We start from the raw sequence: 72,089 nt of genomic DNA on the forward strand, positions 1-72,089 counted from the left end.
TTATTACAGTAGGAAGGTAGGACCTTATGTTATTTGATGTACATGAAAATTGTAAATCTTAAATTCAAAACACTCTAACATTTAGATCGTTTCTGGAAGACATGCAGGATGGTAGTGCAATTAGCATATGATCCAGACGATTTAACCTTTTCACATGATTGCTGTGGACATTGTACAGGTAAGACTCACAGCTGCTGTTGATATTCCTTTCTTTTACTGGTATAGAGTCAACAATTATATTTAAAACTAGTTTAGAGCCAAGTCTTTCTTCTGTGAATAAAAAAATTCAAATTTGTTAAATAGAAAATATTTGCTCTCTTGTTTGCTGATATAGTTAAGTGAAAAGATGAGTAAAAATATTGAGAACTTCTTGGAGATTATCAGGTATTGCGACCTGCTTGAGAGTTGTTTGATGAACTAATATTTCACAATAGAACTATTTTACAGTTACTAATGACTGGATGAAGATGATAAGAACTTTATGTTACATGTAGCAATCAGCAACATGGTATTTGTTTCTGAAAAAATATATTATGTGCCCTCTGAAATGAACAGGCAGATGGTAGCAGGCTATGCAAGAGTTGGATAATTTATTACATAAAAACAAGTAAAATATGGTTTGTGAAGTAGGGGTAAGCATTTGTTTGATTAGCAGTTTGCAATTTTTTTTTTTTTCCACTAGGTTTGGCTACTCATTAGTTCTTGGATTTTTCACTGTCCTCATTCAGAAGGTCAGCCTCAGGTGCTGATTAAGAACATTTGAATGGTTCTGAATCTGAATACCTATTCTGCCTTTTACTGCTAAGTCTCAGTAACTACCTCTTTTAAATATTATAGTAAAACGAAAGTTACTGTCCTGTAGGATTGCTTTGAGATTTAAATGAGATGTGTTGAAAGTATCAGGCTCTCAATAAATATTTACTGTTACTATTTTAAATAGAAATGACAACTTTGTCTTAGTATTTAATAATATTTTGCATAAGTCCAAAGAGAAAACAGATTTAAATTTGGCTTATAATATTGGGGAAATATAACAATTTAGAATATTTTAAAAATCGTCATTCTTATTAAATCTCTATTAAGTGAAACCCCTGGATAGCTCTTGATGGGCTGGATCATGTATTCACTTTGGGCAGTCTATTGTCATTTATGTCACTATGGCATGGAATGTACACTAAATTGGAACTTTATTTATTTATCTATTTTCGAGTCTTACTCTGTCACCCAGGTTGGAGTGCAACAGTGCGATCTTGGCTCACTGCAACCTTCACCTCCTGGGTTCAGGTAATTCTCTTGCCTTAGTCTCCCGAGTAGCTGGGATTACAGTCTCGCTCCACCATGCCTGGCTAGTTTTTGTATTTTCAGTAGAGACAGGGTTTCACCATTTTGTCCAGGCTCATCTCACTAAATTGTAACTTTAAAGTATGTTTGAATATGATGATGATTTCACAAAAAATAGCTCAGTTTTACAAATAAAAGTCTCTGTCTCTGTTGGCATACTTTGGTGAACTTAGCTCCTCTAATTAAATGATATTTTCTCCCTCACTGTTTGTTTCTCCCTCACTATTTCTGTAGTGTTCAGCAGTAGCAACTTTAACTAGGACACTTAAGTAGAATATTTAACTATCCTTTTGATACTCCTTGAATTTAAATAGCTAATATGCCTCATATGGAGACCCACATTTTTATGATGGGAACTAATTAGTTTCACTTTCACTAATAGTTTTATATTAAATATTGATAAGGGCAGTAGAAAAAAATGAAGGAATTAAAATGAAAGAAGTAAAAATCCTATCCATCTTTTTATAGATATGATGATATGTATAGTAACTTGGCTACATGAGAGAGTCCTTATATAAAAGGAATTTAGCCTTTATTCTAAACAGCAATTCTAAGCCACTGAAAGATTTTGACATGAGTGACATAATGTGAGGACTTTGCTGTTATAACCAGTGACCTCCTACATGGTTATCATGGATGGAGAAAGTCACAAAAATGGCACTTGATTTTCCAAACATTTATGTTAGAACCAACATACTCTATGTTGAAAAAATTATCTTGCTCTTTCTGTCACTAAAAGTGAATGAATTGACTTCATTTCTAGTTTTTCACACCCTCAGAATATCTTAATAAAGAATGTAAGTATTAAGAAATAAGGCTATTTGCAAAGAATTAATAGAGTTCTGAAAAAATCTATATAAATAATTTTATTTCATTAATGAAAATGAAATGAGTAGATTTATTGAGAATATTTAATGTATTTGTATATTCTTTGCTAAGGCTAAATAAAACAAAAATATCAAGGTATTACAATGTTCAGCATTATAAACTTTTTTTATTATGCAATGTATGACTATGTAGGGCAGCTGTTTAGCCGTATTTTGAGATCTACCTAGTCTCCCGCCATCACGTAAAATTATTTGTAATATATGATACTATAAACACAAACACAAATATTTGGTCCAAGGCTGGGCATCTGATAAAGAAAAATATTTTTTAATAAAGAAAATCATTTGTGTTAGGTGGGTGTGTTGGCACATGCCTGTAATCCCAGTTACTTGGGAGGCTGAGGCAGGAGAATTGCTTGAACCTGGGAGGTAGAGGTTGCGGTGAGCCGAGATTGTGCCATTGCACTCCTGCCTGGGCAACAAGAGCAAAACTCCCTCTCAAAGAGAGAGAGAGAGAGAGAGAAAGAGAGAGAGAGAGAGAAAAGGCATTTGTAATTGATTTGTGCCTATTTGTTAGTTTTTGTTACAGTTTGTAGCAATTGATTAAAGTGTTTTACAGATTAACACCATTTTGATTCCCTCTAAATTCTAGTTAATATGTTTTTCAGTTTTCATACTGTAAAGTTCACATTGTGCTATGTAATACTATGGGTTTTGATAATATATAAAATCTTGCATCAGCTTCAAAAATGTTGATAAAAATAGCTCAATCACTCTAAAAATTTTCCTTTCTAGTTGACACAGCCCTCTACTCACTATCATGGAAAATACTGTCTGTTTTTTATCCCTGTAAGTTTTCCGTCTTTTTCATCATGCCTATGAATGGCATCATATAATGTGTAACTTTCAAAGTCTGGCCCATGGCATCATACAATGTGTAACTTTTGAGGTCTGGCTCCTTTCACTTAGCAAAATATAGTTAAGATCATTCCATATTGTTACATGAGTTAACAATTTATTACAGTTTATTATTGCATAATATTCTATATGGACTTACTACAGTTTATTTAATAAAGGAATATTATGCAGTAATATCCAAACTACTGGATTTACTACATTTTATTTGTTCTATAGTTAAAGGACATACAGATTGTTCCTGGTTTTCGACACTTACATGTAAAGCTGCCATAAATGTTTACACAAAATTTTGAGTGAACATACATCTTTGCTTTTCTTTCAAAAAGTGTAAGTATGAGATTGTTGGGTCAGAGAGTAAATGCATATTTAACTTTATAAGAAAATTCTAAAACGGTTTCCAAAGAGTTTCTACCATTTTTTTTCCCACCAGCAATGTACAGCAGTCCTGGTACTCAGGACTGCACACTTGGTGTTGTCAGGTTAGGTATACAACAGTATTTCATGGTTGTTTTGATTTGCAATTCTCTAATGACTTCTGATGCTACATCTTCACCAGCACCTGTTACTTTTAGTCTTTTTAATAATAGTTATTCTAACTGGGGTAAGATAATATCTCATTGAGACTTTGATTAGTGATGTTGAGCAGTTTTACATATAACTCTTGGGCATTTGTATGTATTTTATAAACGTCTAATCCTGTAATTTGCCTACTTTTTAATGGTATTTTTTGTTTGTTTATTGTTGTTTGAGTCCTATGCATATTCTGAATATTACTTCCTTGTTGGATGAATATTTTGCAATTATTTTTTCCATTCACTAGGTTGTCTCTTATTATTATTATTATTATTATTATTTTCTGATACAGGTTCTTGCTGTGTCTCCTAGGCTGGAGTGCAGTGGCCTGATCACACCTCACTGCAGCCTTGACGTCCAGGGTTCAAGTCATCCACCCATCTCAGCCTCCCAAGTAGCTGGGACTACAGGCACACACCACCATGCCCAGCTATTTTTTTAAAATTTTCTATAGAGACAGGGTTTCGCCATGTTGCCCAAGCTGGTCTAGAACTGGGCTTAGGCCGTTTGTTCATCTCAGCCTCCCAGTGTTAGGATTGCAGGTGTGAGCCACTGTGCCCAGCCCAGGTTATCTCTTTAATCTATTGACTACTTTCTTTATGATGTAGAACATTTTTAGTTTAATACAGTCTCATCATCTATTTTTGTTTTGGTTTTCTGTGCTTTTGAAGTCTTAGCCATCTCTTTGCCACAACCAGTGTCTTGAAGTTTTTTCCCTGTGTTTTCTTCCAAGAGTTTTATAGCTTTGGATCTTACATTCAAATCTTTAAACCATCTTGAGTTGATTTTTGTGGATGGTGAGGAAAAGGGGTCCAGTTTCATTCTTCTGCATATGAATATCCAATTTTCACAGCACTACTTATTGAAGAGACTGTCCTTTCTTCAAGGTATGTTCTTGGCAACTTTGTAAAAGATTAGTTGGCTATAAATACATGAATTTATTTCTGGTTTCTCTATTACAAGGCTACTGTAGCTTTGTAATATAGTTTGAAATCAGATATAATGCTTCCAGCTTTGTTCTTTTTGCTCATTGCTTTGGGTATCCATAGTATTTTGGGGGGTTTAATGTGAACTTTAAGATTGCTATTTCTAATTCTGTTGAAAAATGACACTGACATTTTAGTAGGAATTGTATTGACACTGTAGATTGGTCTGAGCAGTATGGTCATTTTAATGATATTATTTCTTCCTGTTGATGAGCACGAGATATGTTTCCATTTGTTTGTGTGTCCTTCAAATTTTTTCATCAGTTCTTGGTAGTCATTCTTGTAGGGATGTGTCACCTTCCTAGTTAAATATTTTCCTAGATTTTTTTTTTAGCTATTGTAAGTAGGATTACCTTGTGATTTCCTCCTCAGCAATTTCGTTATTTGTGCATAGAAATGTTACTTTTTTGTGTGTTTTTGTATCCTGCAACTTTACTTAATTTATTGATCAGATCTAATAATTTTTTTGGTAGAGTTTTAATGTTTTTCTAGATATTTGGTCATATCATTAGTAGAGAGGGACAATTTGACATCCTCCTTGTCTTGTTCCAGTTCTTAGGTAAAAGGCTCTCAGCTTTTTCTCATTCAGTATGATGTTAGCTGTGAGTTTCTTCCATACGACCTTTATTATGTTGTGGTATATTCCTTCCATGCCCAGTTTCTTGACAGTTTTCTATCATGAAGGGATGTTGAATTTTATCAAAACCTTTTTCTGCTTCAATTGAGGTGATCACATGAATTTTGTCCTTCATTCTCTTGATGTGACGTATCCTGTTTATTGATTTGCATATGTTGAACCATCCTTGTATCCCTAAGATAAATCCCACTTGATCACGGTGTATCATTTTTGTGAGGTGCTGTTGAATTTGGTTTGCTAGTATTTTGATGAAGATTTTTGTTTCTGTATTCATGAGGGTTATGGGTCTATAGTTTTCTTTTTCTGGGTCTATAGTTTTCTTTTTCTATTGCATCCTTTTCTGGTTGTGGTAGCAGGATAATGTGACCCTCATGGAACAAATTAGAGAGAATTCCCTCAAATTTGGAATACTTTAAGGAGAATTGGTGTTAATTCCTCTTTGAAAGTTTGGTATAATTTAGTATAATCAGTGAAGCCGTCTGATCCCAGGCTTTTTTGGGGGCGAGACTTTATTACCACTACTATCTCATTATTTGTTATTGGCTGCTCAGGTTTTCTATTTCTTTGTGTTTCAATCATGGTAGGTTGTATGTTTTCAGAAATTTCCTCTAGATTTTCAAGTTTGTCAGCACGGAGTTGCTCATAACAGTATCAGATGATCTTTTGTATTTCTGTGGTATCAGTGGAATGTTGTGTGCCCTGACTTTCCTGTTCAGTGAGCAGGGTGGGGATACAAGGCAGAGTGCGACCACTTGGCTCGCCCACAAATATTCCAGTGATGTGTGCAGGCACCAACTCTGACGGGGTGTCTGGGGGAACCCCTGGTGAAATGCACGGAGGTCTCCACAGGGGGAGAGGGGCTGTACTGGCTCCACAGCTTAAACAAGCAGGAACATGATCTGTTTCCCTATCCCACCCCTCTCCTGGGCCCTGTGACTCTCAGTGCAGCCACACACTGTCATCTATCTCCAGGACACCATGTGACTGAGAGTCACAGAAAATGCTCAATGGCCTCGGGGCAGAACCGCTCACTCAGCCCGGTACAGACAGGTTTGTGGCTCTTCTGTTCTCCAGTGTGAGGACACCGCTGCTTCCCATAGAGAGGGGCAGAGGCTTCACCTTTTGGCATGTGTGGGTGTGTGTCAGCTGTGGTGGTGGTGGCTGGTTAAGTGGGCCCGACCTCAGAACCCAGGGGAGTCTGAGGACTCAGACTGAGGGTGTGGTCAGGTGCCAGCAGTGGTGGACTGTGCTAGGAAATCTCTGTGTCCCCAGAACCCTAAATGGCCGAAACTAGATGGTGTATAACAGGCCTGGAGTGACTGGGCCGGGAATGGGCCAGCAAACTTGTTCTTATGTCTCTAGAAGTCAGGTGCCCTCTGTGATAGGGAGAAGCAGGCTGCTGATTTCCGGGTCACCAGCAGAAATTTCAGTCAGGGGCAGGCAGAATGCACAGGCAGTGGAAGAGTGCTAGGATGGTGGGAGCTCCAGGGCAGATCACAGGCCTGTGGGGGCTGGGCTCTCAGAAGGGTTCCAGGGTGCATCTAAAATGATAAGGTAGGAGCAGGACAGCTGTGCTGAAGGTATTTCACATGGAAGACAGGTCCTCCTGAGTGGGAGCAGTGAAGGGAGGGAGCTGTGTGGCACATGGCCCACTTGAGCCTCTCTCTCACAGGTGCAGTGGCAGTATCCTGCCTTGGGACCTGCAAGCGTGCGTGCCTGGCCTCCCACTTTCTTCGTGGCCTGGAAGTGGTGAGGGCAGCAGTGGTGGCAGTGGCAGCCCAAGGGCATATCACCAGCCTTTGGGGCCTGTGCTCTCAGAAGAACATCGTTCAGCTGTCAGAATGCTCAAGCAGGGGCAGGCGTGCTGTTGGAGAAAGCAGGCCTCCTTCAGCTGGAGCAGTGGAGGCTGGCAGCTGTGGGGCACATAGCTCGCTTGCACTTTGCTCCTGTAGAAGGGGGATGGATTTCACTGTTGGGCCATGTTTCCTGCTTTCAACGTGGCTCGGTGGCAGCGACTGCTGCGGAGGCCAAAGGGCGGATTACCAGCCTCAGGCTGGGCATGCCCTCAGAACACCTGGCTGCAGTCAGCATGCTCAAGTGGGCACAGGGTGGCTGCGCTGCAGACCTGTCTCAAAGGCAGGTTGAGTTTAGCGGAGAGCAGCAGAGGCAGGCAGTTGTGTGGTGCCGTCTTCTCGCCTGTTGGGTTGTTTTTTATGATATCTCTGGCAAATTTCTCATTCATATCCTAAATCATTTTCTGGTTGATTCGTGTTGTTTTTCAGTATTCCCTTATATCTTATCGAACTTCTTTAAAATCAATATTTTGAGTTCTTTTCTGGGTTTTTGTAGCTTTTTACAAATGGGGATCTTTTGCTGAAGAATGATCGTGCTCCTCTGGAGGCGTCACATGTTTTTGCTGTTTTCATGTATCTTTACATTGGTATCTGTGCATGCGGTGTAACAGTCACTTCTTTCAATTCTTCAGATTTGTGTTCCCCAGCCCCCTGACAGAATGCTTAGGTGGGGGGCGGCTGCAGCTGTGCTGGATCCAAGCCACTGGGGAGGGCAGGGCTGCCTTCAGTGGTGGCAGCCTAAGCTGGCAGGTGGGGAACACCCACTCTGTGCTTCAGCCAAGGTGATGGCTGCTTCACTCGCACCTCAATCCTAGTGAGACTGGGCCCCCCGGTCAGTGTGCAGGCTTTTGTAAGTTGGGATTTCAAAATGGTACCTTGCTGTGGCTGCTTAGGACTCAGGGAAAGTGTAGGACCCAGGACAAACCCCTCAAGTACTTCATATATTTAAAGAGAATTTCTTTTTTCTCTATTCCATTACTATCATCTTCTCTCAATTTTATGTTGTTTTTAAAAATTTACAGTGATTTACTTAGGCTTGGTCATTGTATATAGTTTATTCTTATTCTGTTTTTATTTTTACATTTAGCTTTCATTTTTTACTTCATATTTTTGCCTTTTTTTTTCCTGAAAAATAAAACCCTTGTTTTCTTCCATTTTGATCTACTGTATATATTTTTTCGGATATTTACAACTCTTGTAACTTTTTCTAAAAAATAGCATGCCTGTGTTGGTGGGATTGTAAACTAGTTCAACCATTATGGAAAACAGTATGGCGATTCCTCAAGGATCTAGAACTAGATGTACCATATGACCCAGCCATCCCATTACTGGGTATATACCCAAAGGATTATAAATCATGCTGCTATAAAGACACATGCACACGTATGTTTATTGTGGCACTATTCACAATAGCAAAGACTTGGAATCAACCCAAATGTCCATCAGTGACAGAATGGATTAAGAAAATGTGGCACATATACACCATGGAATACTATACAGCCATAAAAAAGGATGAGTTTGTGTCCTTTGTAGGGACATGGATGCAGCTGGAAGCCATCATTCTTAGCAAACTATCACAAGAACCGAAAAGCAAACACCGCATGTTCTCACTCATAGGTGGGAACTGAACAATGAGATCACCTGGACTCGGGAAGGGGAACATCACACACCGGGGCCTATCATGGGGAGGGGGGAGGGGGGAGGGATTGCATTGGGAGTTATACCTGATGTAAATGACGAGTTGATGGGTGCTGACGAGTTGATGGGTGCAGCACAGCAACATGGCACAAGTATACGTATGTAACAAACCTGCACGTTATGCACATGTACCCTAGAACTTAAAGTATAATAATAATAAAAAATATTAAAAAAATTAAAAAAACCAAAAACATTACATAATAAAACTCTATCATATTAAAAAAAAATAGCATGCCTGTAATTTCATTGCAACTATTGCAAATGTTTTACACAATTTCATTTTGTTTTTTTGAATAGTGTCTTCTATGATATATTGTACTTATTATCTCTTTGTTTACATTTCTTTCTTTAACATTTCCCCCCACATTTCTTCTTGATTTTTATCTTCGAGTAACGATCAGTAGTGTCTGAAGAGAAGTAGTGTGAGAGGCAAGGGTAATGTTAGAAGGGTTGTGAATTGGAGCAAACATTAGCTTTCACTTTGTATTATTGTTTGAAAACAACCTCTCACTAAATCTGATTTTTCTTTGTTTTGAGCTGTGTCTTTACTAGGTGTGAGGTATTGAAAAAGAGAATGTAGATTGCAGCAAAACCCTTTAAGTCATAACCTTTTAAGGTGTACAACATGGTGTTTTAATACAGATCAAACCTTTCTGTGCTTGAATCTTTGGCTCATTTTTCTTTACCTCCTCTTTGCTTTCACATTTGGCAATTTTCCAAACTAGGGACAAGTTTGTGTATAATGTAAATAGCTTATTTACATGGTTTCTGTTAAATCTCCTCTTCAGAAGTCCCTGTTGTCAAACTAAACTTTGATAAGGCATTCCCTGTAGTCTACTCCACATTCTCGCTTAACCACCTTCCTCTGAAGTACCAATCTCTGATTTTAGATATCATTATATTCTAATGATTATAGGGTTTATCTTTCAACAACAACATCACATGTTGGGAAAGACATAGCTTGTTTGAAGTCTGACACAGCATCTATACATATTCCCTCCCCTTGACCCAGAAGTCACAGATTTTGGCCCAATTAGCTATATAGTATTTGAATTTGTGGCATTACCCATCTTTCTGGATGGTCGTGTGGTAGATAATTTGTTCATGTTTCAAAGAATGTGAGAACCACAATTGTTCTGCTTACCCTTATATTCAGAAAGATCAAACATTATTGGTGTTTCTTACATTTTGGGGCTTAAAAATTTTGTTGAATGAATGAGTAATTGAAAGAAAAAATGAAATAAAAATGAAACAGTCTTGGAAACCATTATATACATGGTAATCTGCAGTACAGTCCTAACATTTTAAAGAAGATAGACCTGTATCCAGTAAATGTATAATAGATTGCTATTGATTTAGCTTTATATTTGATATTTATAGTTTTTTCTTCTAAGCAACATTATGTCAAAAGACCCAAATTTAAGTGAACGTGAAGTCTTAATTTCCTATATAGACACTATAGATATTTCCTAAAATAAATAAATGATATAGTGGACAGTGGAAATTTTCAATAAGGAAAAATTATTTAACTGAATGAGATTAGCACAAATATCTAATTGCTTCCTTTCTTCACTTTTTTTATCTTCAAATATACTGCTTGACACATTAAACACTTCTTTCCTAAAGTGTAAGTAAGTATACAGCTTACTTTAAGATTTGCCATATAAATTTTTCTCTACTTCTTCATTTTACTTTGGGCATTCATAATTTTATTGTAAAAACTTGTGAATACAAACAAAGTGTAACTTCTTAAAACTATTTATAAACCATGTGAAAAATAGACATAATATAGTCTTAGCATATAAAAAATAACAGATATATGTGTCTATTCGTTTAAGGAAAAGTAGTTTTTGAGGATATTTTGGCAATATAAGCACTGAATAAATTTTAAAATTCGAAGCTATAAAAACTTCCTTAGAAAGAGGGTTACACTGATGAATGCTCTTTATTAGAATGGCTTCCTTGGATTGTATACATGTCCCCAAACCAGGAAAGTAAAACACTCGTCTCCATCATGCCAGGAGATCATGTTTAAGTCCTATCAGGGAGAGAAGGGAACTTAAATGCATTGTATTTCTTGGTAAATTATAATAAAAATCATTATCAAACTTTAAGAGAGACAAGTTACTAACCAATTCTTCAAAGAAATCAAATCTCTTGAGCGGTTACTGATTTTATGTATGAACACTTTCTATAAACATCAACCTCATTGATGATGTACTTTTCAGGGAGTACCTGAAGTAAAATAAAAAATCCTGACTCATTTAAAACTAACAAGAATTCAGTGAAAAAAACCTTTACATTCAAACTATAACTGTTTGGGAAAGGTGTTTTATTCAAGATTCAAGATGATTTTGAAGTCAGGATGAGTTCATTATCAGAGCATTGTAGTGATAGCTAGGCCTAGGGAGAAAGAGTAAAATTACAAAGCTGGAACAAAACAGTAGAGTTTAATAAAATCTCCAAATGCCAAATGATATTTTGAAAAGTAGGAAATAGTAAGTTGAACACAGCAATTTAAAAAATAGGAATAGATGTTTAAATTACCTCACAAACTAGAGGATCACTGGAAACAAGTGGAACAGAAGCTTTTTTAAAAATTTGTTTAATGTTGCATTATTGGAAAGTAAAACTAAATAAAACTACCATTATAATAAATAAACCAACTATATAGACAGTTAGAAGAGGAATTAATATGTGCAAATATGAAAGAAACCTAGATCTTAGAATACAGTGTATCATGCATTGTCAATGATTTTGACAGAAAACACTGAATAAAAATATAAAAATAAGCAATAAGAGAAAGTGTAAGGAAGTAAAAATATTATGTCATTTTTCCTATTATTCATTTTTAGTACTATGATTATATATAAATAAGGTAAATATTGGAATGAATGGTAAGATTAAAAGGCAACTCATTCTCTCCATTATAAAAATATTTGTCTGAACACTATCAAGAATCCAGATTTGTGAAAACATAATGCTGGAAGTAGAAACTTCTAGAGATAAAGACTTGACTGATTAGAAATATCTGAAATCTAGAAACAGAGTGCTATGAGGTTTAGTCCTACCCTGCAGGTGAAACAACTGAAAAATGATGAACAATTTCATAAAATATTGTATGCATATTTTTATCAATTTTATAACTCACTTTAAACATACAAACACATATAAATACACACATGTGCAGGCCAAAACAAAAACAAAATGTGGCCATTACTAAGCACATCTAAATCAACCCTACAGTTACACAGAAATAATTTTTCTATCCCATTCTTTCTAAAAATCAAATACAAATGTTTTAATTTTCTCTACTTAAAAAATTTTGATTCCTCTTCAGTCATAAACAGTTTCACTTAATTGATTAATTAGCATAATTATAGTATAGCATTTTTGCTACCACGCTGGGAAATAAAAGCACAGAACTTAACTAGCAGTTGGTATGCAATAAAGTTTTACTTAATGAGCAAAATAAATATATATAAACATACACAGAAGAGAAAGTTAAATACTGTTTGGAATTAAAAAGAAATGAAATTATATAAAAATATTTATATTTGGATTACACTCTTTGGGGTATTCACCTTTCCATAGTAATTATTACTGATTTACAATGTAGTAATACATTAGCCTTAAAAAATACTGATCATACTAACATTTGTAGCATAGCATGCTATGTTTTAAATTTTAGTTTAAGAATAATTATCTTAGAAAGGTTCATGAAGAAAATTATAAACAACTTACAGTGCAAAGATGCACATGCATTTTTCATGTATATATAATTGTATATATATTAAAATATATATATTTGTTGACATGTATGTATGTATAAATGTGTATATGCATGTGTGTAGATACTGCTAACCTTGTGTCTCTCATAAATGTCTCTGTCTCCTGCAGAATACCCTGGATTTGTTTTTTCTTTTGCCTGTGTACCACCTCCTATACTGTTTTCAAGGTAGGTCTTCCAGTTACCAACCTTTTGAAGCTTCATATGCCGAAGAATATTTCTACTGTGGCTTTCCATTTCAGTAAGAATTTGACAAGATATAAGACTGTAATGAAAGATTCTTTTGTCCATGTTTTTTGAATGTTACTTCATTTCTTCTTATATTCACAGTTGTTATTAAAAGGTTTGATATCAGTCTGACTACTCTTTCTTCCTAGGTGATCAGTTCTTTATGGAAACTGAGAAGATATTCTCACTGACTTTGATATATTTACATTTCACCAATATATATTGGCTTTTCCTAACCTCCCTTATTTTACATGCTATGGGCCCATTTATCTTTCATTTGGGATATTTATTGCTATGATTTACAAAATATTTCTACTTTCCTACTTTTAGTTTTAAATATTTTCTGTGCTACTTGCTATCCGGAGGTTGGCACCTTTACTTTTATCTCTACATCTCCCAACTTTCCTTTTACATTTATTTATTCATATTTTTCAACTATTTTATTTATTTAAAATAAATTGACAGGTTCAAGTACCCGTCTTCAGAAAAGCCAGCAGCTTGCTTGCTTGCTTTCTTTCTTTCTTTCTTTCTTTCTTTCTTTCTTTCTTTCTTTCTTTCTTTCTTTCTTTCTTTCTTTCTTTCTTTCTTTTTTTTACAACCAGTGATACCTCTAGTTGGCTTCAGTGTTAGCTGCAGAAAATGACCTTTGTGAACCTTTACCTCCAGGCTGGAAAAAAAAAGGTGGATTCAACAGACAGAGTCTACTCTGTGAAACATAACACAAAAACAACTCAGTGGGAAAATCCGAGAGCTCAAGGCTTCCAGAACGCAGAATCCCTGCCAGAAGCCTGGGATTTTGGTATACACAAGAACAACAGCATTTGAAGATCCTTGCAATAGGAAGTCATCTGCAACTAAAGGTAATCCATAAATTGCTTATTATTACAGCTTTAGGTGGAAACTTGCTCACTGCTATTATTTGTGCCAGTCTAATGCACTACCAAGTCATGAAACGATCAATGTGTCCTGGCAGACATTGTTTGAAGATTCCTTCCAACAGATTATGGCCTTAAAACCCTATAGCTTGTGGGAGTTATATATAATATTTAGAAGAGATGAAGAACTTCATTATAGTGGCCTAGTAAGAGAATGGTTTTCTTGTTTTCATATGAAGTTTTGAACCCAATTTATTGCTTATTTGAGTATGTGGACAAAAACAACTATTGTCTGCAAAGAAATCCAGCATCGACCATTAATCCAGACCATCTTTTATACTTCTGTTGTATTGGTCATTTTAGTGCTATTTCATGAAAAGTTTATTGACAGTGGTCTCTAGTTACTATTCCATAAGTGTATGTTAAGTACAAATCTTTTTATATTTATATTGCTTTGTCCTTCCCTTTTTTGAGAAAGTCCATCTCACTAACTTGATCTAATAAGTATCCACGCTACTAGTAATACATTCTATTACATCCTTTGTGCCACTATTAGATTTTTTTAATCCCTAATATTTTACTTAGTTATATCTATCGTTTTTTCTCTGTTTTTGTTTCTCATGTGCTCATGCATCTCCTTAATTATGTTTCTAATCCTTATCTTGAACCCATGGCCTTCCATCAAAATAACTTTACTTCTTATGGTACTTCTCATTCTTTTTCTTTTAAAATAAATTCACTCACCAGATTTTGTTTGTTTGTTTGTTTAGTCTAGTGTGACCATATTTCTATGGAGGGCATTCCCTAGTTATGTCAGCAAAAGAAATCAATTCAAGAAGGGATGCGGCCTAGAGTATCCCATATTTGTAATTATTTCCACTGTTTATCACCTCTCTAATGCTTCTGGTTAGAGATTAACTTTAACCCTCTGCTTATCTCCATAAAGCAGCATGGCATCAGGTTGAGTGTGAAACTCTTTATAATCTGGAGCCTAAATTAAAATGGATTAGTTTTGAGAATATGGAGATGAAGATGAAAGGGGGTGATGGTTTGAATAGGGGATTGGGTTCCAAGATTCCTAGATTCTGCACTAGCTTCTGCAATTTCCCTGATTTCACTCTAAGGAACAAGTTATCACTGGGCTGAGCCTTTGTAGGGCTATTAAATTAAGGGGGCCTCTCTCACAGCAATGATGGAGGAAGAGATATGAGCAGAACTCAAACTACTTTTTTCTGATTTATCTTCCATATAAGCAGACACCTGCTATAACGACCCTCATTCATTTGTCTGTCTCTCTGGATGTGTTTTAGTTCACAGTTTCTACTTTCCTCTCTCCTCAGATCTCTTAATGACTCCTGCAGTTTCTTCACATCTGATGACAAGGAAGGGAGTTTTCCACCCATGCTAATTCCCTTCTTGGCAGAAATTAGCTCTATTGACAGTTTATCAATGAATCGAAAAATTAAATAACAGTGTTATCAGTAAGCATTGCTTAGTAATTTGTAGCAGTTACTCTTGGTTACATACCTAGCATTCTCTTGGAAACAATCTTTATTCTTTTCTAACAGTATCCTAATTTTTTTCTTTTTGGTAATTATTCTTATCCACATAGCTATGACTTTCATTTAACCAACCGTTATTATTTCTTCCCCTAGCTGTACTGCTTTAAGAATGATGTGGCTCTATTATGTCCAATCACACATGATAGGGAGCTGCATGGGAAATGTATTCTTGGAAAGCTTTTTTTCTTTTCTTTTATCACAAGAGTAGCAATCCACATTTTATTTGGTTGTCCTGTCTGAATTCAACACATAGAACTGCTGCAGCCTGCTTGGTATCTACCTGAAGACGAAGCCCACAAATAGGCAGATAGAGTGCAAAGAACTTTAAGAAAGTAGATCTGAGCCCTGAAGTTCTATGTCTAGAACCATCTTAATTCTGAACCACTTATTAGAGAAAATAATACAATACAGTAATAATCCTAATAATTAATATGACACAATGAAATAATATAACAGAGTATAATAATTCAATAATAATCCTATTGTTTAAGTCAGTTTGGAATTTGGCATGTTTGTTACTTGAAAATAGGGCATTCTAACTGATGTGTTTAAATTTATCAAGAGTTTAAAATTATTTATAATTAAGCTTCTTGATACATGACTCTTTATTTTAATGATCTATAAACTCAGATCTGTTGATCATGAAGATGAAATTATTATTGCCAAGTAAAGCAAATTAATTTCATTGAAAATGAAAACCCCCAAGACAAACAAATTATCATATTGATATACCTTACAAAATGAGTTTGCAAACCTTAAAACATCTATACTTAATACAGAGCCATAGAACTCAGCCAAATTAATGTATCCATAACTGTATAATCCTAGGAAAGTCACCAAATTCTAAACAAACCCCGTGGGAAAACAACTACAAGAACACTATTTCCACTCTTAAATATATTTTTCCTGTTGATCCCAAACTACTAAAAATGTGCTTTTTTCACAAAAACTGTGTATTTGAGGAAGGGACATATTTTATTTCAGGTTTAATTTCTTTTACTGAGGTCTACTCAATGTTTAATATATACATTGTTTTCTGAATACTAACAGGGAACATTTGTATGAATTTTTTTTTACAAATTTTCAACTGTATGTTGGGCTTAGCTGAGTGGGGGTGATCTTATGTTTTTTCATTTGAATGTGGGCATTCAGGCACACGGTTAAGGATAGCCATATAAACGTGAACCGGAGGCAACTCAAAATATTTCAATTAATTGAAAACAGTACGGACAAATGTCTCCTAGGTTTTTGCATTAATTATCGACTTAGTGGACTAAAACATAACAAATAAAGACTGTCAGCCTTATAAACGATAATGATTTTTTCTTTTATTTTTTGCCAAAAAAACCCATGAATGGTGTTTTTCAAACTAAATATGCTAAGAATATTTTAAAGCTTTTCACTTTGAATTTTTAGTCTACAGAAGATTCATATATTGGAAAATACAATTAGATTAATTATGAGAAAAATACTAATGCTTCTGGATTCCATCACAATTAGCAGTTTGCTAAACACTAACTCTAAAGTTCTGTTTTCATCTATTTACCTGAAACAAAATTTCTCAGCCTGACCTGGTCTGTGGGCTACAATTTGAGTAGCATTGCAATAAAGCGATCTTTTTCCACTTGAAAGGAGGGAGAAACTCAACTTGCCACAGGGAATAATGTTTGTCTAAAAGTTCACAATATATTTTTATGTTCACTACATGGCAACATCACGAATAAATCTTTATCCTGATAGTTGGTCAAAATCTATTTGCCACCAGATGATAAAGACTGTAAAATTTTATGAATTGAATCAAACTAAATAGTTTTCTTTTTTTATTATGACAGGATACTAAATACAATGCATAGGATGAATAATCACATATGGTGAATATAACCAGAATTGAGGTTTAATTATTCTGAACCCATGTGCCTAATTCATATCCCAACACCTATTACTTACTGCCTCTTGTAACTGTGATTGATCTTGTAAATATGACTTAACATTTCTGTTGCTCATCTGTTTGTCTACATCACAGAATAATTACAAGTGAGGTAAATTAAAACTTCTTTAAATACCTTAATGTTTATTAAGTGTTTAGTAGTGGTAACTGTCACTAATTATTATTTATTAGCAAATGATATTTTTAAAATACCAGATACTGCTCCATTTCTTTACTCCTTTTTATATTAACACTTCTCAGAAGAGTAGTTTATACTCACACCCTCTTATGCCCTCCCTCTATTTCTCTATCTCTGTTTCAACCATTCTTTATTTCCCCCATTCTGTTTCTGCTTTGTTTCTACCTTTCTAATGAAATAGCCTTTGACAAGACCACAGGATAGCTTTAATTTGCCAAAATCAATGATCAGTAGTCTCTTCACTTAACATCTCAACAGCATTCGATCCATCTTGCCACTTCCTCTTTCCAGAAATATTATCTTCAGTTTTCCAAAACACCATATTCTTCTATATTTGTCGTTATCTGTTTTTCATTTGTTCTATTACATCATTGGCAACCCCTCCTGACTCCACTAACAATTCTTTTTCTTCTTTTCCAGAGCTCGCATCTAGCTACATACTTTCATTAAGCGATCTTATTCAACCTAATGGCTTAAATGACTACTTTGGAGACTTCCAAGCTTACTTTAGAACCCTAAAAACTCCTGTAAGACCTAGATTTGTATATCCTATTTGTACGCTATTGTTTTCCTTGCATATCTAATACTGATTTTAAATTTAGTATGTAAAAAAAAAAAAAAAAAAAAAAAAAAAAAAAAAAAAAAAGCAGGATGTTTAATTCCAAGCTCTTTTCTTTCTAAACTCAGAAGGAAGAATCTAGTTTCTCTCTCGAACATACCATAGTAAATGTCATCACTGCTCATCTATTGACTTGTTCAGGACAAGATTCTAAGAGTAATCTATGATTTCTCATTTTCTCTTAGTCCTTCATCTGTCTTGTTTATGGTAATAGCTTTAGCACCTAACATAGAAGCTAGTTTATAGGAGAACTTCAAAAACATTTAGTAAATGAATATATTTATCTCCCATTAGTGAGAGAAATACTGATTACTTGAATAATACTCTTTTGATCATTATACTCACTGTGTTTTATCTTTACAACTCAGTAACCTCTAATATTAAACATGTAATCAGCTGTATGCTTCAAAGCTTTGAATAGGCACTGAGGATTTCTGTTGTGTGAGGAAGAATCAAAACTAATGAAGTATGATCGTACACTGAGAAAACTTATTTCCCACCTCTATAATGCACAATAATAAAAGTCATTAAAGTTTTACATATAAATGTCAGAGCAGTTTTTAAGAGGACAAAAGTCTGTTGATATTCATCCTCTTCCTTTCACACACTTCAAAGTTTAAGAATTCAGGTACTATGGACTGTAGTTTTACATGTATATTTTTTTTCTGGCATGACTTCATTTCCAGAAAATATTATTTTAATATCTATATCCTTATATCTTCTTGCCTTATTGTAGTTCATTTGCAAGTGAGCCTTTCTTCTATTGTTAAATGTTTGAAATGCAGATATGTAAAAAATTGCTATCTGCTATCATTCTCTGCCCTGTGTGTATATAGTCAGAGTTTAAGATAATTTCATAATATCAATTTAATATATTATTCCAATTACATATTTTCTATATGCATCTGTCATCAAGATATTAGATTCTTTGAAAAGTAATTGGATACGTTTTATGCCAAATCCAAATACCTGTGTCAGATGACAGAAACCCTTTTTCTTACTTGTCCTACCAAGACAAAGCAAATTTGATAATCACCTACATGTCAAAGACAAGAGACACTATGCTTTAATAACTTATAAGTTCTGAATAAAATGTTTAATCACTGTAATTTGAGATAGAAAACTTTTACAGTTTTAAATGTAATACTTTCTTAAAACACAGCTTTTTTTTTCTATGTTTCAATTCATATAGAAGATTTCATTGTCTTCCTTTCTTTCCCACGTTAAAATCACATTTCTTGTGAAATTTTTATTGCTTGTGACAGAGTGGAAAGAATGGGTAAAGATCTTAGAATGCTTGAGTCTCATCTCCCAACATATGTACATTGAAGTTGCCTCAAGCAGAATAACTAGGATAATGGGGTGAGGACACTTCAAGTCTACCTTCCTAGTTAGAGCTTTTGCTCTAGAATATGCTGTAGTCTTAACAAATAAAATTGGATAGATCCAATGTGAGCCTGAAAAGCCATATGTTCTCCATAAACAAGGACATTTAGATTCACCATCTGATCTTATCTTTTTCAGTCTTATTATTTCCAGGACAAATGAAAACAATGACAAGGTGAATTGAAAAAAAGACTCCCCGCAATGCCTGGAATGGAGATAGTATTTTTCTCCAATCACTTGTTTCATTATTTTTGGACCCTACTCTGATCTGCAAAACTTCCTGAAGAAGAAGGTGCCTGGATCCAAGCCATAGATAAGAACCATGGGAGAAACCGGCATATATAGATTAATTACTAGACCAACCCCTTCCATGAAACATAATATTTTACATTATTATTAGTATTTCCTGAAACAGTTCTGACTTCAGATGTGAATGTTCCTTCCTTTAAGTAGGTCAAGATCAAGTATATTTATCGTTCAGCCTCACAAGTAGTGATTAGTTTACTTTTCTCTTTGCTTTCACAATTAATCAGTAATGATCTGTAGACTTTCTGTCGTACATACCTCTTGTCAATATAACTTTATTGGGACATATTTTACGTATCATATAATTCACTTATTTCAAGTGTACAATCAGTACAAAAGAGTAAATTTACCAAGTTGTGCAATTATCACTATAAATTAGTTTTATATTTCCCCAATAAGATCCCTCATGCCTATGAACTTTCAATCTTTGCTCCCTCACTCTGCCTCAGGTAGACACTAGTTGTCTCTCTGTCTCTATAGATTTGCCTTTTCTGGACATTTCACTTAATAAAATCACACATTATGGGTGAGATCTCTTGCTTTTGACTTCTTTCATTTGCCATGTTTTTTAGGTTAATCTGTATTACAACATGGTTCAGTAGTTATTTTTTATTGCTGAATAGTATTTCTTTGTCTTGATATACAGTATTTTGTGTATTCATTCACTAGTTGATGGGCATATAAGTTGTTTCTAATTTCTGGATAATTCAGATTTATGTTTTTTTCTTTTTATCTTTTAAAATTAATTTTGCCATGATATACATGGCATACAATTTACCATTGTAAATTTATTATTATTATTATTATTTTTGAGACAGAGTCTAGCTCTATTGCTCAGGCTGGAGTGCAGTGGCATGATCTCTGCTCACTGGAACCTCCACCTCCCAGGTTCAAGTGATTCTCCTGTCTCAGCCTCCCGGGTAGCTGGGATTACAGGCACGTGCCACCATGCCTGTCTAATTTTTCAAATTTTTAGTAGAGATGGGGTTTTACCATGTTGGCTAGGCTGGTCTCGAACTCCTGGCCTCAAGTGATTCACCCGCCTTGGCCTCCCAAACTGCTGGGATTACAGGCATGAGCCACCACACCTGACCCATTGTAACCATTTTTAAGTGTACAATTCTGGGGTATTGAATACATTCAGATTGTATCAATTCAGGCTGCTATAACAAAAATACCATAACCTGGGTAGCTTATTAACAGACATTTATTTCTTACAGATCTAGAGGCTGGGAAGTTCAAGACCAAGTCTCCAGAAGTTTTAAGTTCTGGTGAGGGTCTGTTCCTCATAGACAGTGTCTTCTAGCTGTGTCCTGAAATAGTGGAAGAAGCTAGCTAGCTCTCTGTCTTTTTTATAAAGCACTAATTCTAAACATGAGTGCCTTGTGCTTCTGAACTAATCACTTCCCAAAAGCCTTCACCTCCTAATATGATCACCTCGGGCATTAGAATGCCAACATATGAAGTTGAAGGAGACACAAACATTCAGATTATAAGTATCAACCATCACCAGAGCTCTTTTTATCTTGTAAAATGGAAACTCTGTACCCATTAAACAATGACTGCCCATTACCCTCTCCCTCCAGTCCCTGGCAACCACCCTTCAACTTTCTGTCTCTATGAATTGGACGACTTTAGTTACCCCATGCAAGTGAAAGCTCATAATATTTTTCCTTTTGTAACTGTGGCTTTTTCACTTACAATGTCCTCAAGGGTCATTCATGTTACGGCATGTGTCAGAATTTCCATCCTTTTAAGGCTGAATCATATTCTGTTGTATGTATGTACCGCATTTTGTTGATACATTCATCCTTGTGTTCCTTACACCTCTTGGCAATTGTAAATAATGCCACCATAAAAAATGGATCTACAAATATGTCTTCAAATTCTGCTTTAAACTTTTTTGGGTGTATACACAAAAGTGGAATTGCTGTATCATGTAGTAATTTTTTTAAAAAAAATTTTTTTTGAGAAACCAACACGCTGTTTTCCATAACTCCTGCACCATTTTACATCTCCATCAATGGTAAACAAGAGTTAGTTTTTCCACATAGTAGCTATCAATTATTATCTTCTGTTTTTTTGATAATAGACATTCTAATGCAAGGAAGGTCATGTTTCAGCTTCATTTTTTTGTGAGTTTTCTACCCAGTTATCATGAGGGAGTGAAAGTAAAGGAGAGTAGGTGGATAATATGTTAAACTTTTAACTCTATATGTGTAAACTATTACACATAGGTAGATCTTTCCTTATTTAAAGATGAATATAAAATATTAAAATAACAGGAATACAAAGAACAAAACCAAGATTTCCTCAAAGCTCTGCTGACTTGGTATGTAAATAGTTTTTGCTGAGATAAAAGCAAAACACAAACCAAAAAAATGCACACTTCACTTTGTTCTTATAAACTAGTTCCCATATTCTTTTAAATTACTGGAAACTTATTTTTAAATCATTGTTCTCCAGGGGTTTCAAAATTTTATTTTAATACTGGAGCATTTTTTGAAGCTTGTATGAGCATGTTTCCTGCAGATGAAATAGAAATTGGGTACTCAGCACCTGAGCCCATTATGATGATAACAGAGATGGGAATTCCTGTGGAAGATTCATGCCCCTGGTTCGCAATTTGAAACCCAATACACTTGGTTACGGCAAAAATCAAATTAATTCAAAATAGCCATTGTATACATTCATTCATAAATAATTTTAAGCAATTTTATATATAGTTATTAGTTAGGAACAAGAAATGATATAGTTGGCATAAAAGACAAGGCTCCTGCACACATGGGCTTTAAAGTTTTGCTGAGAACAATATATGCTAATAATATTAATGTACTTAGTAGTGATTAATATAAAAATTAATAATAATCTATGGCTATAGCAAAGAGAAGTGCTATTAAGAATAATTGCATCCTTTTATGAAAGTATGAATAAGGGAAGTTTAAACAACTCAAGAATAACAGGCAAAGCTTCCCTGAGGAAGTACATATTGACAGAGATCTAAATAGGTAAAAGTTAAGCAGGCCTTACAAGATCACTCTAGTTGATGTTGGGGAAAAAAACAGAGGTGACCAAATGAGGTCAGGAAGACACTAACTACAAGACTATTTTAGCGGTATTGGTGAGTGACTATAGGAATTGTGTGGTGGTGGTTTGAATGTTTGTCCCCTCTAAAACTCATGTTTCAAATGAATCCCTAATGTGGTAGTGTTGAAAGGTGGGGCCTGTAAGAGGTGATTGATGGATTAATAAATTAATGGATTAATGTATTATCATGGGAGTATCATGGGAGTGGGAATGCTGGCTTTATAAGAGGAGGAAGAGAAACCTGAGTGAGCATGGTCTGCCTCCTCTCATGTCACACCCTGCACTGCCTCAGGACTCTGCATAGAGTCCTCACTAGCAAGAAGGCCCTCACCAGATAAAGCCCCTTGACCTTGGACTTCTCAGCCTCTTTAATTGTAAGCAATAAATTTCTTTTCTTTTTATTAATAAATTACCCAGTTTGGGATATTCTGTTATAAGAAATAGAAAATGGACTAAGACAATGTTAAAAATGGAAGAAAGTGTGGAGCTTGAGAGTTATTAAATAATAAAATGATATTAAATAGTAAAAGATTGGTAAGAGATTAAGGTTTTGAACATACTAATGTACAAGACTTATCTTAAATCAGGATGAAAAAATAATTAAATGCAAAATCATAAACAATATAAAAGAGAGAGATAGAGATCAAACGTAGTCACTTTACCAACTATTGGGTCCAAGATAAGGACAGTATCATCACAGAACTCTTCCACAAATAATCTATGAATTAAAAGCAACTGAGTACAAACTGATTCTAAAATGTATTTGAAACTCCACCGTTGCAGTAATAACTAAAAAATCTTTAAAAGTACGAAATGTAGATGGAATCTGCCATGCTGAATATCCACCAATATTATTTAAAAAGCTATTAGATACTAATAGACAAATATATCAAAGGATATGAATAGAACTCAGGAAGAAATCATAGCATTTTATGGGAACATGGTGTATTTCAGAAGTGGCAACACTAATAGAGAGATTATTAAAATATAAATGGTTTAGAGACAAGTTGTTATGCATATGGGATAATAAAGACAAAATAAATTTCTAATAGTTTATAGAATTAAATACAAAGACTTTAATAAAAATTTAATGCTATTATAAGAAACTATGGAAAATGTACTTGTGACCTCTGGGTAGGAACAATTTCTTACACAAGATGGTAAAAACATTAACCATAAATCAAAATTAAAATTTGGCAAGACAATCTATAGTACAGCAAGGTTAAAATATAGTTACAGATCATGGAAACATACTTGAAATTCATATATTACGCAGACAATGTAACAAGAATAAATATAATATTTCTACTATGAATAAGTAGAATGGCAAAGGAAAGCAATTAGCCTTCAAGTTGAAATATCAACTAGTAAAAGATATTCAAACTCACTAACAGTCAGGAATAAACAAATTTTTACAAAGTGAGATATTATTTGTCAGCTACTCAATCAGGAAACTTAAAAAAAGTCAAAGTTAATGCCAGTGTGTTTATGGTGGAGGGAGATGCTACTCGGATACACTATTGCCTGGAAGTGAACTTGTACAGCTGGGGTAGTATAGTTTACAAGGCGCATTCTCCAAATCTTAGTGATGCTTTAGAGGTTTGCATATTAAACTTTCTCATAGATTTACAGAGACACCTTGACTAAAATATGTACTGTGCTATGGTTTGTAACAGAGAAAAACTGGAAATAATGGAATTACCCTGAAGTAGACAAAGTGATGAATAAAAAGGGATGTTATGAAATAAAATATGAAAGTTAGAGTACTGACATATCTGTATTTATCAAAGTGGTAAATCAATATATTTCCACACATATATTACAGTGTCAAAAAGTAACATGATTGTACATAGAATATAATTTTATGTAAATTAAACACAAAAGTAATGTAAAAATTGTGAACTTTTTGTGTGTGTATATATATATATATACCTTTTGTATATCTATTATCTACTTCTATATCTATTTATATATATATAATATATCTATTAATTTAAGGATTTTTAAATAGTACCATGTCAAAATCTATACCTTGATCACTATAAAATTTGTCACAAGTGGCATAGGTGTGGGAAACTGACATATATTTTATTGGATTGAGGGTGGTAGTTACAATACATATATTAAAAAATTTGTAAGCAAATACTAAAATGTTCATAGTTGTTAATTCAGAATACTGGTAAACGGGCAATACTTAATTTATTGCCTTTAGTGAACCCTAAACTCCTTAAAATAGGTAAAATCAGAAGGCAAATATTAGTAAATAGTTCATTTTTATTTAAACTTTAGAGGAGACAAGTTAAAAATCATTGTTTCTATGGTCTTTAAAATACAATATTATTTAATTTATAGCCTTTGATTTCCTCTCTAATCCAATATTTTTTCGATTCTATGGTGTTTAAAATAATATTATTTAATTTATAACTTTTGACCTCCTCTCTAATCCAATGTTTTATAATTTAATAATAGGGATTATTAAATTTAATTAGAAATATTATACAACTATACTATTGTGAGAAAAAATTACTATTAGGTTATTGTGAGTTGAGTAATGGAAATCAAGGTAGCTAATTTGGAGAAGAAACAATCATTGCTTTTCTAATTTTAAATCTCCTATTTATTAATCTGTAGTTATAATTTTGCTTTTATCCTCATCACTCCAATAATGTCAAAGTCTTATTTTCTAGCAAAAGTTCTCCTGTTTCAGTTATCTATCACAACAGATATCTATCACAACATAGCAAAGTAATTTTGTGGCTTAAAATAGCTGTTTTATGTCTTCTCAATACTGAGAATCGGGATCATAGGCAAGGCATGGCTGGGCAGTTCTTTCCCACATTGCACTGGCTGATGCCCTTTGCTGGATTTCATTCATCTTCTAGCTGGGCTTGACTGGATGGTAACAACAAGCTGTACTGCATATCTAGCTAAATGTCATCCATGAACACTTTCCACGTTGTGCCTGGAAATATTATTTCCTGTTCCACATTTTTAAAAATTGTATTTTCTATCTTTCCTGTAGCTGTGAGTGGTAGTTCTGCTATGTGTTCTGTCACAACTAAATTAAGACCTTATTTATGCAGTCTCTAGTAGTAATTTTCTTACTGACTTTCCAGCCCCCAATCCCCCAACATAAATGTTCTCATAAACCTCAGCCTCTGACCATCACACAGATCTAAACCTAATGCTACAGGTTTAAGACTTCTTTTACAACAATGTCCCGCTTCTAAGTGCCAATTTTATTTCATAATCTATTGCTGTGTAACAAATTAGCACAACACATAGTGGCTTTGAAAATAATCTTTTAATTTACCTCAGATTCTTTGGGTTAGAAATATGGATCTGGCTCTTTTGGGTGGTTCTTCTCTTTCACATGCTATCAGCTGGGATTATGCACTCTTTCACCCTGGCTACTTTTAGCTGTTCCCTAGACTGGAGTGGAAAATTCCAGAAGGCTTAGTTCACATGCCCAGTACTTCGATATTCTTACACACCTCCTCTTTAACATTTTGTTTCTCTTTCTCTTTCTCTTCATGTGGCTAGCTTGGTCTCCCTCACAACATTTTCTTCTAAGAGTAGTCAGGCATCTTAAATTGTTTATTTCTTCTGAGACGGAGCTTTGTATCAGAGGGGAAAGTAAAAGATTCAGGTCGTTTAAAGCCCAAGGTCAGCGGCTACAAGATCATTTATTCTGTTGTGTTATATTGCTCAAAAGAAATCACAGGCTTGTGGAATTTCACAAAACAGGAAAACAAAACCCTACCTTTCTAATGGAAGGAATAACAAGAAATGTGTGGCTATCTTCATTTCTCTCTCTGTTTCTCTCTCTCTCCACACACACACACACACACACACACACACACACACACACACACACACACAGTCTTTAACTGCTCTTACCTCTCTGTGCCATATGGAACCTTTGAACTTCCCTTCTCATAACCTTCGGTTTCCTTTAAACATAATCTCTAATTCTTCTGATATTTCTTTTACTATTCTTAGTCATTCTAGTTGATCTATGATCTTCTTCATACTTCTCGTATTCCTCAGTAATCTAATATTTGTTCTATACTATTTATTCGATTTGTTCTATACTATTTATTTTATAAATTGGTAGTTTACGTAAACTCTGATATTCTACATTCATTTTCTTAAGTGCTATAGGATGGCTTAATTTGAAATAACCCATGGTGTTCTGGGACCAACAGGTTCCTATGCCTGCTGCTCAGTAACAGATGGATTATACTGAGACAGCAGGATGTGCAGCAGAGAAAGGGTTTCATGATTGCAGTGCACCAAGCAAAAAAAATGGGAAGAGACTCTCAAATCCATCTTTCTGAGGAATTCTGGACTAGAGTTTGTATGGGGATCATGAAGGGTAAGGGGCTGGAAACCTGAGGATGTTGATTAGCTGGGGTAATGGGGATAAAATTATCAGATGTGGAAACTGCATTATTTGGTGAGTCACCATTTTATGAGATTCTTCAGACCAGCTGGCATCAGTGGGGTTCCTCAGACCAGCTGATTCGATAGTTTCACTGGTGTGGAGGACTTGAAAGACTATCTCAAAGGTGCTGGACATGGTGGCTCACGCCTATAATCCCAGCACTTTGGGAAGCTAAGGCTGGAGGATTCCTTGAGTCCAGGAGTTCGAGATTAGCCTGGGCAACATAATGAGAGCTTGTCTCTATGACAAAATTAAAAAATGAAAAAGAATATCTCAAAAGATAAACTTAATGTTTCATAATGTCGGGTTGTTATCTATGGAACAGTTAATGTGAACTATAATCTTATGGCATCTATGTGATTCTGAGACAATCGGTGCCAAAGAGCTCTGAGGAAACCAGTCAGAGAATGAGCTGACCTCATTAATGCTGACAGTGATGCCAGCTTGGTTTTCATTTCTCCTCCTCCCTTTTTCCTTTATTAATTATATAAAGTGTATAAGGATGGTTTCAACAGCAACAGACTATTTCTTAAACTGGAATTTTGAGCATATGGGAGTTTGGGTTGTTTTATCTCTATATAATAACACATATGTCATAAGTTATTTGCCTGTATATAATTCATAATTAAGGTATATATTTAAAACAAAAAAGAGAAGGAAAATGTTTTTTTCAAATCACAGTAAGAGAGAAAAACGAATTAATTATCAAGGGCAACATAACAAAATGTGGAATAGGTTTTTTTTAAGAGATTCCATAATTATCTTCAAATGCATCAATATAATACATATTTAACATACATATATATTAAATATGTGTTTTTGGTGTCAATCATACCTTAATTAAAAATAAGGTCTCCCAGACTTTAAAAAGTGATAGCATGAAAAACAAAACAAAACAAAACAAAATAAATGTAATATTTAATTTTTAATTTTTTAATATTCTAGAGATGGGATCTCTGTCACCTAGGCTGGAGAGCAGTGGAACAATCATAGCTCACTGCAACCTTAAAATTCTGAGCTTAAGTGATTCTCCCACCTCAGTCCCTAGAGTCACTGGCACTATAAGCTCCCTGCCACCATGCCAGGCTGAGAGTTAACAGTGTTCAATGAGACATACACATAGCTTCTACACATGCATATTCTTCAATGGGGGTGTGTCCCCTGTTCTATGTAACTTAGCTCAGTATTTTTTTTTTGCAAAATTATGGCATGTAGGGTATTTTTATATAAAGACACACACAATACCTATTAATTTTCTCAGAATGTCTTTAAAAATATGAAGTGATTTTAGAAGCATCCGTGTTGTTTCCTTCATTTTATGTTTTAAAGCTTATACTTTACATTTTTTGGGAAAAAAACTGCTGTTTACTTACCTGTATTTTTACTAAGTTTTAGAAAAATTTTCTAAAATCCAGGAAACTAAATTTTTATATTAAACAGCCCACTGAAAATATTGTATATGCATTTTCTTTTTCTGGCTAAAGGATTTTCATAGTGTGGTGCTAAAAGACGAAGACTTAAAGGAATTAAATGTTTGGATATCCTACTTTTTCCTTCTAGAAATATTACAAAAAGCTATAAATGTAATTGGAATTCAAGTGATTTGCACCCTTGCACTCCAGTTCACATTTAAATGAGTCACTGACCTGCTGTCACTTGCTGCTTTCTCAGCTCTAACAGGTTCCTTGAATTGGACACAGATTTGTACAAGTCATCTACTGTTATGTTCTGCTTATCAAATGGAAGGACAATGACAAGAAAGTTGAAGAAGTTACTCTGAAATGGGTAAAGATATGAGAAAAAGCCAATTAAAGTGAGAGGTGAAATAACATACCCCTTTACCAAAGTATAGAGGATTTATAGTTTTTCTTTTATATGTTGATGCTTTATAGGTAGTGTGTAAGAACATTTCATGTCCTGTTACTTGCAAGATTCTTTCAAAATGTGAATTTTTTCCCAGGAAGTAATAAGTGGGAAGTTAGTGGAGACATTTTTGAATAATCCTTCTGGACAAGTTTCCAAAAAGACCCGAAATTTACTTACAAAGTATTGTATCCCTTATTGTGTCTAGGTTGTACCTTGTAGAAACTGCTGTTTTAATATATTATTTTCAACTTGCTCTATATTTACTGCATGAAATGTTATTTAACAAATATAGTTTGATCACCAGATATAACCACTTGCCATGAGAAGACATAAAGGATATAAAAAAGTATGAAGGGAAGCCGAGGCAGGGGGATCACGAAGTCAGGAGATCGAGACCATCCTGGCTAACATGGTGAAACCCTGTCTCTACTAAAAACACACACACACAAAATTAACCAGGGATGGTGGTGGGTGCCTGGCCTGTAGTCCCAGCTACTCAGGAGGCTGAGGAAGGAGAATGGCGTGTACCTGGGAGACGGAGCTTGCAGTGAACCAAGATTGCGCCACTGCACTCCAGCCTGCGAGACAGAACAAGACTCCGTCTCAAAAACAAGTAAAAAAACCCACAAAAAACCAAAAAAACAAAACATTGCCTCCGCTCTCAACATGTTCATGTGCTTTCACCAAAAAGCTTGAACCACATTGTAAAAGGGGTTTTAATTTCATCAGATAGTTAGGATAATTCTCTTGCAATCATCGATCTTTAATATTTGATTATTAATAGTCCAGTTAAGTGGCATGCAGCCTTTGGAAAAAGCAAATTCACAAGGGCAATTTTAAGACCAATAGTAAATCATTTGAAAATCTAGTTTGTATATTTGTAATTGTTTTTCTCATTATAAGATTTATTTATTTTTCCCCATAAGATTACTAAGCTAGAAATTACTACTGTGAGAGGAAATATTTTCTGTGATTACTTAAATTATGCTGTGTACAAAATGATAAAAGAAGCCCTAATACTATATCTGTGTATGTAGCTATTTATTCACTACATATTGTTCTCAATACTGTTCTCAATATTGAAGTGAAGGCAATTTGAATCTAGGACTTCCCTGCCATTCAAACACTAAAAGTCTTTATGATGGGGAGATAGCAATAAGTAAGTTATAAGACTGACATCTTTGTCTCTTGTCCCAAACTTTCTCTGCTTTCTCCTCACTTGTGTGGCATAAAGGAGTGCTGCATTTGCTCTGTAAATGCTTCTCTCTGAAACATTGTGAGGATCCAAAGCAAAACAGCACTTGTGCATACCAGGGGCCACAGCGTGACGTGAATCTTGCTGGCTGACGCACAATGGGCCATGCAAGATGGATCCAGGGTTGAGGGACAGGTAGGAGACCAGCCGGAAATGAAAAAGCTGGCTTGATCAGGAGGAAGAAATTTCTAAACATTCCCGCTTTGTTGACTGAAAACTGACTGAAGGGATTCTGAAAGTGCACTAAGGAACTATCTGTGCCATTACTCAAAGTCCTAAAATATTGAGAATCTGTTTATCCAATGAGTGATATGATTGGAATAGTTTTGATACAGAATAGAATCTGATGTAATAGATGGGGTTCATACACAGAAAAAAAGGTGGCCGCTTTTAAGTGTCAAAATGAACGGTACATAAATAACTACCAAAAAGTTGTAGAATGATATGTGACATATTTCATAATATTGCTGATGGTAAACATCAAAATGTTTCACACTGGATTTTCAAGAGTAATCTGTGTTTCTTCTTTTACAACAATAAATGGAAAAAAGTAGGCTAAAATAAGGTTTATTCCTAGTCACTCAGAAGTGAACTGTCAAGTAGAAAAGAATACCTAAAATGTGATAGGAAATGGAAGCAGACACAGGTATATCCCTGATAATAGTTATCATCTATATAACTTAAGGTTGGTTATTTCACTTGCTTTTCTTCTAGGTTATTTTGAATTTAAAGTGGATTTTGTTTAGATGGATTAGATATCAGTTTGTAAATATGACTGATATTTAAAGACCAAATAATTAATTTAAACATATTAGTTACAGACAGGCTTTTCTTGTTGAAATTTAATATACATTTTATATTATTCAAATAGTATACTATTACATTACTTTATTAATTTTTTAATAAAAGAAATATTTTCAAATGTTAATCTCATTGAACATAAAGGATCTGGTTAAAAAAATAGAACACTTACAGGGGTCATCTCTGGGTACCTTTTTATACGTTAATTTATTCACTTTTGAAAAAATATTAGACACCTATTAGGTCCAGACAGTATGCTAGTCACTGGACACACACGAAAAAGGGTCAGTTATTATCTTTGAATAGGTGATAGTTTATAAGGGGAAGAGAGATTTGTAAAGAATCATGGGCAATAGTGATTTATGACTAAAATAGAAAATTGCTAAAAATACAGAGAATGCACACAGCAAAGAAAAATGACTGATGATGCTTTAGTGGATGGAAAGGTGTCAGGAAAGGTTACAGAGAGATGGTCATACTTGAATGGAATCCTAAAAACCCTGAGCAAGTTTACCAAATAAATCTTAAGCAGAGCAACAAGACACGTAACTGAGCTATGTTAGACTATACAAATAAAAAACATCGTGACTCAATATATAAAAAAAAAATTATTGGCTGGGCACGGTGGCTCACACTTGTAATCCCAGCACTTTGGGAGGCTGAGGTGGGCAGATCACGAGGTCAGGAGATCGAGACCATTCTGGCTAACACGATGAAACCCCTCTCTACTAAAACCACAAAAAATTAACCAGGTGTGGTGGCGGGCGCCTGTGGTCTCAGCTACTTGGGAGGCTGAGGCAGGAGAATGGCATGGGCCCAGGAGGCAGAGGTTGCAGCAAGCCGAGATCGAGCCACTGCACTCCCGCCTGGGTGACAGAGTGAGATGCCATCTCAAAATAATAATAGTAATAATAATAATAATAATAATAATAATTGTCCTTAGTACATAGGAAAAATTCACAGCAGAAACCCGAAGGAACCCTTTTCTTCACAAACTCAGAGTTAAAATCGTTATGCAATCACAGAATATTTGTGTAAATATGAAGTAGAAATACAAAGGATCTTGGCCCTCAGAAAGAACCTTAATATTTATACATTGCTAATCTCCACCTAACAAAGGAATGTGCAAAATTAGATGGATTATTTCCATGAAAAGGTAGAAAACATCTGTATTCAAGACAGATGATTTTCTAGGTTTTCATGGAAACAATCCATTTAATTTTGTGGTTCATAATAATTACCACAAAATCCTATTACAATTTTAGTATATAATTTTACTAATTATTTGAGTGGAAGGTTATATTGTGAAATCACACTAAATATATTTAGTTTTCTTTACTTAGGCAATTACAAAAGTTGGAAGTGCTCCATTACTGAGAAACACATATTTAACAACATATATCTTCCCAGATATCGACATTGTTAAAATTCATGGATTGTGTATGTGCTGTTTTCAAATTTATCCACAATGTATCACAGGTTTAAATTTGTAATAGCATAACTAAACCTAATTTTTATAAAATATAGCTATATTTTTCTAGAGATATTTTTATTTACCAAATGCTGACATGAAAATACTCTTTCTTGCAGTTTCCCATAATTGTTTTAAGTGTCAAATAGACTATATAGATAGCCCTATAATTTTTATGTAAACATTTATACATGTAGGAATAAAAAACAAACGTTCTAGAAATAGTTTAGAATATTTATTTGAAATACAAGCCTTAGAATTTACAGACTGAAACACTAAAATGTTTTAAAATTTTTTATAGAAGGAATTCAATAGAAGTTCTCAAAAAGTAAGTTTCCTGCCAAAAAAATTGTTACTATGTGAGGCGGTGGGTATGGTAATTAGTTAGACACAATGTTTATGTATATCAAAACGTCACATTGTACATCTATGTTAGTTTTTGTATTGCTATAAAAACCTGGGGCTGGATAATTTATAAAGAAAAAAGGTTTAACTGGTTTGTGGTCCTGCAGGTCATACAGGAAGCGTCATGCCAGCATCTGCTGTGCTTCTGGTTAGGCCTCAGGGAGCTTTTATTGGTAGCGGAAAGTGAAGTATGAGCAGCATGTCACATGGAGAGTGGAGGCAAGAGAGATGGGAGAGGTTCCACATGCTTTTAAATAACCAGATCTTGCATGAACTCAGAGCAAGAACTCACTCTTCACCAAGGGGATGGTGCCAAGGCATTCATGAGACATCCACCACCATGATTCAAACACCTCCCACCAGGTCCCACCTCCAACACTGGAGATTACATTTCAACAGGGGACAAATATTCAAACCATGTGAACAATTAAAATATATACAACTTGTATTTGTCATGTATACATCAATAAAGCTGGGAAAATTAAAAGTTAAATGGAATTAAAAGAAACATGTCAAGAATATAGTTGCAAAGAGAAAATAGACAATTATTAAGAACAGGTGTTTCTCTCCATAGTTAAAGTTCTTTAAAGCAGTCTCAAGAATATCTTAGGATCCAGACTTCTGAACACAAATCTCATAATAATTGTAAACATGGATGCAGTTTGTTAACTGACCAAACCAATGGGGACTGTGAATTCGGAAGTGTGATGGTTAGGGTAATTGCTGGTATTTAATGGTTGACTAGAAATCCATTGAACAGCAATTTGCCTATAAATCAATAAGTCCAGGTTTTAATATCCTTTGGATACTTCAGTTGCTTGAATAGAAATCTAGAATTTTGTGAAGTTTGAAGTTTATGCTGCATGGAACTCTTCAAGACACTGTCAATGTGGTAAAGCTCATGCTTCCATATATGCAAACTACATCCTGGCTTACATGGAAGTCCTCTGAGAATCATCAGCCTCCAATAAAAAATAAATCTCTAATCCTGCTTCCTGTGAAACGGTGCTGCTCAAAAGAGAAGCTTCCCTTTGCCATGTAATGCCTGCAGTTCACTGTCTACCTTTGTGACTTACAATGTGAGTTCAGCTTGAAACCATTCCTCATGGTATCAGAAGTCACAGGGAATTTCTCCTCATCAGTATTACATGGGCTTCTCATCATACCCCAGCTTCTGTTGCCCTGGGAGATAACAACCTGTCTCCTGAAGTGTACCCGAAACCCCAAAGGAATTTCAAATATATCATTTTGACTGGATTTAAAGTCAGGCTTCCCACACAAATGCTGAAAAATTGGGATACACTTTTTTTCAGTCATTGTTACAGGATACTCAGGCAAATTGCAAGCAGGTAGAGGCTGAATTATAAAATCAAGTTACACTTGGATCGTGCTGCTTCATTTACTGAAGAGCTCTGCTTGTGGTGTCTTGCAGCATATAAAATAAAAATTTAGCTAAAATCTCACACTACAAATAAGCGGAGGAAACATTTGTTAGTTGACATTTTGACAAAAGAAACTTGAAAGAATATGAAAGTTGTGCAGAAGTATCCAATGCACAGTGCTAGAGCAAAATGGCAGTTTTATGCCATCTCTCTCGTAGAAAGGTACCCCCTACTCTTTTCTTTCCCACCCCCAGCTTCACTTCTTAAAATATCCATGTGACCAATATAAAGAATGACTTCAATTTGAGTGCTCTGGCAGCTGTCCTATCCTAGCTAACCCTAAGTCCAATTCACATCAAATAATTAATTTTTCTCCCAAAGTAAACAATTCAGGATGTTATGTTGCTGAAATTTTCCAAGACTTTGAGTAGAATAGCCATAGTTAAAACCCACTTTAAATAAATAACCATAAAGGAAATAAGTGATAATAAAATTGCAGCTTCTAAGCCTTCACTCTACCCTGCACCCCCTCTCCTCTCTATCCTTCCTTTTCTTTCCCCTTCTCTCTCTCTACACACACATGCACACACACACACACACAGACACACACACACACACACACACACTAAGGAAGCCCTCAGGAAAAATATCTTTGTTTCTGCTTCTCATAAAAATACCAGGTAAATTCAGAAACCAGAAGTCATAAAATAATACTCATTTTGGAGTTTATTGCCCATAAACAATTGAAATAGCTTCTATATAACATACTAAGCAACTGTTGATGAAAAGAGTCAAACTCAGTGAAATATTTGAAAAGATTTATTCTGAGCCAAATATGAGTGACCATGGCCCATGACACAGCCCTCAGGAGGTCCTGAGAACATGAGAACATGTGCCCAAGGTGACCGGGATGCAGCTTGGTTTTATACATTTTAGGGTGACATCAATCAAATACATTTAAGAAATACATTGATTTGGTCCAGAAAGGCAGGACAACTTGAAGTGGCTATAGGTAAATTTAAATATTTTCCGGTTGACAATTGGTTGAGTTTGTCTAAAGACCTGGGATTAATAAAGAGGTAATGTCTGGGTTAAGATAAAGGATTGTGGAGATCAAGTTCTTACTTGCAGAGGAAAACTTCAGGTAGTAGGCTTCAGAGAGAACAGGTTATAAAATGTTTCTTATTAGACTTAAAGCCTGTGCTGATGTTAATGCCGGAGAAGTAGAGGTATAATGAGGCATGCCTGGCCCCGACTTCCCATCATGGCCAGAAACAGTCTCTTAGGTAAAATTTTAAGAGTCCTGGCTGAGGAGGAAGTCCATTCAGGTGGTAGGGGAGCCTTAGAATTTTATTTTTTTGTTTACACAACTTTACTTTCTCAATAGTTTTTATTCTGAGAAGGAATTGTGGGGTATAAATATTGCATTATAACCATAGGGAAGGTAACAATTTTCTTAATTTCATGAATATGTTTCACATTGTAGAACATCAGAATTAACAGGTAAGTAATCTTAAACATTGACTAATATTCTAATTGAGAAAAACATCCCATTTCATGACATCCAGTACCTCGATCCCATTGGAATGTAGAGGATACCTAACACATGGTTAATTTGGTTTCTTGCAGTTTCTATCATTAAAGCAGCATGATCTTAGCACAGTGCCTGATACATAGTAGATTTCTGGTATCTATTAGCACAGTGCCTGATATGTAGTAGATATCTGATATCTACTTATTGAATGGATAATAGATCTACTTTATATAGGGGAAAATGAGTCAAAGAGATTTACAAATGTGTGCCGAGAAACTGATGGCGTGCAGATATAGATATCAGGACGTGGAGGAGAGGAAAGCACAGTATAGTAACATCAATGAATAAATTATGCCTTGAAGAATATCCTTAGGGTTCTTAGAGATACTAAGAAATCCAACAGTCTGTGCTTTGTGAACCCTGTTCTCTCTTGTTCACTTTATCACATGGAGAATGAATCACGGTTACATGTCACTGGGGCCAATCTTTTATTTTCCCCATTTGGGGGCTCTCTGGTAGGATGCTTTGGTCACACACAAGTAGGGTGTGACCAGAGTTGTTCTTAGCAAGGGAGTCAGGGGATAAAAAAATCTGATATAGCACTGATACATATTTCCATGGATAGACGGATAATTTATCATTTTTTAATTTAATGAGGCTTTTTAATTTTTTAATTTTTTTTTTTTTTTTTTTTGAGACAGGGCCTTGCTCTGTCACCCAGGCTGGAGTGCAGTGGCACAACCCTGGCTTGCTGCAGCCTTGACTTGCTGGGCTCAAGCAGTCCTCCCACCCTAACTTCCTGAGCACGCCTGGGCGTGCGCCATCATGCCCAGCTAGTTTTTATATTTTTTGTAGAGACAGGGTTTCGTCATGTTGCAGGCTGATCTTGAACTCCTGAGCTCAAGTGAACCGCCCGCATTGGCCTCCTAGAGTGCTGAGATTACAGGCACATACCACTGTGCCTGACCTAATTTTTGCACTTAAAAAACAGCATGACTGTATTTCTTATTTATTGTACCTTATCATATGTCTGTCATGTTTTACGATCTGTCATAATTACTAGAATTGTGTGAAGCTTTCAAGTTATATTAGGAGGTGAAGTTGGTGCACAGACACATCAGCTGCTTGTACATTCCAATCCCCCTGCTGTACACTTAGGGCGGGCATTGTGCTGAGCTCTGTGGATATGTAAATGACATAGCTCTTGAGAAAAATAATGTCACCTAACAAAGAGAAAGAAAGTGTGTTCACTTTGCCAAACATGGAAAAGACAAAGCACTCAATCAAGCCTCATGTTTCTCATGCTGCAATCGGGCTTATAAGTAACACTGGAAGCAATCCTTCAGGAGCTGGTATTATTCACCATTAGTATAAGAACAATAAAGGACTATCTATTGTTAAGAAAACATTCAACTGGGCAATAAAATGTTAATAGGATAAAGGACATGTAAAGCATACATAACAACTAAGTAATGATAGTTGAACGGAGAGGAAGAAGTCATCACAGGATGAAGTACAATATATCTTGACTGCCATTGACAATGAAACTACTGATCCCTTTGGGTATTTTATTCAGTTTCTCTAAAATTAGAGAAGTGTCTGTCATAATCTATTCTTATTCTTTATCACTTAATTTTTATGATGCATATTTGTGCATATCAACTTAGTTTCTAGAATATAAATTGTGCTCCTATAATAGAATATTTACTAGACCACCAGGAAATATAAAATACTTTTTCTACATTATACGGGACTGAATTAACTAACATAATCATGTTCATCATGAGGTTCTGACCTCTTGATTCACTTGGTCATATGTAGACACAGGTGTTTTTTGTTCTTGTTGTTGTTCTTTTTTTTTTTTTTTTTTTTTTTTTGAGACGGAGTTTGGCTCTTGTTGCCCAGGCGGGGGTGCAATGGCACAATCTCGGCTCACTGCAACCTCTGTCTCCCGGATTCAAGTGATTCTCCTACCTCAGCCTCCCTAGTAGCTGGGATTACAGGCATGCGGCACCACGCCCAGTTAGTTTTTGTATTTTTAGTAGAGATGGGGTTTTACCGTGTTGGCCAGGATGGTCTCACTCTTGACCTCGTGATCCGCCTGCCTCAGCCTCCCAAAGTGGACATAGGTGTTTTATCTTGAATGCAGTGTAAAGTATGTTCTGACAGGATATCACACTAACTAAACTCAAGGAAAAAAAAAAGCAAAGTAACTAGAAAAGTTTCCTTAGAATTGTGTGTGAAACTTGAATTTCACTCCTTTTACATCCCAGAAATTGGATAAGGAATAAACAGTCCCACCTTTCTCATCTATGTCTCTCTGCTTTTACTTTAAAACAGATGAAAAATTAAAATTAGTGGAAGGAAAATAGCGTTTTGTATCAGTGTCAATTGGAAGAACATGGAGTAGAAAGGGGCTTTCTATATACTTTTAAAAACACGTAATTCACACATTGAAAATGATCTGAAACCAGAGCTCTAACTACGATTTAATCCAGAGGATAATTTATAACAGAAAATGGTGTAATGATATATATCTCAATTTTTAATGTAATATAATATGGGTGCAATTCTGACAGGTAAATTTTCTTTTAATAAATGATAATTTAAAAGTTTTAACAATTCTGTTTTCTATATTTATCTTTGTGGTTTTTTTCCTCCTTTCAGTCAGTCCCAGTTACTAAGTTGAAGACACCTCCAAAGGGATATCACTATACTGTAAATTATTGCATTATGCATGTTATACCAGCTTATAAAAAGCCACATATTAGACCCACACAAATATAGACAACTAACTGATCTTTGACTTAGGAGCAAAGGCAATATAATGGAGCAAAGAAAGTTTACCAACAAGTAGTCCTGGAACAACTGGACATCTACATGTAAAAAAAAAGTGAATCTAGACAAGACCTTACACCTTTCTTGGAAATTAATGGAAAATGTATTATAGAACTAAATATAAAAGGCAAAACTATAAAAACTTCTAAAAGGTAACAAGAGAAAAATCTATATAAACTTCAGTTTGTTGGTGATTTTTTAGATATAATACCAAAGGTATGATCCATGTAAGAAATAATTGATAAGTTACGCTTCATTAAAATTAAAAACACCTGCTCTGTGAAGGACACCGTCAAGGGAATGAAAAGCCCAGCCATGGAACGGTTTACAATATTTGCAAAACACACATCAGAAAAAGCACTGTTATTTCAAACATGCAAAAAAAAGTCTTAAAACAACCTGATTAAAAAGCAGGCAGATGATCTATAGATAATCAAATAAAAATGTTCAACATCATATGTCATTAGAAAGTTTCAAATTAAAACAATGAGACATCACTACACATTCATTAGAATGACTGAAATTCAAAACACTGACATCATCAAGTTCTGGTGAAGATACGGAGTAACAGGAAGACTCACTATTGCTGGTGGAAGTGGACCATGGTTCGGCCACTTTGGAAGACAGTGGGCCGTTTCTTACAAAACTAAACATCAGCTTATCATAGGATCCAGCAATTCTGTTCCTAAGTATTTACCCAAATGAGTTGAAAACTTATGTCTACACAAAAACTTGCACACAGATATTTATAGAAGCTTCATAATTATGAAAACTTGAAAGCAACCACGATTTCCTTCAGTTGGTAAAAGGATAAACTGGTACATCCAGACAATGGAATTTTATTCAGTGCTAACGGATATGACTGCATAGTACATTATTTATTTGTATGTGCCTCTTAGATATCACTAATATAAAATAGTGAGCCTAAACCTCTGTTCCACCTCCCTTACTTTAGACATTTTCTCTAAAGTTTCCTCAATTTAAGATGAAAATTTAGAACACCTGCATTATCCTACAAATTATCCTTCCACCATTTGTCTTTGCAACATTTGTTGCCTGTGCCTTTACTTGATGCTATTTACATTCCCTTCTGTGATGTAAGTCTTCTAGCTAATTAGTATGTTCGGATTACTTTTTCTCTCTTTAGACCCAACTTCACAAATCTTGTGCCACTTAAAGAAAATATTTCTAGTGTCAAAGCAAAATAAAATGTTGGCTTACTCTCCACCATTTACTTTAAATTGAAATCTATTGAATGTGTATTTTACATATAGATGATGATGCTCTTGTACATCTTTTGTTTCCTGGGACTTTTAATTGCCTTCTTTTCAAATGGCAAAATAAAATTTTCCTCATATCACAATACATCTGCCCTATCTGAAACCTCATTTGTTCCTCCAGTCAATTTCTCAGAGAAAATGCTTCCTAGACTTTCCTAGCTGGTATATGCTCTACTGAGATCTGTTTTCATTCTAAGGCCACAGCACAGCTTTCATTCTAAAATCTCCCTTCACCAGACTTCTGTCCTTAATTCATTCTTTTCTGAATCCCAGGTTATTTTCCTTTGTGATTTTTCTTTCTTGCTCTGAAGTAATAACTAAGAAACATTGTCTTTTAATTCCTTATTACATTTTAATTCTAATTAGAGGCTGCTTTTTTTTTCTTTGTAACTTCTATTTTCAAGAATTTATTTGTTCTATATTCTTAATTATGTTTCTACCTCTATTATGGAGTCAACATTTTCCCTTAGTTTTTCTTTAATTTTCTCTCTCGTGGTGTTACTTGATTGAGTGTTCATGGCAAAAATAAAGGATGCAGTTGATGTTTTTCCCATTATTGTGGTTTTCCTCTCCCCTTATGTAGTAATGCCAGAGTGAAGAGCACTTAACTCAAAGGTGTTAACTCCCATACTAGGAACCAAACATTTCACTGCATTTCTTCAAAGAGAGCCCCTTTATTTTTTTCAGTAGGATATTAAAAACTGGCTGCTCTGCTCTCATGTTCAGAAAGGAGTATAGAATGATTGAACTGTGTAGCCCTTCCAGAGTTCAACATCTAATCAGTCTTCCTTCTTTCAGCCCCACTTGCCTAGCCCATTTCCTGCATTGGGGCAGAGCACAAAATGTCTTTCTCAGTTGTATCTATCCTGGGCAGTGGCTTATTCCTCTCATTTTTATCCATCAACTTACTTTACATATTCTTCTTCCCAGAAATGTATTGAGAGTTCTCATCTGCTGATAACCACATCATATAGCTTCTGTTTTGTTTTATGAGTTTATTCCTTTTTGTGCTTTTTGCTAAATAACAATGGAATTTTATAAGAGAAAGAAGACAAATGCCTGCTCTCTCCAGCCATGATTTAAATAGGAAATTTTACATTCAGCTTTTATATTCTTATTTTGAATAGGAATAATATCAACATGCATACATCCAATATATACATTACATTTGTTATTATGAAAAGCAAAGTTTTACCCATTAACTTCACTCACCCCCTAAATTATTTGCATCAAAATATATTATTTTTAATGTGATGTTTTAAACTTAATGTGGGCTACTTTTCAACTAGAAGAGATGAGTAAGGATTCTGTTGGTAATCAATTTACTTGGCAAAATACAGCACTTCTGAAGTGATGCATTAAATTTGCATATTATTGTGCAATATAGTAAAATATCTCTTGCTAAAAATTATTTTAAAATATTTCCCCAGAAGAATGTTGGTTATTTCAGGGCATTACATGAAATTTGATGGGTTTTTTTTTTTTTTTCTTTCTAAACAACAGAGTTCATAGATCAAGTTGATGGACCATCAAACAAACATTAATTAATTATTATATAAACACATTTGGCAGCTGCATTTATTCTATAAACAAAGGCAGGTCAAATATGTCATCACAAAAATGGATCTAAATTAGCTATACATAGCCTGCAATTTATTATGCAGATATGAAAAATGATTTTTGGTAATGAATTTCTCATATAACTAATCAAGTTTATTTTCTAAACTCTGAAGAAATCATTAATTTGCCTTGTTATAATAATCTATTTTAATGGGCCATTTCAGAACTCCCTATATGGCTATTAATGACTTTGAATATAAAAGTCATCTCATGTTTCATGTATTCCTAGTTTTATTTTCATTAATCATTATGGACTCATTGAAGCACTGACTATATATTTTTTTTACACAAATCAGCAACTGAGCACATTTATGAAGAATGACTTCTGTGAAGCGAAAGAGCCCTTCCCAGAGAGGAAAGAAAAGGCGGCTCCCCAGGCTGGTCACTCTTTGTCAAGGAGAACTTTAAGATAAACCTTCCAAATGTCATTTACTTGTTAGGTATTCTTAGTTCTCTGAAACTTTAGAGCTCAAAAACACTATGAATCCTCATTGGGAAGAAGGGTATAGAAGGAGGCTAGCTGTCAGTGTGCCATTTGTTATGGTACCATTTGGCCCATGATACTGTGGTGCTAACAAACATGACATCACCAATTCCCAACAATAAGCCTCCTGCTCAACTTCCTGGGTTACGCTGGTCTGTCTATTTTCTTTTGTCAGGGTGACTATGGTTTAATAAAAAATACATATTTTATTGCCATTATGCCACTTGAGCTTGATTATGGTCCTGCATCATTTATCTAGGACCGATTTCTGTATTTATGAAAGTTCCGTTGCTCTCCCAGATGTGCTTTTCTCAATAATGGATAAACTTGCCATACTTATTATTAAAATGTTGATGATATACATTACATTTCAAACTTTCCTTTGTTTGAGATACTACCTCCATAATTTTATCTGTTTTACAAAATGAATTTTCAGGAAATAAAAACTAGGGTGAGTGTGTAAGTTTGAAAGAATTATTGTTTTCAAATTATACTCAATGAAGACAATATAATGTTAATATAATTTAGCATAGTATCCTTGCAGTGACCATTTTCCTTTACACATATAACAACTAACAATTTTGTTCATGGATTATAATACTAAATCTAGTGTTATATGTCTTGTGTGCCCAGTGCCATTCTGCAGTGAGCCAGCTTCTCTTTTAGGCCCTGGAGATATAGGGATGCACAAATCAGACAAGGTTCCTGTCCTCAAGGAGCTTATGTCAGTGAAGCTATATATTTATTGGTTGATGTCATGCTTTAAGACCCATCTTAAATTTCACTTTTTCTATAAAATATTCTTGAGATGATTTCTCCTTAACCTTAAACTTTCCTTAATAAATTTTATACAGCATTATATATTTCAATTGAGATGTAGTACAGTGTAATTTCAAGGGAAGGTCCTGGAACTATGGTACTCTAATTAGATTACTATCTCTGCCACTTAATAGTTGCATGTTCTTTTGTTTTTGCTTTTTTTTTTTTTTTTCAAGAGAGGACCTTGCTCTCTCGCCCAGGCTGGGGTCCAGCGGTGTGATTATAGCTCACTGCAAGACTTGAACATACAACCAGACCTGGGTAATTGTTTTTTTGTTTTGTTTTGGTTTGGTTTTTATTTCTTATCCAGACAGGGTCTTGCTCTGTCGCCTAGTCTGGGGTTGGATACACTTCGCCAATATTTTATTTAACCACTTGGTGACTCAGGTATCTTACAAATGACATGAGGGAAATAAGAATACTTGCTTTATAAGAACTCGTGAGGATAAAATGAGTTATGCGTGCAGATAATGTACAAAAATGATATTACCGAAACACTAAAGAATGTGAGTTATATTTACTTTTACCATTACTGCTAATAGCATTATAATTGTATCACATTGTGGAAAGGTTTTATTCTCCAGGGAAAACAGATAGTTTGAAAAAAGAAGTAATGTTTTATTCATTTTTCTACTACCAATGCTTATCAGTGTTCTTGGCACCAAGTGATGCACAAGAAAAAAGTTATTTATTTGGATTTAACTCTTACACATATTAAATTCAATCTATGCAATTAACAACACAAGAGGTAAGCTGTTACACAAGAAGACAGAGAAATGTGTATTTAAAAATGACGTATGAGTCCTTTACTTTGCAAGTAGAGTCTGAAAATAAGAAATGAAAGTGGTGGAAATTAAGAGGGTTTTGATTTAAGACTGGCTTCTCTGTGCCTGATACATTAGGCAAAGTCACTAAACTCTCTCACCTACCAGTGAGAGTTTTAATAGAAATAAATTTTATTATAAAATTGTTTTCCACAGAAACACAAACAATATAACACAAACAAACATTGCAACAGAAATCTATGTAACTTAAAAAGGTAAAGAATGCAATTTCATTCACTTAGCATATATTTCTTAAGAATGCATCATACATAAAACACAGAGTATTGTGCATCATGGGCTTTGGAGGCAGATTTATCCATGACACAAAACTACACATATGTCTTTGAAACGATTGACCATTTACTCCTGATATAGGAGATGCCAAAACCACCTAAACTCATTATGATTAGGGAGTATACTTCTTCCATGTTGTCAAGGCACAGATCTGCCTAGACAACACTAATCCTACCAAATGTTCTTTTACCACTAGAGAAATAACATTTCAAATATACTGATTTACCTCTTTGTATAATCAAGCTGAGGAAAAGTCTGCAAAAATGTAAAGGATTGAATGAGGCTTTTATCAACTAACAATGAGATCAAATCCCATAACATCACAGAAACTAGATGATCAATATAAATCAGAAGTGAATCACTGAGGGCAGTCTGTTTAGTTTATTGAAATCATTGCAGTAACTTAGTGGTAGCCAGGTCATTATCTCTGTTCCCTTTGAGTGAGTCTACCAATAAATCAATGATCTAAATATTTTGATATCTATTCACCTAATTTGGAATCCAATTGTTCATTTGCTCATTTGAAATTACATATTACTTCTGCAGCACCTGAGATCAAATTCAATATCCTAGGTATATCAAAACATTACTATTCAATTTTTGTCTAATCCTATTGCCACAGTGAAAGCTCATCAGCTTTTCCTAGACACCATAAGAGTAAACCCAAATAAGCTGAAGGTGTAAACACTGAATACATCACATCATCTCTTTTATAGATTTTTGTTCTTCTACCAGATGATCTCTGTAAAATTACCAGCACAGGAAGACTAAACTGCATTATACCCACGGGCGATATTGAAATAAAGAAAATTTCGCATCTTACATGCAAAACTTATGCTTTTATTTTAAAACCAAAACCAACACCAAACCAAACAAAAATACCTTCCATACATCTGCTGTGGAAATTACCTCTAAATATTACTCAACATTAATAAAAAAGTATAAGACAAATATATAAACTGCTAAGGAATTATCTGTTTTGTTTTGAAAGTCAATACGTAGAAATAATGATGATTGATGATGATGATGATATTGAGGCTGATGATGATAAAGATAATGATGTTGACAAAAAATTCCTGGTTAAAGGTAGAAACTTAAGAAGAAAAACCCAGAAGTTATCTGTTTCTGTACCCTGTGTTGACTAAAATGGTAATGTTTTAATAACAAGAGCAACAGTGATTATAGTTGGTGCAGTTTCTAAATTGCTCCTAAATTATTTTTTAATTTGGTTTATAATATGGCTATCCATTGGGATTTTATATAGTAAGTAACATAATAAGAATGGAATTTATTCTTACTATTATTAAAGTTAGATATTTTGATTCTGAATATTAACCTTTTGTTTTCATATTTATTATTATTTTATTGTTTAGTTTCTTTTAAAATATTTATGGTTTGTATAAATACTCTGAAATTCCATATTTTATGAATTCAAAATGAAAAATTTTTCCGGCATTTCTTCCATCATTCATCATCCTTAGGAATTTCTTTGTCAGCAGATTCCTTTGAAATCTGAGAAATAACTATTTTCCAGCCTTTCCTAGCCAAATAATTTACCAGTATTTCCAAAATCCTGACTGGCTCCAAAATGATTGAACTATCATCCTTTATTTAGCATACAGACAGTTTTTGGCAAAAACTGAGTAGTAGTGTATTTATATACCTAGGATACTTGGATTTGCACTCAGGTACTGCAGAAATAATATGTAATTTCAAATGAACAAATGAACAATTGGATTCAAAATATTCCCAATCTTGGAAGATTTATTATGAACAATGTTTCTGCTTGCTAAAAATTGCTAGCAGTATTCCTCTCTTAGAGGTTTATATTATATATTTCTATATTTGACAATGTAAAATGCTTGTGTTTATCTAGAATTTTCCAGAATCACTTGGATTTAGAGCTTTTATCACAATCCAACCCTCTTCTGAAGAATAATAAAAGCCTTTCTACTGAAGTCTCAAAGAACACACTTAGTCTGTTGAACTAGGTTTTATTTTAGGGCTAAGTCTGCATCTCCACTGATTGCTCTGTGAATTATTTTGTCAGTACCACCCTGCTCACTCAGTTTTAATTGCTATAGCTGTAAAAAGAAAATATTATCTTAAGAAGTTTGTCTGAAATCATTGATCTTTCATTTTTAATTTGCTTAGAGTTTTTCCGGTTTATTGAAAATTCCAAATTAATTTAAGAAACAAGTTTTTGCATTCCAGTGAAATGTCATCAGAATTTTAATAGAAATTCTACTAAGTTTTAATTAAACTTTGTAGAATTGTTATGTTTATACTATTTTGTCTTCCTTTACCATAGCATAGTATACTGTGGTATTCTAGTTATTAAAATCTACTTTTATATCTCTCAGTAAACTTTTAGTTTTCTTGATTTAGTTCCTACACATTTCTTGTAAGATACTTAAGAATATTTCACATTTTTCATTAATGTTGTGAATGGAATATTACTTCCTTCCTATTCCACCTTCTACTGGTTATTACTAGGATGTAAGAAAGTCATTAATTTGTGCATATTTTTCTTGCATCTAGGTGTTAACTAGACTTATTTTTAATAACTTATTTTCAGAATCTAAGATTCTTTCAGGACTGAGTATCTAATCATGATGGCTGAAAAATGATAACTTTTTCTCCCTCTAATCATTTTAACTTTCCTATTTGTTTAATTTCTTACTGCTAGAAACTTTTAAAATAAATAGGAAATCATAGTGTTAGGTGACATAATTCTCATCCAAGTTTTAAAAATACTTTCTCTAGTGTGTCATTCTTAAAGATAGTTTCCCCACCAAAAGTTTATTAATGGTTTTCAGAAACTCTTTGAATGCATAAAATTATTTGCAACATTTCACATAATATATGCATTTATTTGGGAAGAAAATTCTTTGCTGTAATAGAATTTTAAAGGGGTTTATACACAAAAAGGAGATTAAGAACCTACATTAAGAATATGTTACTAAATATAAAGAATATTTTTTCTTAGTTTTGAATTAATTTTGATTGACAAAAATGTATATATTTACCCTGTACAACATGATGTTTTGGCTATCAAGCTAATTGCCATGTGCATTGACTCACATACTGTTTTGGGTGAGATTTAAAATTTGCTGTCTTTGCAATTTTCAAGAATACACTACATTATCAACGGTAGTCACCATTTTGTATAGTAGAACTTTTCAACTTATTCCTTCTATCTGACTGGAATTTTGTGTCCTCATTCCTTATTAATTTTAACTTTTATAAACATGTTTATTATATATTTATTTTTTATTTAGAGATGGAATCTTACTCTGTTGCCCAGGCAGGAATACAGTGATGCTAGTATTGCTCACTGTAGCCTTGATCTCCTGGTCTCAAGCAATACTCTTGCCTCAGTCTCCTGAGGACCTGGGATCACGGGCATGTATCCCCAGACCAGACCAATGAAATTTCTTTTATGTAGAAATGCGGGTCTTACTATTTTGCCCAGGCTGAACTTGAACTCCTACCCTCAAGCAATCCTCTAGCATTGGTCTCCAGAAGTGCTGGGATTACAGGTGTGCACTTGGCCAACATGTTTAAAATATATATAAAGTAGGATCAGTTTTCCTCCTTTGAACTTTGGTGATATTTAACAGAATGCATTACATCAATAGCTATATTATTCTTAATTCATTGGTTAATTGCTTGAATTATAAATACCTAGGTCGGTGGTTTGAAAATGAGAGTATGATTTGACTCAATTGGCATATAATTTAATTTTTCATGTTTTCATTATCAATTAAAGTTTTTAATTTTGATTTTTAAATTTAACCCTTTGTCTCAAATTTTTTATTTAATTGAATTTTACAATAAATGTTATAGATTTCTACATTCAAATTTTTAATAAAAGATTTATAAAAGATTATAACACCTGTTTTGAATTATAGTGCCCATTTCAAATTTTGTTTGTTTTTGGTTTTCAATTTAATTTCTTTGATGAGAACATTTAATTTCTTTGGTGACAAACAGATGTTTATCGATTGAATTATTTTAATTCACCTGTCTTTTGATATACTCACAGTTTTATTATTTTTTCCAACTTACGACTCCTTATTTCTTTATGCTTTCCTCATGTGAGAATTTTTCTTCTGTCTAAATTTTTAAGATGAATGATAAATTATTTTTTCTTTCATATTAAACATTGAAATGGTTTGGGGTTATACATTTTTCCCAAAGTACAGCCTTCAGTGCATTTCATAAATTTAGATACTTCATGTTTCCATTTTAGTTATTTTATTTGTACACTCTGTCATGAACATTTTCTGTTTACCCTCTCATATCCACTCTCACCTTTTTTCTGCTCTGTGCCCCAGTGTGAACGATCAGTGGGCATCCTTACCTTCCAGCTGCAGGTGAGTTCAGCCAGTGAGGATCAACAGCAGATAGAAAAGAGGGCAGAAAGTGAGAATGAGAAAGATGTCTCTGGATTTTTTTCTATAGGGTCATGATGAGCTGATTGTAGCTCTCAATCAAAAATCCCAGCTCTTTTCTGGAAGTTCTTTCCCAAAAACCCTTCTGTGTCTGGTTTCTGATCACGTCTCTTCCCTTGCACTTTCAGGACAGGAGGGATCACAGTACTCTTGATGTGCTAGCCAGGGGCTGCCATATCTTATAGTTTTCCTACATTTTGCCCTCACTTTAAAAATAATTACCTAGGAAAACTCTTCTTAGATTATCCCAATTTGAGTGTGTAACAGTTTACATTCTGTAACAGTTTTAGCACTATTTTAATTTAAACTATTTTTTAATCATTGATTTTCTTCTTAAATCTGAAGGTACGTTTGGTTGTTTGGGTATGGTTTTGTATGATGATGTATTTTATTTATTCTCAATGGACTCAAATGTTCTGAGTCTTAATTTTTATGAACAGTAGCTTCTTTTCATTGTGATTAGAATGAACCACAGTCTGTTCAATTATTGTGTTTTCTTTCTTTTAATTTTTCTTTTAATTACTTAATTATAACCCTTTTGATTGAAAGCCCAAAGGATCCTTGTAAAGAGATCTGCTGCAGTTGAGTCCCTGGCCATTATCATTGAGACTTGTCATGGTCTCCACTTGAGAACTGAGATCATCTGTGTCAACATGCCTCCAGCTAGAACATTCATCACTTTGTGCCAAGCTAATTTGTTTCCGGCAAGTTTTGTCTCAGAAAGATGAAACTTTATACCATTAAGTAACTGCTTTTTGCTTCAGGATATTCTTACAAATTGATTTATTGCAGATAGCATTCTGCTTACCTGATGAAGGAGCTCATATACCAAGTCACTTTTACTTATCAAGGCTAGTTTCAAGATGCCACTTAGCTGTGCCTACTTATGGTAAACTATCATATCATGTGCTTTGCCCAATCCCAATCATTTATCTACCTTAACAAACCAACTTCTAACCACTTCACTTAAGCTTCAAAGTCCTATAACTACCTTACATCTGATTTCTCTCTTTGGAGATGCCATGATGATCACTAAAGCTGAAATTTTCCCTCATTGCAATTAATGAAAATAACCATTGTTTTATCTAATCAGCACATTGGTGATATTTGTGGGAGTTCAGCACAATTAGTCTTGGGAATTTAAAGAAAAATAGAAGAACATCAGTAAGCCTGAATACAGAGACCGAGGGGTATCTTTGCCACCCTCAACATATGAAGCATGTGGAGAGAACTGAGACCTCCTTCCATGACTGAGTCAATCTGAAAGTAAATCCCCTCACTTCAGACAAGCCTTCAGGTGACTGAAGCTCTAGCTGACATTTGATGGCAACCTCAAGGAAGAACAGCCAAGCTTCTCTGGAATTTCTGAACCTACAGAAACTATGAAAGATAATAGATATTGTTGCTGTTAGCCAATGAATTTGGAGATAATTTGTCACACAGCAAAAGATAACACATACACTACATGTATTCTTCTATATTTTTTATCTGAGTTTTATTGTTGCCAATAGTGGTTCCCACTTTTCTACATCATACTCCATTATAACTAAAATTTGATTTTCCTTTTTGAGTTGGTCATTCAGATCTAGAACCATCATACCTTGAGTTTTTGAGTCAGTTAATTCCATGGTTTGAGTGTTCAAGTTGTCATTGATTTCAGTTGTCATGAAAAGGCAAGCAGATAGAAGTCCAGGATTCCAGATTCTAGATGATTCCATTGTATTTTTCCTTCCTTCCTTCCTTCCTTCCTTCCTTCCTTCCTTCCTTCCTTCCTTCCTTCCTTCTTTCCTTCCTTTCTTCTTTCCTTCCTTCCGTCCCTCCCTCCCTCCCTCCTTCCTTTCTTTCTCTCTTTCTCTCTTTCTTTCTCTCTTTCTCTCTCTCTTTCTTTCTTTCTTTTCCTTTCTTTCTTTCTTTCTCTTTCTTTTTCTTTCCTTCCCTTTCTTTCTTTCCTTCCTTCCTTCCTTCCTTCCTTCCTTCCTTCCTTCCTTCCTTCCTCCTTCCTTTCCTTCCTTCCTTCCTTCCTTCCTTCCTTCCTTCCTTCCTTCCTTCCTTCCTTCCTTCCTTCCTCCCTCCCTCCCTCCCTCCCTCCCTCCCTTCCTCCCTCCCTCCCTTCCTCCCTCCCTTCCTTCCTTTCTTTTCTTTTCTTTCACAGGGTCTCACTCTGTCACCCAAGTTGGCTCACTGCAATCTCTAGTCCCTAAACTCAAGAAGCAATCCTCCCATCTCAGCCTTCCAAGTAGCTGGGACTACAGGCTCACGCCACCACACCTAGCTAATTTTTGTATTTTTTCTAGAGGTAGGGTTTTGTCATGTTACCTGGGCTGATTTTGAACTCCTTGGCTCAAGCAATCTATGTGCCTCAGCCTCCTAAAGTGTTGGAATTACAGGCGTGAGCTGCTGCACCTGGCCAGAAATTGTTTTTGATAACTGAGCATAACAAGGTTTTTAATAATTCATAAGTATATCTGAGAGACAGAAAACCACTCAGAAAACTTTCTTACCTTTCAGTTCCAACATTTCAGCCTCCATTTCCTGAAAAATGTTGATATTCTCCACTATTTGAACTAATTATGAATTGGGTCTAATTAAAGGCCTCCTGTGGTCTCTGAATCACCTCTACTGTCTTCATGAGAACAGCACATAGAGGAATGAATATTTACATATATTCACACACATATAAAAAAAACAAAAATTCATATTATGGCTGAAAACTGACTGAATGTAAAACTATCTTTAAACTAGTAAAACTTTCATGTATTATTCAACTATGTACAATCATAATGCCAGTTATTTAAAATTCAGTCATTTTCCAGTTTTATTCACTTTTGATCCTACTACACATATAGTATCATTTTAAAAGAGCAGATAAAGATAAAGAAAACTAAGATCTAAATTAGGTATGCTTGTTAAAGGCTTATTTTTGAAAGTAATCATTTTGTCTATAACAGTCAAAAAGATTTAAGTCATTAAATAGAATATTCTACTTGAAGTGCTTTTTTGTTTTGAAGAATTTGAGAGGTAACTGAGAAAAAAGTGTAGTCTGAAGGTGAATTCTTCATAAAAGTCTTGTGTGCTAAAATATTCATTTTGACCTGTTTAAAATTGGTTTCCTAAACACAATATTTGCCCAGATTCCACTACACACACACAAAGATTCCCGCATATTTTATAAATATTTATGATGACTGAAGGAAGCTATTCTGAAAGGACAAAAAGCATGAATTAAATAGCAATATGAAAAAAAAAAGATCTTTTTTCTTTCAATTCTATTCAGAAACTTGAACTGAGCTAATAAAGTGCTGTTTAATAAAATTCTATAGGGAATCTCTTTTACAAAAAGGTGTTTGAAAACAGTGTTTATTTTACCTTAAATGAATTAAGCATCTCTACATGCAAACTTGTGTATTCTATTTATTTGCTTAAGAACAAGATGGGTTTTCTGTGGCAAGATAAATGGGAAATTTTAGCCTATGCTTCCTGAATTTTTATAGCTTTAATAGTAGTAGAATCCTAATGAATCACATTCTAGGATTCTATTTAATATACAGAGGCTGACAAATGTACTGGTTAGGGATTTTCTCTGAGTGTTAACTTGTACTGAAGCCAAATTGACTCAAAGAAATAGAGTAGATCTCTTCTCTGAGGTCCTTATCTGTTCCAGGTTAATACTATTTCCAGAATTTCACTACCCTCATTCCAGAGAAGCTTAAATGATTAAAAAATGGAAAATATAACTGTATAATTTGAGATGCATTATTTTGGTTGTTTCATACCCATTGTAAGATATAATTTATGGAGCATATAATCTACTTGCAGAGTGAGTTTAAATAATTTAAATAATAATTTGTTATTCAACCATACATATAAACAGCAAAGACTCATCATAAGTACTGTTACTAGGAAATTGCCATGACATTGCTGTAAGTGTCCAGTACAAAGGGCTACAATGACAGCACCAGCCAATCACTCACAGACTCTAGATCAAGCTTGCCCAAGTGGTTTTGAATGCAGCCCAACACAAATCACAACTTTCTTTTTTTTTTTTTTTTCAGACGGAGTCTCACCCTGTCACCAGGCTGGAGTGCAGTGGTGCAGTCCTCAGCTCACTGCAATCTCTGCCTCCCAGGTTCAAGCGATTCTCCTGCCTCAGCCTCCTGAGTAGCTAGGACTACAAGCACGCATTACCATGCCCGATTACATTTTGTAGTTTTAATGGAGATGGTGTTTCACCATGTTGGCCAGGATGCTCTCAATCTCCTGACCTCGTGATCCACCTGCCTCGACCTCCCAAAGTGCTGGGGTTACAGGTGTGAGCCACCGTGTCTGGTCTGTAAATTTTCTTAAAACATGATGAGATGTTTTTGTGATTTTCTTTTTTAGCTCACCAGCTATTCTTAGTGTTCATGAATTTTTTGTGTGGCCCAAGACAATTCTACTTCTTTCAGTGTGGCACAGGGAAGACAAAAGATTGGACACCCCTGCTCTAGATTTTCACTTTATTTTGCACCATGCTTAATTATCACCAGCGGCTTGTTGGATTTCTAAAAGATTTTTTAAAAATGCATAATCATATATCTTTTTTCCATCTAGTATTCATAAATAAACCTCTACTGGAGGTGGATACTTAATAAATCTCTGTTTTGGGGGTCAATTATGGTTGCTTGGCAAGAGAGGAGGCTTGGCACAGTGGCTCACACCTGCAGTCTCAGGACCTTGGGAGCATGAGACAGGTGGAGAGCTTGAGGCCAGGAGTTTGAACTAGCCTGGCCAAGTAGTGAGACCCCATCTCTAAAAAAAGTAAATAAATAAAATCATAGAAATAAAATAAAAGAAACCTTAAAAATAAGAAATCCTGTCATTTGTGACAATGAGGATGAAATTGGAGGAAAGTGAAAAGTCAGGCACAGAAAGACAAATCCCACTGATCTTCTATGTGGAATCTGAAAAACTCAAACTCAGGAACAGCAAATAGAATGATGGTTACAACAGAGTCTGGAGGAGGTGGGGTGGGAGGATTGCGGAGATGATGGTCAAAGGACACGAAATTTCAGTTAGATCAGAGGAATAAGTTCAAGAGATCTATTGTACATCATGATGACTATAGTTAATGACACTATATTATGCACTAAGAAGTTGCTAAGAAAGTAGATTATTAACTATTCTCACCACAAAAGATGTGTGTGAAGTAATGCATATGTTAAATAGATTAATTTAGTGATTTCACAGTGAATACACATATTGAAACATCATATATAACACAAATATATACATTTTTTACTTGTCCACTTAAAACAATTTAAAAATTGTGCTGTTTTTGTCCACTGTGATAATTTGTTATCATAGCAACAGGAGTTAATACAGAAACTAAGGCCTAAATTGGTTATGTAGCTTGTGCAAAGTCATGCAGACAGCAATTGGTATAGTCGGCTTTGAAGAGCAAGTGTCTGGCTTTAATGAATATATTCTGAACATCAAACTCTGATCCCTGTTTGACATACATAATATTCTAACAAAAAATAATATAGCACGTATGCCTCTCTGTGTGTGCATTTGTATGTGTGTTTCACAAACTTACATACTACTATGTTTCTTATAATTCTCACCCAATAACCCAACAAGGATAAAGACCTGCACCGGAATCCTTTGCCAACTAAAACCAAAAGTAAGAGCTTAGCTACAATGACCTCATCTGCCAACAGGCCTCTGTAGGCCTTAGTGGCTGTTTAACTCATGAGAGATAGAAAGGTCAGGGCAGGTAAAGTAGTGAAATACAAGAGCCTTCTGGACAGTTCAACACCTTCTCAGGTTATCCTCTTAGTGAATTTTGAAAATACTCTCATGGTATATGTATGTGCAATAAAAAATTTGGAAATAGAAAAAATCTATTTAAACAATATTAGTCTATTATTATAAGTTAAATAGGGTTAACTTTAGAATATTTAAAATTGTTGTAACCAGAAACTTATTCAAATGACAGTGATACTGTCTACATGTACTAATGAAAAAGTCATTCATCTAAACTTTTATTTATTCATTTATTCAATAAATACATATTGAGTGCTCCAGTCAGTGGAGATACCAGTGATGTTACATTCAATGGGAAAGATATTCATAAATGAAAAACATGTGCCATGTATTAAGTTTTATGAATAAATGGAGTTATCTGGGGATTCAGGTCATGCTAGTTTATAAAGGGTAATTAGAAAATACCTCTTTGTTAAGGAGAGATTTTAATGAGTTGTGAAGCAAATGAGGGAAAGAGCAATGTGGCTATGTGGTGAAAGATACTCCCAGTCAAGGGAATAGGATGCACACAAGCCCTGAGTTGGCAGCCTGCCAAGTTATTATATTATGTATATTAGACACCAAGTGTCTATTTTATCAGAAAATAATAATAGCATACAGTATTTCAATTGTAGATATATTTTATATACCCTGCATTATAATCATATATTGTAATTACATATCAAAGATATATATGGTCAATACTACCAGAGAGGTTGATCCGATTACTAGAAGGTACTCCCCGCCATCAGCATTCCCAATCTGATAATGTGGATGCCTTTAGCTCGATTATGACTTTTATTAACTAATATTAAGATTTTATTAAGATAATTCTTCTGCAATTAATTTTCTATGGAAATTTCATCCTCCTTCCATGATGACTCTTCTGAGTTTTAGGTTAGAGCTAACTTCAGGGATGCCAGAGCTGTGGTGTACGCTTATGTTCTGTAGGCAGTAATCAAAGAGAACTAATTACAACTAGTAACCTATACCCTTATTGCATTAACTAGTTTCAATGAAATAAACTACTAAAATGGGTTGTCCTGTATTACGACTAATATGTGTTCAATCACATCACTAGCAGCCAATTGTATTATTTATTTTTGATTTTTTAAACAAGAAATATATTTCAATATCTAGTTTCATTTTTAGATTAGAGGTGTTGGACAATGTTTTGTAATTTAAAATTTATTATCAGAGGTGCAGAAAAAATTAATAAGCTATTAAATACCAACAGTGAATAAAATTATGGGACTATGCATTTATAAATCCATGTTTGATTTTACAGAATTCCAGTTATACCACTGAACTGAAAGAAATGTCCTTTAACTCTTTACTTCTAATTATAGCACATATTCATTTTGATATAATTTATACTTTTAATTAATGACTATTTTCAACAAAATGTTTTCAATTTTAAATATTTCTTTACCACTTATGAAGTATGACTTAACTGTTAGTCTTTAAGAGTTCAGTAAAAGAAATTTGAAATATTAATTTTCATTTTGAACCAGTTTGACCAAAAGTATCGTACATCACTACCACATGAGTTAAAACGAAGAACGGAATATAAAGAAAAATTGGTACCTATATAATGAGCAAATGATCTGATAAGACATTTTGATTATTTCATAGTTCTATCTAGCATAAGAATAAACTGGTTCCAAGGTACCAGAGTGTTTGCCATTTTTACTGGAAGCTATAAATTATAATGTTATTCTTCTCAACCAGTCATCTCTAAGGAAATGGCAGTAAGTAAAAAATTGTTATATCCAATAGGTGGTCTTCTACATAGTAAAGATAAGGTAATTTTTTATAAAATTAGGTTTTAAAAAATGCAGAATATCTTGATAATTTTCAGTGGTCTCAAATGCTAAAGTCAGAAAAATTTAGCAAATAGAAATACTCATTATTATTATTATTATTATTATTTTATTATTATTATTTTGTTTTGAGAAGGCCAGAAATGATTTCAGTCTAAGAAATAAGCAATAATGATAAAACATGCGATTAGTATAGTGCATCTCTTTCAAGTCAAAGCACACTTTTCACCTCAGGAGAGGACAAATCTGACTTTTACAATCTTAATTTTCTTTGTCCAGAACATGACCCCATTTTAGATGGAATTTATTTGAATAGAGTTAACAACCTAAAGTCATTTTTCTCCACAGGATGGCAAATGGCTAAGTCAGTTTATAAAGAATTTGTATCATAATAAATGCTAATTGACAGTAATTATCAGTAGATACCAACAAACTTCTATACCCAAGTCTAAAAGTTACTGCAGTATTGAGGTTAGAACTAACATGATTCTTCCTGTTGGTCAAATCTCATCTACTCAACATGACTGCCAAGAAATCCAAAGAAGAAACCTCCGTGGGTCCCTCCAAAGCTGCGTGATTTTTTTAAATGATTTTCCTCTGACTAAAGAGCCTGTTCATTCCTTCAACCATTTTGTAGTCGTTAGCTATATCTTCTTAACATTTTTGTGTCTTTTTTGTTGTTGTCCCTACTTCCTGTCCTCAATCATTTTGGCCAATTTCAAGACGGTACAGCACTTGGTAGGTACAATGGAATGGGGGCAAAAAGGACTCTTGCAAGGAAGCCATACATCGGTCCTTTGCAGCTGATTCCACCAGATACTCCAAACCTTTGTATCAAACACCTTCCTTGCCCATTGCAGTGTGAAAACGTGATTTGCTGAAAATGTCACAGCCTCAAAATATGATTGGACCACTGAAATGGAAAACATAGCTGTCTGAAAATGTGATCGGCTAACTAAAAATACCAGGACCGAGTTAGAGATCACTACTAAAGCTTTTCTATTACATTTTCAGATGCCCCTTGATTGCTTGTCTTCTTTAGTTCTACCACACTTCTGACATAAGGTTTCAATTTTCAACGCGGCCATAAAAGCAGGGGAGCCATGTTCACGCCTGCCCCCTCTGCATAGGCAAAACACAGGCCCTGGGCAGGACTCGCAAATCTAGGGTTCCCAGGGAATCCGGGCGGGGTCCTCCCACGCCTTGCGCAGCCTGCACTGCAGCAGCCTCTGCTGGGCACAGGGACAAAATCATGCAGTAACCGCCACCAGCCTCCAGGGATTAGGACCCTACTTCAACTCACCACGAGACTGGAAACTGGCCTACTGTATTTAATTATCCAGACTCGAGTTAGAGCCCATACTTAAAATAACAAGGGTAGAGGATTTGCAGAATTACAATAGTAATGGTGTTTGCAACACTATTTCTCTCATCATCATTATGTGAGGCATATTTGGTAGGGTGAAACTAGGAATGGGAGGATCATTTACACTCTAAGTTATAGAGTTTTTTACAATTTTTATAATCAACATGTATTTGTTAATTAAGGAGATCATACATTGGGAGGTTGGATTAACTTTTTACAAATATCATACAATCCTGACTATTCTATTCTCAAGACTGGAGACCACCATCAGGGGCGTGACTGTACCTGGAATCACGCAGAATCACTGTTCTAGGGGTTAAGATGTTAAGTAGAAGGCTTGCACCGTAAGCACAGTCAACTCAATTCACGAATGGGTCTTTCTTTTGCCAAAGGCTTTCTTCAATCATCCGATATCTGAGAGGGAGATTGAGGACTGCATTTATATTTCATTCTCTTTTGATTTCCATCTTATTTACCTATATAAAGTACAAGTAGTACAATGGAAAATAATTGGACCACATCATGTCACCTCCCCACAGAAATATCTTTAATATTTTAATATTATTTTTATTAATAGTTTAATAATATTTTAATATATACATTACCAGCTAAGAGCCAATAAAGACAGTGCTCATTGAAAGAACTCATCTGCATTTTTTCCCAAACATTATGACTGAATGTATTGTCTACTATGTATGCAAACCTGACATGACACCTCCTGAAATTTTACTGTATTACAGTCTTATTAATAAATGCATACGAAGCAAAAGGAGACAGGTAGGAAGTGAAAATGAAATTATGTCTTAAAATCTCAGTTCTACTGATAAATACATAAATTGTTCAGTGAGATATTACTCTATTTAAAAATAAAACTGTATTTATATAATTTTCCAATCTCTGCATATACTAATATGGGAACACCATTATAAAAATACAGTGTAAGGTACATAACCTATAAATAATTCTAATGAAAAAATTATTTTACTGTGAAGAGGGCATCTATAATAAATACTAGCTGTAGGAACAAATGTTCCTCTTAGCCTCAGGTTATCAAAATTTAAAATAACCATGCAATACACTGTAAAGCAATGTCTCAACCAGATGTAACTGTGAGTAACATAGTTACAAACACCTGAGTAATTATTTTAAGCCGCAGAGAGTAAAATACGAGGTAATCATGCAGGCTGTGTTTCCTCATAGAAAACAGGCTCAGTGGCCCTTCTATGTGAATGCCCTCCTCACCAAGCTCTCTATGACATCAAGATGGAGGCCCTCCTTATCCTGTGATAAGGATACCCAACCCATGCTACTCACCCACTCTAGGGACACCATCCTCCTCCCGCTAAAACTCCAACATGTCACTCTTGACCACCAAAACTACTATTTTCACTGATACTTATTTTTCTGGACCTCACCTAAAGACTCCTTGACTAAATTCATCTGGAAGCAAAGAGAAGCAAAGAGGAAGGAGAAGAGAATAAGAGTTATAATAATTTTTAATTTTTATTTTTTTGAATTATGATAATTTTTAACATTCTATAAAGCAAAGTAAGAGGGAGTTTTGTGAAGTTAGGAAGTCTATTTCAACAAAGCCTTCTACAAATTCAGAAAATTAAAATGTATGTAAAAAATTACATAGAATTAGTACAGTCAACTCCCTATACAAGTTAATATAGGAAAGAAAAAAATAAGGAATAGAATATGTCTGCACACAAATAAAGCATGAAAGAAAGGTATGTTCAAAACCAGAAAACCTCAGAAGCAAGGTTTCAGAACTCAGGAGAAAATCGGCAATAAAAGGGGATCACAAGCTTGAAAGTATATTAAGATAAATCACATTATGTGTTTTGTGTTCAAACTCTTTATAAAATAATAAGCACTAGTAGAAAAGGGTAGAATCACGGGTGCAACAAGAAATAAGTTAGACAAAACAATGGCAAAATAATATTGACTCAATAGCATAAAGACACTAATAAAATAGTTATAAGAGAAAAGGATCTCAACATCCTTTCATAAACAGGAAAATGCAGTTAATTATGAGTCTAGTAGAACAAATAGCATTCTATTTAAGAAGGTATATACAATTACACAGAAGTTGGAAAGAGACTAAAATGCATGTAATACTTTAGAAATCTATTCAGTTCAAAGATTATGAGAATGTTCAATTGATGAGAATTATTAAAATGAAGATAAACTCTACAATGAAAGTAAATTAATGAAACTAATGAAATAATTAAAACAGGCAACATGGTTGGTGTAATACCCAATTCTACTATAAATAAATTCTCAATAAGAAGCCCTATTGTTAATCACTATTAAGAAAATAAGAATTTAAAGATGAATTTGGTATTGAATTTTAGTTTTGGGGAAGAAAATGAATTAGATTGGTAAAAGTTAAAGACAATAAATAAGTGTAATATAGAATTTTTTTTGTTTTTATTTTTTTAAACAACAATCCCAGACCACAATAGGATGTTCTTTAAACATTTACTTAGTTCTTAGTGTATTTTCTTATTTGGGAAATAAGTAATCAAGATGACTTTATCTGAAATGACAAAAAGTCAATTAAATGCACACTTTGCCAATTTTCTGAAATGACATAATTTTTTAAAATGTATTTTCTCAGATTAGTCTAATCTCAAGGGCAAGAGTGAAAGTTCCTCTCTCCAGCGTCCCCTTTGTTCTTACTTGGTTACAGGGGACCCAGTGAGTACATTGATGGAGAAACTAGGCAAGGGGAGGGAAGACTGGCTCAGGCATGGGCTGTTAGGCATCCATCCCCTCTGGACCTGTCTGGTAAGGTATCTCCTGGGACACAAAAGGAGAAGACAGTTTTCCATGCAGAGTAGATAGACCAGCACAGGCATTAGATAAAGGTTTTGTGAAACTGCATTGGGTTATGTGATGTGAGTGTTTCGCTGCTCAGGGCTTCTGGCTTCTGGGCTATCCACTTTGCTGCCAGCTTCCTTGGGTTTTTGCTCTACCTTTTTTGTGCTTCCTCATGACACTCCTATCATTTCTAACCACCCAAACCATCTTCTTGGGCCATTTAAGATGTACTACATATAACTTAGTAAGATGTGAACCCAAACCCACCAGGGTTGAAAACAGATAATCATCCCCCTAGGGAAAGCTTATGAAGCATGGTGGTACTTGAACTCCATGCTGGGGAAAGTCTTTTATCCATAAAATGAGCAAAGAAAACCCGAACAAGTTAAATTGTCCAAATCAAAACAGGTAAGCATTTACGTTCTGCCATAGACATATTAAAGCAATTAAGAGAAGGTTTAAAAAATAATAATAAAACGTAAGTAGCAACATGTAATTATAGAGAAGTTCTTTGACATTTATACCTATTTATTTAAGAGAATTATATTTCATTTGCATAGGACTTTATGATTCATAAAAATTTGACATATTTTATCCTTGTGAATATTTGGGAGTTAGAGGAGACAAGTGCTATTTACATATCCATGAGTAGCACTGGAGTGCTAATTGTTCCCAGTTGAACAGATTTACCCCCCTATTCTGTCACCATATAGCTATGTGATCTTAGGTAATAATACTGGCTAATATTTCTACTATGTTTAATAAATATCTGGTACTTTTCTTGTCTGTCACATGTCTTTACTCATTTGATTCCAAACCAGTGAAGTAGGTATTTCTTTCTTTCTTTCTTTCTTTTCTTTTTTTTGGAGAGAATAAGTCTTGCCGCTGCCCAGGCTGGAGTGCAGTGGCACAATCTTGGATCACTTTAACCTCCTCCTCCCGGGTTCAAGTGATTCTCTTGCCTCAGCTTCCCAAGTAGCTGGGACTACAGGCATGCACCACCATGCCCGACTAATTTTTGTATTTTTTAGTAGAGACAGGGTTTCACTATATGTTGGCCAGGCTGACCTCAGGTGATCCGCTGACCTCAGGTGATCCACCCACCTCGGCCTCCTAAAGTGCTGGGATTATAGGCGTGAGCCACTTCACCTGGCTAGTATTATTATTTTCATATCCCTTTACTGATAAAGCAACTGAGGCACAGAGAGATGAAGAACTTTTCGAAATTCACATAGTCTTTATTTGCTGAGCTGATTTTGAACCTAGGCATCCTGATTGTAAAACTCCCATTTATGAGTGCATATTCTGCTTACCTTCCTGATTGGTTACCTCCTTTCTGATCTATTTTTCTCTTCTATACAAAAAAAAAAAAAAAAAATAGGCTTGTGAGGAAAAATGGTAAGAGACATCATGTAAGGCAATTTACACTATGTCTGGTATATGATACACTATTATTAAATCATTGATCTAGCATTCTTTGGGAATCTAAAGAAATTACAACTCAGAAATTTGTTTTAAAGTAAATTTAAGGAAGTTACATAGGTGAAAGTGGAGTAGCTTAATCTAAAATTTTAGTTATATAGATTAAAACCTAGTTCTCCAAAACACATTGAATTTTAATGCTGATTGCAGTTTTGTTGTAAGAGCAGTAACATGTTAGCAGATAGATGTGTTTTAAAGGATAACCCCAGGCTGAGAACCTCAGTGCTGGAAAATAGTGGATGAATGCCAGAAGTATGATGTTTCTTGTGAAACCTCACAAGTGAAGACCTACACGTATATACAGGTAAAACCTTAAGCGTTAGTGGTCAAACAGAATGAAATGCCTTGAGGCATCATTTCTTTAGGTCTCTGCCGCTTTAGTTCACTGCTGGGGCACTTACTCCCTTTGATGTAAAATGTCTTTGAGTTCTGCCTGGAAACTTGGCCAGGGATGCTTTAGTATGGAAATCAGTTAGTTTTTCTGAGGAAGCAAGACACACCAGAAATGAGTACTTGGTTGCTTAGTCTTTTATGTTATTCTATTATTTCTTATCAGGGGACAAACGTAATTTTTTAGATGTAAAGCAAAAAACAAAAAGCAAAACAAAAAGAAGAAAGAAAGAAAAATATAAAAGAACCAGGTTTCTATAAGATTGTATGTATATTTCCTTTCTGAGAAAATTGAGTTAGTGGCTTCTCAGTAAAGAGAGTCAGGAGTCAGAACCAGAAAAGTAATATAATTAACTGATCATTAACTTCCTTGACAGCAGTGAAAAGATGTAAAGCTCCTAGTGATGATAACAGAAAAAAGAACAGGCCTTCTTCCAAATGTTACATCAACTAGTTTCTTGAGGAAAATTAATGAACAACCCGTGGGTCAACATAAATCCACATTGTAAATGCACCATATAGAGAACTTTGGATTTTCATTTACATGATGACCTTCAATGTAATACAAGTTTATTCTGGAGTTTTTGGCGAAACCTTAAAATTAGATACTGACAGGCACCCTTTAATTTTCATATGTATGTAGATTCATTTGGGATCCAGTACTTAAACTTGCTATGATTAATAAAGGAAAAACCTAGACAGGCTCAATAACTAAATAATATGTTGGAGGTCAAAAGAAATTATTGATTAATATATGATACTGTACACCTGATTCCTAATACAAATAGAAATAATGTTAATAAGATTATGGGATTAAAGGGAATGAGATGCTCTATCAGGCCATGACCTCTTTGTTCGTTTCGTTTTGTGGAGAGAATTTGGTGGTTTAAGAAATTATAAAATAAAGCTGTTACTATAGGTTCATTTTATAGTTGTATGTAAAAATCCATTCAGAATTTTACTTCTATGTTCTAAATCCAATGTGTTGCAAATTTTATTTATAATACATTTGTGTGGGTTATGTTATTATCAGACAAGAATATTTTAAAAATTGCTGTCTCAAATGGAGAATCCTAGTAAGATTAATTTGTTAAAATTTGATTAAACTAATCTACTTATTAAGTATATTTCTTATATGAGGCTAATTTTGTTTAGAGACACTTAAATTTACAATGTAGAAAAGGCAAAATAAATAACTGGAATTATTACTTGCTTCCAAAAGCAGAAAATTAGCAGTGACAGCAAGAAATAGGTGTGTCATAAGCAATTTATGAGAACAAGAGATGAATAAATCTCAGTGATTGAGTCGCCTCAAAAATATACTGAAATATCTAATATTGGTTTGAGTATGAAAACTACCCCAGGATTGTTTTCTCACTTAAAGTTGCTAAGCAAACAAAAATATCTAACGGCAAATTAACTGATCAGGGAAAAAAAGAATGAGAGAGACAGAGACTGAAACCACTCAAATCTGCCTAGAGCAACAGACAGATGTTTTATTTAAGGTGCTGCACTTTGCTGCCTGTCTCTGATGACTGATGTGATAAAGATTGCTACTGAATTCTAAACTCCAGGTTTTAATAATGACAGTTGTCTTTGTCAGCAAAAAAAGGATTCTTTCCCTGATATTCTTCACTTTTAGTTTCTGCGAGGTGAGGGCTGAGGGTGCTTACAGTTAGTACTAGTTATCATGATTAATTTTATGTCCAGATATTTAATCTGGAGTGCCCAGATATTACATTAAATATTGTTCTGGGTGTGTCTATGAGGGTGTTTCTGGACAAGTTCAACACTTAAAATGGTAGGCTAAGTAAAGCAGATTACCCTTCTCACTGTGGGCTGGCCTCAACCAGTTGAGTGAAGGCTTGAATAGAACAAAGGCTAAGCAAGAGAGAATGAGCTCTCTCTGCCCAGTGTTCTTCAAGCTGGGATATCAATCTTCCCTTTGTATTTGAACAAGAACTTATGCTACCATTTTCTTCTCAGGCCTTTGAACTCAAGATCTTGGGACTTCTCATGAGTCCTAATCACGAGTCAATTTCTTATAATACATCTCTTCATGTATGTTTTTTCCTCACAATATAACAATATTAAATCTTTCTTTTAATTTCTTAAAATTAGTCTATATATAAAGGGAGAAAGGAAGGGATCACTATCTATCTATCTATCTATCTATCTATCTATCTATCTATCTATCTCCATCTACCTTTTTTTTTTTTTTTGAGATGGAGTCTTGCTCTGTCACCCAGGCTGGAGTGCAGTGACGCGATCTCAGCTCACTGCAACCTCCGCCTCCTGGCTTCAAGTAATTCTCCTGCCTCAGCCTCCTGAGTAACTAGGATTACAGGCACACACCACCATGCCCGGCTAATTTTTTTTTTTTTTTTTTGCATTTTTAATAGAAACAGGGTTTCGTCATGTTGGTCAGGTTGGTCTCGATCTCCTGACCTCATGGCCTGCCAGCCTCAGTCTCCCAAAGTGCTGGGATTACAGTTTTGAGCCACCGCGCACGGCCTTATCTATCTATTTCTATCTATCTATTATCTATCTCTCTCTTAATGGTTTTTTATCTGGAGAACCTTGACTAATATACTAGTGTTACTTAATCTATTTGAACTCTTGTACTTTTCTACGATGAAAATCTGGGAGATACAAGATAGCTTATTCACTGTAACTTTATACATACACACATGCACTCATTTGTATGTAACATATGATATAGATATGTGTTTATAAATGTGCATATATGAATATATGTGTATATAAATACCCTAATTTGGCCAGGAAAAGGAACTCCTCACTAGATAATTCAATTGAGATAATTTTATATGGGGACTTATTTACAAACGTATTTAGAACAGTGGAGAGAACGAAAAAAGAATATGAGGCAAAATCAATTTTGTTAGGCCACTACCCTCCTTAGTTATAGATGGGCAAATGGAAGAGGATACTGGAACCTAGGAGCCTGGGTTACCAGGTAGGAGGAAAAAACTCAGTGGGGCCACCTGATGGGACACGGAAACAACCGCAGAGATGAGACCACTGCTGATGACGCTACTCAAAGCAGATAAATAAAATTAAAAATACCTTGGCTTCTCCCATTGGTTAAACCTAGCATGGAAGCCTGAGAAACAAAATTAGCCGAGTTCAGCTTCTGTGACTCAGAGCAAACAAGGGAATGGGTAAAAAATGATTCTGAAAACAAGCACATGGTTAGCATATATAAATGTATATGCATTAGTATGTTTACATATCATATATATGCATAATATATATAATATGTGCAGGTATATAAAATATGCATGCGTATATTTGTATATACACACATACTCCAAAATTTTATAATGGGGAGAGTTTTTAAGAAACACTCAGATACTATTTTCAGAGTTCCTTTTGGTCAGAAGCTTTGCTTTCTCCAGAAATGAGAAATATCTGGGCATCACGGGTCAGGACAGAAAAAAATGATGGATCAAATTCCTAAGGCTATTAGGACCTGGACATTGGGACTACTCAATGGGACTGCCAGTTACTCTAGCCAAAGTAGTTAGGAAGAACAAGTATGCATAAAACTGAAGTTGAGTTTCTTTAGGGAATGATTTATTCCTTACCACCAATTAATAAACTGTTATTATTCTCTTTTTTTTTTTGTTAAAAACTGAGGCTTAGAGAATCTAAGGTACTAAAATAAAGTACTTAATGTTACAGCATCAACTTGAGTTCACTACAAACCTTTCACTGTAACAGTCTAAATCTGTGAGAAATTACTCTGGAGTGTAAGGGCAGGTCTGGCTTTGTGGGTGTTCAACCTGTGCATTGCACAGAGGCACATGCTCAAAATAGCCCCATCCCGATTCAATGTTTTGCTATTGCCCCCTTGTAATACTGTTATCTATAAACTGTCTATAGGCTATAAAACTATTTTACAGTTTACAAACTTTTGTAAGTGAATTCTGATGAAACAATGGAGTGTGCATAAACAGAGGTGATATAAACAGTAGGTGCATCTACTACCATTTCTTGCATATAGTCTTCATGCTACCTCCTGAGCACAGAATTCTGTTGAACTCATGATAGCGAGACTCAAAGTGGGCAGTATTACATCTGCGACTGAAACGGGGCACTGACAGTCCCAAAATGCCACACTCTTTATTCAAACAAAAACATGTTTAGGACACAAAAAGAAGGTAGTGCATGGCTTTCTGAAATGCAAGAATAGACCAGGCGCAGTGGCTCGTGCCTGTAATCTCAGCAATTTGGGAGGCCGAGGTGGGTAGATCTTCTGAGGTCAGGAGTTCGAGACCAGCCTGGCCAATATAGTGAAACTCCATCTCTACTAAAAATACAAAAATTAGCTGGGTTTGGTGGTGCGTGCCAGTAATCCCAGCCAGTAAGGAGGCTGAGGCAGGAGAATCACTTGAACCTGGGAGGCAGAGGTTGCAGTGAGTCGAGATGGGGCCACTGCACTCTAGCCTGGGCGACAGAGTGATACTCCATCTCAAAAATAAATAAATAATACCAGGCATGGTGGCTTACGCCTGTAATCCCACCGCTTTGGGAGGCCGAGGCAGGCATTCGAGATCGGCCTGGCCAATATGGTGAAATTTCATCTCTACTAAAAATACAAAAATTAGCCGGGTTTGGTAGTGCACAGCTGTAATCCCAGCTACTCAGGAGGCTGAGGCAGGAGAATCGCTTAAACCCGGGAGGCAGAGGTTGCAGTGAGCCAAGATCACGCCACTGCACTCCAGTCTAGGCGACAGAGCAAGATTCTGTCTCAAAAAATAATAATAAAAAATAACTATACATGGGGTAGCTTCTGCCTGCTACTTCAATTCAAGCAGAATCTGAAGAAAAGTTCAAGAGTTCACTAGTAAAAAATGCGGTTATTTGCTTGTAAAAATAGCATGTTTAATTGTTAAATTGACTTATTAATTTGCCTAGCCATAAAGAAAATAAATTGGCATTTCCATGTTTTATTATTTTTAATTCCTAATTAAATAATTCAGGTGTTGAAAGTTTGATTCAAGCTTCTCTTGACAAAAATTTTTAAGCAGATTCGAGAGCTGTTTAGACTCACAGTCGACAGAAAAGATGGTTTTTTCCTTCCTGCGTATATATCTCCTGCCTGTCTCTAGAGCTTCTTGATATGGATTTTGTTTCTCTTCCCTGTTATTTGTGGAGGACGAAAAGTTAACAAGATGCAGCTATGTAGAAATGTAAGAGACGTTTATACATTAAAAAGAAAGAGTAACCCATTTACAAAAACCCAGGGAATTCTTGGAGTTTATTTTTAAAACAGTTAAAAAATTTTTAATCTTTTTAATGACATTAATTTCCTAAAATGAACATTCAACCCCATAAATATCATAAGGGTGACTATCTCCCTTATTAATAATATGCTTATTCTTTATTTCAGAGAAGAGCCATTAAAAATGAATCTTTTAAAAAGTTTAATTATACACAATGTCTCTTACTATACAAAAGTTAATAATAGATATGAAAAATAGATGTCCTATAGGCAAACAAGTGTGGGGAACATTTAAACAGGGTTCTATTTGGTTTTGATTTATTTATTTTTCCGTGTAGGCTTTTTCATAGCCTATAATGTGCAAATATGCATTCAGCATCTCCAAGACACTTTTGGAGCGAGTACCAGGAGTATCCTTTCTTCTCTCTGGTGATTACTTCCCACTGAAGAAGTGGCCAGTTCAGTTGGATCACATATCTACTGAATGCTCCAAATGTAAAACAGATATTATTATGTCTCTTCTCTAGCCTCTTGAATATGCCTGCAGCCAGGCCTATGGTCTCATCTCAGTTTGTGATTCAGAGGGTAAGTCAGGTAGGTACCAACACATATTTTCGGTTCCAGGGATATGATGGAAGAAGAATCCCTCTTTGGGCTTCAGATTTAAAGCCAGATTTAGATCTAGGTCCCCACCAAATCTCATGTCAGATTGTAATCCCCAGTGTTGGAGACGGGGCCTGGTGGGAGGTGGTTGAATCATGGGGGCGGATTTCTCATGAATGGTTTAGCACCATTCCCCCTTGGTACTGTCCTTGCAACAATGAGTGAGTTCTCAGGAGACCTAGTTGTTTAAAAGTGCATGGCACCTCCCCCCTCACTCTCTCTTGCTCCTTCTCTGGCCATGCAACATTTCTGCTCCCCCTTTGCCTTCCACCATGATTGGGAATGCTCTGAGGCCTCTCCAGAAACCAAGTAGATGCTGCCATGTTTCCTGGACAGCCCGCAGAACTGTGAGCCAATTAAACCTCTTCTTTATAAATTATCCAGTCAGTTGTTTCTTTGTAGCCATGAGAGAATAAACTAATACAGAAAATCATTCTCTAATTTATTTTGTCAAAATTATAAAACCAATATTTGACTCTTGCCTGCATAGTAGGTGTTCCTAGACTGTAGTTCCTTCTATTCAGCTCAGACAACTTATTGAATAAAGCCTAGGAAAAAATACCCATTGTATTTGAATGAGTATTTTTAAGGAACATCTTGGTTATTAGTTATAATGTGTACTGATACATGCATCATGAACTAAATTAAATTATTCTTTGAGAAAATAACTAATGTTCTTAAACATTTTAGATCTTTTGATATAAATTTTCAAGATTACATAGCAAAATAAACAAATTTATAGTTTTTGTTTTCCATCTTTTTAAAGCAATTTCAAATAGTGCATGCTCATTATCGAACATTTAAAAGTGCTGAAATCAGGAATGGACGATGAAAATTCTCCGTTATTACTATTCCCATAGATGACAAGTTGAGGCAAATACTTCCAGAGAGGTTACAATTATACACATTGCACATATGTATGTGTGTACATGTGCATATATATTAGTAAGGGTTCTCTAGAGGGTCAGGACTAATAGGATATATATATATATGTATATATATATGAAACTAATATATATATAACTAATATACATAAACTAATAAACTCCTTTTCATATATATATGTACACAGAGATTGCATTGAATCTGTAGATTGTTTTGGGCAGTAGGATTATTTTAATTAATTAATGCTTCCAATCTATGAGAATGAGATATTTTTTCTATTTGTTTGTGTCATCTACAATTTGTTTTACAGTTTTCCTTGTAGAGATCTTTCACTTCCTTGGTTAAATATATCCCTGGATATATTAATTTTTTGTAGTTATTGTAAATGAGATTGCCTTCCATATTTGGTTCTCATCTTAATCATTATTGATATACAGAAATGCCTCATGTAAAATTTGTTTTTAAAAAATGCTTAAACATTTAAAACATACAAAGATTGTTTTTATTAAATCTATAAACTTTGTTCATTTATGTTCTTTAGGATGACTTACTTATAAAACAAAATATTCAGTTGACATATTCAAAATAAACAGGAATATGTAATGTAATACATATACATTTGTATATATGTAAATATATACAAATATCTTTTGGTATCTTCAAAGGATTAGTTTCCAGACCCCTGTGGGTTCCATAATCCAAGGATGTTCAAGCACCTAATATAAAATGGCATAGTAGTTGCATATAACTTATGCATGTCCTCCCATATACTTAATATCATATCTACATTACTTATAATGTTTAATACAATGTGAATGCCATCCAAATGGTTGTTACACTTTTTTTCATCTTATTTTTTACTGTTGTGTTGCTATTTTAAAAATACTTTTCATTTGCAGTTGGTTAAATTCATGCATGCAGAACCCATCGATAATAAATGGAGCTGGTTTATTACTCCAAAATAGGCTGAATAAAATCCTGTTTAGAAGAAAGTTAGTGCAATGAGTTATGCTTAAAAAAACAGTACTGGATATGTGGCTGGCAGAAAGAATCTTCTGATTATACAGCTGCAGCAACTCTACTGGACTGAACAAAAGGATTAGAGCTGATAGCATGGGGAATCTAAGCCAAAATTGGGATTCCTTATTAGCAAAAGTTGCCACATGGCAATTTAGGTAATTTAAACCACTAGTGCCAAGCAAAGTGTTAACAGAGCCATCTGGGGAAATGAAGAATCAAAGAATATCTGGCAATGAGATGTCTCTGAGACTGAGGCAAAGTACTGTACACTTTAACGAATGGTCAATTGCAACATTTCATTTAAACCAGAAGAAAAATACAGCTTACTCTTATAATATATAGAGTACTATGTGGTAAGGTTGATATATAGGGCCTTAAGAGACTCATTTAATTGAATAGGTTTTCCCTTCCTGAAAGCAAATCCCAATAAAATTCATTTATTTATTTAAACATAACAGGCTACATTTACAATAAGTATAAGTTAGGGCATGTGAAAGACAATGCATGGATGCTTTTCATCTCAAAGAAATTTGGGGCCAAAAGTCAGGGTAAATATAAACATATAGTCCTCCAGGATACTCCTGAGATTATTCTGGACAACCCTGCTCTATCTACCCAGATTGATGCTCTTCAAGATGATTCCTATTGATTAAGAAATACATTTTGAATTAAATGCTCACGCTGTCATACAGCAGAGCAGAAAGTCTACAGAGAATGAAGCAGCAGTGATAAATCAGCTTTCTGTCATAGACTGAGTATCTGTGTATTTTCTCTACTCTCTTTCTAAATAAAATTGATGTCCTTGAAAACAGACATGAATTTTGAATTATAACTCTTGAACCAACTACTAAAGAAGCTGACTTTTGTTTTTATGAAAGTATTTGCTCTCATTTTTATTGCAGGTATTCTAAAATACACAAAAAATAGCTAAGCAATGAGAATGATGTCTACATTCTATAAGAAATATGAAGGACAATACATTTTTAATTATTTTTTCATTACTTTTTGAATACATTCTCATGACCCAGTGGTATTTTACACTTACTATATCATGCACATGTTGAAAACAATGCTAAAATGATGCAGAATGAATGTTAAGCATTTGTTGAGAAATGGAATTAAGAGTTTCTAGCATCTTGGCATAGTGCCTTCACATAATAGGAAAACAAAATAGAATTCAGCAGTTTAATTCAACAAATATTTATCTAAACTCCTACAGTATGCCAGATAATGTGTAAGGTTAAGGAAGCAAAAATGAATAAGGCATAGTTATGCTCCTCCAGGGGTTAGGACACGAAACCTAAAGGTGGGTGTAATGATAAGGAGTACTTAAAAATTTCTTATGAGAAGGAAAATTCACCTGAGCTCTGTCCTGATTGAGGAGGACATATTTCCTCTGTCTGATGAGTACATATTTTCACTCAAGTCTAACAATGAACTCCTTCCAAAACATACTAAGTTTACTCCATTTCATGTTTGTCATCCCTCTATTCTTTCAGACCTGTATTAATGAGCTCAGGTTGCCATGATAAAATACCATAGACTTGGTGGCGTACACAACATGCACAGTTTTGAAGACTGAAAATCTGAGGTCATGATGCCCCCAGAATGGTGGGATTCTGGAGAATTCTCTTCCTGACTTGCAGATGGCCTTTTTGCAGTGTCTTACGTGGCGGACAGAGGGGGCTGCAGTGAGAGAGAGAAAAACTTTTCAGAGTTTCTTCTTACAGGGGCACTACTTCCATCATGAAGGCCAACCCCCATGACCTCATATTAATCCAATTATCTCCCAAAGACCGTCTCCAGATGCCATTACATTAAGAGTTAGGACTTCAACATATAAACTTTGGGGGAGAACAAAACTCATTTCATGACAATACCTCTCTCTTTATGGTGTCTCTGACATTCTGAGTGCCAACTAGAGTGTTGGCAGTATTTTCATTGTTCAAAATCCCTTAAGTTTTGCTTTTGTTTTTGCAAACAGTTGAGTAAACAAGAAATAAAACTTGA

This window comes from Macaca thibetana, chromosome 9, assembly GCF_024542745.1.
Source record: "Macaca thibetana thibetana isolate TM-01 chromosome 9, ASM2454274v1, whole genome shotgun sequence".
Taxonomy (NCBI): Eukaryota; Metazoa; Chordata; class Mammalia; order Primates; family Cercopithecidae; genus Macaca; species Macaca thibetana.